This window comes from Mauremys mutica, unplaced genomic scaffold (genome assembly GCF_020497125.1).
Source record: "Mauremys mutica isolate MM-2020 ecotype Southern unplaced genomic scaffold, ASM2049712v1 000623F_np12_subseq_1:106961_obj, whole genome shotgun sequence".
NCBI lineage: Eukaryota > Metazoa > Chordata > Testudines > Geoemydidae > Mauremys > Mauremys mutica.
Genome location: NW_025423018.1, coordinates 6,160 through 76,231, shown reverse-complemented (window position 1 = coordinate 76,231; position 70,072 = coordinate 6,160). Strand labels below are relative to the sequence as shown.

Sequence of the window (70,072 nt, the reverse complement as noted above, 5' to 3'; positions counted from 1 at the left end):
GGGGTTCGGGCTGTTTTAACTCATGGTAAAAACATGAACTTGATTCCAAGAAGGGAGAGAGGAGAAGCCTGAAGCTGACTTTAGTCCCAGGCTGGGGTCTCCTGAACGGTGGGAAACATCCTTGGCTGCTACCCAGGGACAGCAGCTACTGGTGACATACCAGGGCTGGGATGAGAGGCGAATGTTACATGGACTTTATCATACAGGCCCCATCCTGCTTCTCAGAGCCCACAGGTGAGAATCTAGAGAAGGGTGAGTCATTTCTCAGCTGCATTCTCAGGAGTAGCCAGTAGCCGTCCTTGACCAGAGACCCAGGAGAGCAACCACAGCAGTTCTGCGGAGAGCTCTGGCTGCCAGGGGATCCAGTTAGGAGAGGGAGTGCTGGGGGCTCTGCAGTTTTTGCAGTGGGGCTGTCTCAGGAGTCACAGGTGGCTTTGTTGGGGGGGTGGGGAAGTAGGGACTACAGGATGTGAGGCTGGCTGAAATGAAACTGCACAAAAACCCTCCCCCTTTGCTCCAGCTAAAAGCCCTACTTTGGCCTCTCCCCCTTTCATAAATATCTCCATATCTACCCTGGCTCTCAGAAACCCCCTTTCTCCCATGTGTATTTTCACAGTTTCTTCCTTTTTTCATGGAGAGAGAGAGAGAAAAAAACCTATTAATTTGAGCCACTGACACAGTTCACAGCATGAAATACACAATTTTGTGTTCAATGAGTTGTGTTCATTTACATAACATGAAAAAATATGTTTTGGTCAATGCATGAAAACCTCACTGCATTGAACAACCCACTGGATATAGTTAATGTACTACAGAATATTTAAAGAAGTTAAGAAAGATGTGCTTAATAATTAACGTGTTGTGCCATTTACACACGCACAAGACACAGAAGAAACTGAATTATTTGAGCTTCTAAAATTTCCATTTTCTCACAGCATTTTAGTTCTCAAGGTTGTTTTAATTTGCTTATTTTTTTGGAACTAGAAATGAGGAAAGAGCACATTGAAGTCAGTGGAATTACCACAGTGAGGGATTAGTCTCATTATTTGCCACTAACAAAACCTTTGTTAACAGAGAGTTAACTTTGACTGTTAATATCTCTTAACTTCCAGAACATCAAGTTCAGTAAAACTCAAACTCTGGAAAAACAGGGAATACAGAGTGAGGGTACATGCCCAGATAACCTTAACTCTGCCCTCTAGAAGAGAATTCGTGATAGCATATGAGAACAAGGAAAGGTTTGGGGACAAATTACAGCTACTTCCCAAGAGTTTGTTTCTTCTGTAATTAATTGATCCTGGCCCCATCAATTGATCCTGGCCTGGTGTCTGGCCGTGGAATTTACTGTTTTTATCCCAGCATATTTGTAAAGCAGTTTCTTCTTTAAAAGCTCCTTTATTTTGGTTATACAAACAGGTCACTTCCCCAGCTATTTCAAGGAGATGGAATTTTCCTGACCCACAGGGAACTTAAACTAACATGCCCAAGATCACACATTCCTTAGGAGAAAACGAAGGGGAAAAAAAACCAAAACCCACCAAATCGTTGCTGTTTCTATCCAAATGATCAATGAGACCAGAAAGTGAGACTGTGCAATTAACTGTCTGGGACTACACTGACTCTGCAGTTACTTGGATGCAGACACACCCAGCTCTACGGTTGGTAAAAGTACAGAGACTCTGCTCCTGCTCATGAACTAGCAGCACATGACCTCTGAACAGCTGCCATTTGAATGTATCTGAAAGATACAAGGAACAATGATCTGTGTTAAAGGAAGGCTGCCATTTATTAGAGACCCAATTGATGCTGTGTGCACAAACAGAGGATTGAATGTGTAACAGGGAGTTTGGTAAAGCCTTTTTTTTAATTTATTTTTTTATTGGAGATATACCAATCTCCTAGAACTGGAAGGGACTTTGAAAGGTCATCGAGTCCAGCCCCCTGCCTTCACTAGCAGGACCAATTTTTGCCCCAGATCCCTAAGTGGCCTCCTCAAGGATTGAACTCACAACCCTGGGTTTAGCAGGCCAATGCTCAAACCACTGAGCATCCCTCCCCCCCTCTTGGTTATTTTATTTTTATAACAGGCTCCTGTCCACCTCCAGTAGAGTTTTCAGTCCCAATAGCAACTTACTTACCAAATGTAATACACACTAGGCCATGCCTCCCCCCCTCCCAAAAAAAAAAAGTGTATGTGGTTCTTGTTCTTCTGCACATTGTAGCCCATGGAGGCCAAGGACCTGCAAATGTGTCTTCATGTGCCTTTGTTTAGTTGATGAAAACAAACCTAGACACTTAGAGGATTGGAACTGATTTCAGCTGGGGGACATGTTTGGGAGGTTTTTATGCATTTGCACAGGAAAACATTGAGTGTGTGCATTTATTTCAGGGATCCCTATTTAGTGGGGCTCCTGAAAATAGAATTATTTTTACTGAAGTAGTAAGCTTGTGAGGGGGCATTTGGATTTGAACCAAGGCCCACTTGATCTGCAGTCAAACACTCTACCACTGAGCTATACCCCCATGACATTTGCATTGGCAAGTCAGTGATCTTTAGGATTTTGAAGGACGGGCTCTGCCTCAGAGAGCTCCTTTTCTATTCCCAGACCACAGGGGTTTAAAAAATGGGGTTTGATTAAACTTTATATACACATGTAGACACCACAGCTTGCACACCCACCAACATAGCTTCCCCCACTGACATAGCTACCACCTCTCGGGGAGATGGATTAACTGCACGGACAGGACAGCTCTCTCCCCTCCACTTAGAGCAGCTTCATTATTTATGAATAGGTGGGAAATAACCTCCTGAATGGACAGGAACCAATGTATCAGATATTGCTGTGTCTGCATTCAATATGGGTAACTGGTCATATTGGGCTGGATTAGTAGGAGCGTTGCCAGCAGATGGAGGGAAGTGATTATTCCCTTCTAGTCAGCACTGGTGAGGCCACATCTGGAGCATTGGGTCCAGTTCCCCCTCCCCCCCACTACAGAAACAAATTGGGGAGAGTCTAGGGGAGGGCAACAAAAATGATGAGGGGGCAGGGGACTTACGAGGAGAGGCTGAGGGCAGGGCCGCCCGGGGGGGGGGACAATTTGCCCCAGGTCCTGCAGGGCCCCCAGGAGAATACAGGATTCTATAGTATTGCAACTTTTTTTTATGGACGGGGCCCCTGAAATTGTTTTGCCCCAGGCCCCCTGAATCCTGAGGGCGGCCCCTGCCCAGACCGTGGTGCTGCCCCCCCCTCCACTCCCTTCCCTCGTTCTCCTCCCTCCGAGGCCCCCCCTGTGCTCCGCCCTCACTCCCATTTGGCCACTTCCCACCCCTGCTCTTTGGCTGAGGCCTGCTGGTCGCTCGTTCCTCTCCTCCCCCAAGGCCTCCTCGCGCCTCTCCACCCCCTACCCCAAGGTCTGCCTGCTGCCCCCCTCTCTGCCCCTCCCCATCGCCCACCCTGCCCATCGCCCACCCCTCTCTGCCCCCTCCCCTGAGACCCCCCTGCCCATCGCCCCCACCTCTCTGCCCCTCCCCTGAGACCCACCCTGCCCACTGCCCCCACCTCTCTGCCCCCTCCCCTGAGACCTGCCCTGCCCACTGCCCCCACCTCTCTGCCCCCTCCCCTGAGACTCACCCTGCACATCACCCACACCTCTCTGCCCCTCCCCTGAGACTCACCCTGCCCACCCCTCTCTGCCCCCTCCAGGAAACAACTGTAATTGATCACTCAGTGAGAACAGAACTAGAGTGCAGTGAGAACCACATATCCAGCAAGTAGTTGTGGCCGAGTGGTTAAGGCAATGGACTAGAAATCTATTGGGGGTCTCCCTGCGCAGGTTCAAATCCTGTCAACTACGGAGGAAGTTGTGGTTCTTTAGTTTCACTGGATCTGAGTCTTGTCTCACTCTTAAGCTATGGCTACATGAAAGAGTAACATGGCTTTAGTTAAAGTGTTTTAATTGAACAGCTGTTGCATGTCCACCCTATGCCCCTGTGTCACCAGAGCACATCCATGCTAGCATCTCTTGTCTTGCCACAGAGAGCAGTGCACTGTGGGTAGCTATCCCACTGTGCAACTGGCTGGGAAGGGTTTGCAATGCCTCACTGGCTGGTACAGCATCACATGATGCAGGTTTCTATCCCATTGTTCCATGGGCATCCTACTAGATTGCCAGCTGCTTTTCAACTGCAATGTATGTGGTGGGGGAGACAGTGTGTGCGTTGTGGAAGAGTGAGTGTGTCGCACACTGTCTCTAAGTTCAGACAGCTGCTGGAAGCAACCAGTCCTGAGGCAGGGGACAGCCCCGACATCAGCCCCCCTTCTCTCACTGGCTCAGCTCAGCACAGCACTCTCTGTCACACACACACACACTGCTGCCTGCTTAGCTCTGTGTCAGGGGGGCTGGAACAGGGGGTTTAGAGGGCCATGGACCCACCACTCTTTACTGGCTGTTAGGACAAATGATGAGGGGGGGAAGGGTGCAGTCTTGGAGAAGAGGCGTCTGTGGCTGTGGCCTCGTGGGGAGAGCTGCTGTGAGTGGGGGTCCTTAGGGAAGGTGTCATGGGGGTGCCACAATTTGGACAATGGTGCCCCCCCACACACACTGTAAGGAAGCTCCCGCCGCCCCTGCTCTGTGTTGGCAGAGCGGGAGAGAGCAGCATCCACGGCAGTGATTTGCTCCCTGGGGCTCCAGCAGTGGGGCTCGGGAGGTGATTTAAAGGGCCCGGGGCTCCAGCCGCTGCAGGGAGCCCTGGGCCCTTTAAATCACCAGCCTGGGGAAGCCGGGCCGGGCTGGCACAGCGTACTGGCTCTTGCCGGTACCCCATACCGGAACACACCGGCTTACTTTCACCTCCAGAAAGTCCTCATGTGGATCAATAACTCGTTAAAAGATAGGAAAGAAAGGGTAAGAATAAATGGTCAGTTTTCAGGATGGAAACAGGTAACTAGTGGTGTCTGTACTGGGACCAGTACTAGTCAACATATTCATAAATGACCTGCTAAATAGTGAGCTGATAGAATTTGTAGATGATCCAAAACTACCGGCTTGCTTCCTAGAACGAACGCTCCTTGAGTGGGGGGATCCACAGGGACTAGCTCAAACCTCCAAAGTGCCTGGCCAGGGGCAGGACATTGGCACAGCAAGGGAGGGGTGTGGCAGTGACATCACAAAGGCCTTTTGCAGGACCTCAGACTATTGGTCAAAGGTGGTGGGGAGGTGGTGACCTCACAGAGAGATGCTGACATCAGCCAGGCAGGAGAGGGGCGAGGGGCCAGGGAAACCTCAGAGACCCCTGTGGCTTTGCTTCAGCAAGTCTCCTTCTCCAGATCTCTCTTTGAGGACTAAGAGAGTATTCGGGTTCACAGACGTGAGCGCCAGGAGGAACCTGTGGAGATTTAGTCGCACTGAGGCACAGGAGGGAGGAGGAGGAGGAATCCTGCTGACAGGCAGTGGCTGTGCAGAAAAAGAGGAGGAGTTCTGGGGACTTTTTTTGCCTCTCTTTTGCCTGCCTGCTCGCTCTTGTGGTGAACGGTGAAGATGGTCTCAACAAGCCCAAATAGCTCAGTTGATAGAGCATCAGGCTCTTAATCTGAGGGTCCAGGGTTCAAACCCCTGTCTGGGTGCTCAGCTTTTAAGTTGCCTTGTGTGCCAGGAGCCAAATGATTCTTGGTGTTGTCCACCAACCACATGCGGATTCCCAGAAGCTGTGGCCATTTCCTGGAAAGGTTCCTTTCCTCAGGAATCAGGAGAGAGGCCCCATCCACAGGAGCAGGCCTAGAATATGCAGTCTCTGGCTGGCAGGAAGCGCTGTGGGGCCAGGTGCTGAGAAAGCCCAGAGGGGGAGCAGCAGAGATGAGGGGAAGAGAGACAGAGAAGCAATGAGGACAGTGTACAGGGGGTTCAGGTCTGGCTATTGTGGGGAACTTCCCTGGTTTATACATGACCCTGGTGCTGCAATTGGCGGGAGAAGGGATCTGAGTCCCCACCCCGTTACCCAGAGGCTGCCTGACCCCAAGGACGCTCTTTCTACTCTCCTGTGTGGCAGAGTCCTTGTAACCCCAACAAGGCTGGGCCCAGGAATCCTGGGGGGTTTGATGACCCCCAATCTTGTCATGATCACTTGAACAGGGGCTACAGTGTCTCCACTCTGGGCACTTCCCTGACCCACTCCTCATTGCATGTGCTTCAAGCAAACACCATTTATTACCCAGCAATCAATGTAAAACATAAGGAAAGATGGGAAAGGAAAACACGTCACCCTGTTCTGTGGCGCAGGGAGATCACAACCAGCGTCTCGGGAGGGTCAGGGCAGGTCACAGTCTCTCCCTCACATGTCCCAGGCCTCCTCCCCAGAGCCTGGCTGTGCTGCAGGGACACCACGGGCTGGACACTTGCTCTGGCAGTGGCCACATGCTCTAGGTGACAGGCCCCTTGTTCCCAGTGTCTGCCCCCATGTAGGGGATATGATCTCTCCACCCCCAAAAGTCTGGGTGCAAGATCTCTTGACGGGTGGCATCTCCTTGCACTGGGCCTTCTGCCCAGGGTCCCCCTCGCTCTCCCACGCTGCTCACTGCACCCACCTCCAGCCCCAGTGCTGCTACGGCTCTGCCTCCAGCTCCCTGGGCTGCTCCTCTGGCTCCGCTTGCTGCAGCTCTTCTCCCAGCACAGATCTGCTCCCTGGGCAGCTTCTACGGCTCGTGCTGCTGCGGCTCGGCTCCCAGCACAGATCTGCTCTGGTTCTCCCTGGCTGGTGCAGCTCTGCTCCCTGGCTCTTCTCGGGCTCCTGCTCTCTCCTTAGCTCCGCCCCACTCTGGCCCAGGCAGTTCCAGCTCCCACGGAGGATGGGACCCCCTGGCCTGGTGACTCCCTCATTACACTGCCTGGCCTGTCAGTGCGGCTAACTTGGAGCTTTGGCCTCTCCCCATTGCTCCTGGGGACTGTCAGTCTCAGGGGCCTGATTTCCCATTGGCCCTTCCCCCTTCTATTGGGACTGGGAACTAGCCAACCAAACCCCCCACTAAGTTTTAGTAAGGGGCCAACAGTCCCTTACACAAGCCAGCCCCGTGAGGGTCACTGATGTGCAGAGACAGCAACACAAGCTGGTCCTATGGTGTAACGGGCAGCCCTCAGGACTCTGAATCCTGCAATCTGAGTTCAAATCTCAGTGGGACCTTGTACTGCCTTGTGGTAAAGCCCTGGAGCTCACAGTACTCAACTTCCCTGTCTCCAGCTGTGCCACAGCCAGTCTTTCCTCTCCTGCTGGGTGACTTGCCCACAGGAGCCAGGTTTTGGGTTGTAATGGCCAAAATTGGTTGGGGCTTCAGAACTTGTTACCCTGGTTCCTGATGCCTGTGGTTTGACCAGGTGGTTGGGATTCTTGCTGATTCACATAAGACCCACAAGTTTGGACATTTTGCTTGCAGCCACGTTACCTCTTGTCCACCAGGCACTTGAAGAAAGGAGGGCCAGGGCCAGGCTTCATAGTCAGGGCTAGGCAGGAGGGAGGCAGAGTCCCAGGCTGGAGCCCAGCACCTCTCCTCCTCTGGGCACCTGGAGCAGAGGCAGCTGGTGCTGACAGCTCCAAGGGAAGGCTTAAAAGCTACAGAGCAACTGAGGGCAGGGCAGAGGAGGGCAGGACCATGCCTATGCATGGCCAGCAGACAGCCACAAAGACACCCGGCCAGCCTGCTCCCTGCTATGCCAAACCCCCACTGAAGACGTGCTTAATCCATTTGCTGATCAGGAGGAAAACCTGTCAAAATCTGTGTGCGAGGAGAACCCACTTGGCTCGGAAGGGGCAAGGAAAAAGAGCAAGTGAAAAAAATAACCAGCGAGAGAGAGAGCGAAAAGAACGTGAAAGGCAGAGAAAGAAATAAAGGGAGAGAAAAAACATTAGAAAAAGAAGGAAAGAAAGCAAGAGCATGAAAGGTAGAGGGGAAAAAAGAAAGCAAGAACATACAAGCTAGAGAAGGAAAGGAATGAAAAAGAACGAATGAACCACAAGCGCTAGTTGAAGCTGGAATGGGAGAGTTAGAGAAAGGACAGACTGACCTGTTAAGTAAGGTTGCACCCCAGATTCTCCATGTTGGGGGAACAGGCCCCCCATTTCCGTCCTGGCCCTGCTTGGGGGGACCATCCATAGGTGCCTATTGGGACCCCCATACTCCGTGGAGGGGGCAAGCCCCCCCCATACCCTCCCCTCGGGACACGGGCTCTCCCCAATCCTGACCCCCTTCCCACACGCTCCTGGGAATGGGGGGAAGGTGCTGGAAGGCATGTGCTGAGCAGCACCGTGGGTGTCTCTCTCTGGGGCGAAGGAAGAGGATATTTTTGGTACCAGAAGGAAAGAGCAGGGGGCGGGGGCGTTTGTGGAGCCGGGACGCACACCAGAGAGAAGAACTGAACACAGCCCAGCGTGAGCCCAGTGCCAGTTGGAGCCGAGACGCCCACACCTGGAGGACCATCTCCAGAACCTACTTTGATGGTGCCGTCCATCACCGCTCCCACACTGAGCTCCCCACCTAGACCTCCCCGGACGAGATGAGGTGGTGCATTGGCAAAGGGGGCTGTTTGAGCAGGGCTTTGCGTGTGTGTGTGCGCATCTAATTTTGGGAAGTGAAGTCACAAACTGCTGGGGCTGGTTTCCTGTTGGTGTGAGCTTTTTCTTTTTTTTCCTCTCATCTTCTTGTTTTAGGGCTAGGGCTGGGTGGCTTCCTGCACTGCCGTTGACGAGGGCAGCGGCACAAGGGGCCCAGGGTGGAGAATCGGGGAGGGGGAAGGGTGCACGGGATGTCACAGGGATAAGAATCACATTTAGCCCTTGCACGGCAATGGTGGTGCACTCACGCACTGCCGCGCCTTCTAGTATCACAACTACTTATCTGTACAACAGCAGCACCTACAGAGACCGGCGCAGAATCAAGGCCCCCGTTGGGCCAGGCGCTGCCCAGACACAGCGAGAGACAGGCCATGCCCCAGAGAGATTACAGGCTCCATACCCAAAAAGTGGGAGGAGAATCAGAGGCCCAGTGTCACACAGCAGCACTGAGAGTAGAACCCAGGAGTCCTGGCTCCTCCTGCTCTAACCACTAGACCCCACTCTGCTCCCAGAGTTGGGGACAGAACCCAGGAGCCCTGGCTCCCCAAAAGGGTGGGAGTGGGGTCTAGTGGTTAGAGGAAAGGATGATGGATGTCAGGACTCCTAGGTTCCAGTCCCAGCGCTGGGGATAGAGTGGAGTCTCGTACGTTAGCACAGGTGGGGCTGGGAGCCAGGACTCCTGGGTTATTCCCATCCCCCCCTGAACCATCTTGCACAGCAGGAGGGGGCTGGGCAGGAAGCGGTGATGGGGTGAAAACTACCAAGAAAGGCAAATCCTGGAAGGAGCCTGTGCCAGGAACCAGGTGATGCAGAAACCACTGTCCCATCCCCACCCCTTGGCTGGCACTGGATCGTGCCCCCCATCCGCCCCTGCAAGCCTTGGGGGGCAGGGAATAGCCATGGTGCTGGGCCCCTCATTCAACTGAATTATTCAGTGTCGCAGTGACCCAAGGTGTGTGCATAGAATGGGGATTGTGTGTGTGTGTGTGTGTGTGTATTGATTGATTGATTTCTGCATGTGGTTTTGGGCAAGGGTTTTGTGGGGGGGGGATGGGGTGTTTGTGGCTGTGCAAGTATGTGTGTTCATGTGGCTGGATTTGTGCATGTGTTTGCATCTGTTAGCAGTTGTGCTGATGTTGGCTGGATTTGTGTGGATGTTTGTGTATATTAGCAATTTTGTGTATGTGTGTGGCTGGATTCATGCATGTGTTTGTGTATGTTTGCAATTGTGTGTGTGTGCATGCTCTGCTGCCCTCTGCCGGCGCAACAACCGTTTCTCTGTATGTCACAGCCCCCATACCGTCGACCCCGGTGGTGATTTCCCCATCTTACAAGGGCTGGCTGGCCTGACCCTTCTCCCCTCTGCGGAGTGTGATGCGGCTGCAGCTCACCCCCTGTGGGGCAGGAGGGCCCAGGTGTGGGACACTGGGCTCCGATGCACCTGGAGAGCAGCTCAGGTGAGGCAGGGCAGGGCGTGTGGTGTCCGTTCTGCGTTGCCTGGTGCTGGGCCATTGCACAATCCCCAGCCACGCCGCACAGCGCACCCCGAGAGGGGGCAGGGGGCCAAGCAGACGATCCAGCATGAGTGGGGTGAGGACATGTGGTTGGGGGGAGGAGAAGCCTTGGGCTGCACTGGGGGAGTGCAGAGCAGGGGTGACACCCCAAAAACCTGCAGCAAAGGGATGGACAGGTGGGGTGAGTGGATAGAAGAGGCAGCGAAACTAAAATCTAAAAGGGGAGTGTGTGGTCTGGTGGTCAGAACGGGGGAGGGGGGTTGGTGATCAGAATTCCTGGGTTCTATCTCCAGCCCTGCGAGGGGAGTGGGGTCCAGTGGTTAGTGTGTGTGTCGGGCGGGGGGGGAGCCAGGACTCCTGGGTTCTCTCCCTGGCTCTGACTCTCTCTTGTGCAATCCCTCGGCAGTTACCCAACTCACCAGCGTGTGTGAGTGGGGGGTTGGGGCTGGGTTGCGACATGGCCCAGAGTCCTGTGCTGACCCTTTGTTACCCAACCCGGGGCAGGGTGGGGGATGGCCTGGGAGACCCGCTAAGAAAGGCGCTTCTGGTGGGTCTGTGTGTGGGTCACGCTGCCCCCTGCTGGATAGACCCCTCTAGGTCAGAACCAGTCTCAGCCCGGGTCAGACCCCGGGAGCCCAGCCCCCTCTGTCACCACGGCGATGTCTATTGGTCTCCTGGAAAGGTCCATTCTCATGGGTAGCTGTCCAGTGGCAGCGAGTTCCACAGGCCTCGGCACAGGCTGTGTGGGGCAGGAGGTCCTTGTGTTGGGAGCAGTGGGAGTGAATTGTGTGCGGTTGTGTCTCTGAGCACAATTGCGAATATTCCAGTGTGTGTGAGATTGTGAGTGTGGCTGGGGGTGTGATTGTTTCTCTCTTTGCGGGTGGAGCTAGCATGCCCCTCTGGGTGTGTTGTGTGTAAGTTTTCTTGGGACTGTGTGAGTCCCTTGTGCGTCAATGTGTGTGTCACTTGCTGCAGGATACAAAATCCTGCAAAGCCACCACACACACACACACACACACACACACACACACACACACACAGAGCAGGGCTCAGCCCCACCAGCAGGGGGCAGCAGGGACACACACGTCTCTCCTGGGCCAGTTTGGACAATTTCCCTTCACAATCTGGCACAGTGCTGGTGCCCCCACACGGGGGTGGGCAGTGACTGGGCAGAGTGGGGGGCAGATGTGCTGGATTCAGAAGGAGGCACTTTGAGAAAATCAGTCAAGGCCCTTAGCAGAGCTGAGACAAAGACCCAGTGACCCCTGCACCACCCTGGGAGGGGAGTGGGGTCGAGTGGTCAGAGCAGGGAGGGGGCTGGGCACTAGGACCCCTGGGTTCTATCCCTGGCCCTGAGAGTGGAGGGGATCTAGAGCAGGGGGACTGGGAGCCAGGACTCCTGGGTTCCATAGGGGAGACTGTTTTTTCCTGTGCTTCCCTCCCTAGAGATCCCAGCCCAGCCCCCTAGTGGAGAGTGAGTGGGAACAGGGGAAGTTGCTGTCCCAGTTCAGAAACATGATTCAACCCCCACCCCCCCATGGGCTGTGACATCATGGACCTCAAGTATCAGAGGGGTACTCTGTTAGTCTATAAGGTGCCACAGGATTCTTTGCTGCATCATGGACCTCAATCTCCCCAAGGCAGACAGTAGAAGCCCCGCCCCACCAGAGAAGGGGACTGGGTCTAGTTGCACCCACAACAATCCCACTCATGGTTGCAAAGAAACCCCCACAGCCCCACAAACCACTGCTAGGACAGGATCTACTGCTCCCATTGCTTTCCTTGTCACCGTGAGCTGCTCCCAGCCAGGCACCACACCCCATTCACACGCCTTTGGTCAATACGTAGCTCGGTGTGAATCACTGCCCCGAAGTGACTCCGGTGCAGGCACCCACAGCACGAACTCCCCACACCGGATTCTGGCCACACACAGAGAATTCTCTCCGCCGGGCTCCTTCGGTTCCTCTCGCTGCTCTCCGTCCTGCCGCCAGACACTGCTCATCTGCATAGCCCCGCCTATGGACACGTGACACCTTCTGTCGTTTTGGTCTCAAGTGAATGAGTTGCCCGCGGGGAGTGAACACATCAGCGCACGTCACAACCCCAGCGCACGTCACAGCTGCCGGGCGGGGATTGTCTGTGAGCCCTGCGCTGGGGGCGGGGCTTCAGGGAGAGACCCAGCCCCATAGACAGACTGGGGCAGGGAGATATTGGGGGAAGGGATGAGGGGATGGGGGGAGAGACCCAGCCCCATAGACCCATACGGGCAGGGTTGATATTGGGGTCAGGAGGGGAGAAGGGGGGTTGGCAGAGACCCAGCCTGGGGTGCAGGGGAAATGGGGTGGGGCAGAGGGAGACATGTGGGGTGGGGGTGGGGTGTGTGAAATGTTGGTCCAGGGAAATTGAGTCACTCCCAGGACATCGTGTGCAGGGGGGAGCACAGGGGCAGGGAGAGACCCCAGCCCCACAGAGCCCCAGAGGGATACTGGGGGCAGGGGAGGGGATGGAGGGAAGAGAGACTGTTAGCCAAAAGGGCTCGTTTCCCCCCGGAGCTTACCTAATTACACCAAGGAGGCATGGACACAGGAAGACGAATACCACACCCTTTATTGATCGGTCAGCTGAGCTGGTGCTCCTCGCGGCTAGTGCCAGAGAAAGAGACACACTTCCCAAGCCCGGACGGGCCCTTTTTATAATCAGCAACAAACAACTTAGCCTACGTTCGTCTACGTCATTTGGTTGACCTGTAGAACCTGTACATGTATCTGTTAGGGGATAATTGGATACGCAGGATACATATATCATTTTGTGGGAGAAACAAAATACATCTGTTGAGGATACATTTGTCATTCTAAAGGGGACACAAGATACATCTGTTGACCCTTTGTACTAAATACTTTGGAGACTTACAGCTGCATATACTTGGGGGGCCAAACAAGATAAGGAGGAGCCAACATATACTTGGGGAGCCAAACAAACTGATAAGAAAATAGCTGACATAGGTACATGTACGTCCCTTGTTCCTGTTAGGTCGATTAAAATTTCAGGCCTACTACAGAAAAGCTTAATTGACACTGGTTTTCGCCAACAAGACCCAGCCCCATAGACCCTAGAGGCAGCGGGATATGGGGGGGTAGGAGAGGGGATGGCAGAGGAGACACCCATCTCCATAGACCCCCAGAGGCAGGAAATGAGGGGAGAAGTGGGGAGGGAGGGATCCAGCCCTATAGACCTGCAGGGGCAGGGAGATATTGGGGGCAGGAGGGGAGAAGGGGGGTTGGCAGAGACCCAGCCCGGGGTGCAGGGGAAATGGGCTGGTTTGGAAGGAACTGGGGAGGAGAAGAGACACAGGGCAGGACACACCTTGGGACAGGGAAACTGACTCACTCCGAATACATGCAGAGCAGGCCAGGGCGGAGGCAGATCATGCTGGTCCCAGGGTAATTTCAGGGGGTTCTGATTCCCCACTCAGCCGGGGGACTCCCCTCTGGGCTGAGGAGCCCTGGGGTGGGGCAGGTGCAGGGGCTGGGTGTGTGTGTCAGGCTGGGGGAGCTGCCTGGGCAGAGGGGCTGGAACCAGGGGCGGCTCCAGGCACCAGCACACCCAGCGCGTGGTTGGGGGGACAAGCTGCAGGGGGCGCTCGGCTGGTCACCGCGAGGGCAGCAGGAACCCCAGCCCCTCCCCCACTCTACCCCCCTCGCAGAGCTGGGGGAGAACCCAGGAGTCCTGGCTCCCAGCCCTGCCCCTCCCAGAGCTGGGGGAGAACCCAGGAGTCTTGGCTCCCCCGTATTTCCATATGGCTCCATCCAACAGCCCCCCCATGCCCCTGAGTCGGGAGAGAGGAGGCCAAGGGAGAAGCAGGCGGGGAGGGGGTGCTGGGGGCCCGGCGCTGCGGGGGGGGCCGGGGTCTTGGGGGAAGGGGTGATGCAGGGGCAGGGATTAGAGGGAACAGGTGGTGCAGGGGTGGGGTCTCGGGGCAATGTGAGGGCAGGGCCCCAGGGGGAAGGGGCGGTGCAGGGGCGGGGTCTCAGGGGGAAGGGGCGATGCAGGTGTAGGGTCCCAGGGGGAAGGGGCGGTGCAGGAGTGGGGTCTCAGGGGGGAAGGGGTGGGGCAGGGTCTCAGGGAGAAAGGGAAGCTGAAGGGTGGGAACTTGGGGGAAGGGGCCATGTGGGGGTGGGTCCTTGGGGAAAGGGTGCAGGGGAGGGGTGTATTGGGGGGCAGTGTGGGAGTGGGGACTCGGGGAAAAGGGGCAATGCGAGGGTGGTGCCTTGGAGGAAGGGGCGGGGCGTGGCAGGACTTCAGGGGAAGGGGCGGGGATTAGGGGGAACAGGCGATGTGAGGGGGGACGTAGGGGCAGCGTGAGGGCAGTGCTTTGGGGGAAGAGGGTGCGGAGGCAGGGCATTGGGGGTGGACACAGCGGGGGGGCAGGGCTTTGGGGGAAGGGGCGGGGCTTTGGGGGCAGGCACAGTGGGGGGCAGGGCTTTGGGGAAGGGGCGGGGCTTTGGGGGCGGGCACAGTGGGGCAGGGGGGGAAGGAGCTCATTCAGGCCGGGGCGGGTCTGTCTGGGGGTGACGCTGCCCCTGCAGCGGGTGTTTAGAGCCGGGCTCCCCCGGGGGAGGGGCGGGGCCGGGGGCAGCGGGAGTCGGGGGGTGACACGCGGCCGGTGCCGAGGCCCGTCGGACACACCCAGACCCGCTCACACCCAGCCGGGGGGGGGGCAGGGGGTTACAGCCCCAGCGAAGAAGGGGCGCCGGGAACATCCCGCGGGGTGGACAAAGGGATCCAGTCCCCGCACAGAGCCAGACCCGGCCCCGCCCCGCCCCCGCCAGGGATTGGGGGGGGCGTTTCAGCGGCGGCGGCGGGACCTCCCCCGCGCGCTCGCGCCCGCGCTGCTTTGTGCGGGGGGTGAAAGGGGCGAAGCGGCGCAGCACGTTCCTGCGCGGAGCCGCTTCATACCCTGCACCGGGGAGGAGGGGGGCGGGGCCGGGGCTCTCTGGGGGCGGGGCGGGGATGAGGAGTTGCGCTGGGGGGGAGGTGTCAGGTTGACCCAGGGACCCGCCCTTAGCTGGGCTGGAGAGGACGGAGGCGCCCCGGGGCAGGCTGGGAGTTGTAGTTCCTGGCTCGTCTCACGGCGGACGCGCCCCCTCCCGGTGCACTCTGGGAAGCGTAGTTCTCTCTCTCTCTCTCTCTCTCACACACGGCCTCTATTGGAGGAGGAGCCGTAACTCGTCACTTCGCCGCGCCCCTCCCCGCTCCCTGATTGGCGGAGAGAGCGCGGGACAGAGACTCGGCACGTGGGGGGGAGGCCCCGCTTCCCTCGCCCCGAGGCTTCGCTGCCCCCCCCCCCGGGCGCGCGCTGCGGCCGTTGGGATTCGAATCCCGAGTGGGATCCGGGCTGGGGGGGGCACAGGGCAGAGGCAGCGCGGAGTGAAAGGGCTTCACCCCCCCCCCCAGCTGGGCCGGGGGGGGCTGAGCTGCCTGGGAGCAGCCCCACAAGCAGCAGCCTGGGGCCGCGGGGCCCCTCAGCCCCCCCCAACCTGCCCCCGCAGTGTTCCCCCCCCCGCTGTGACCCTCCCGCCAGCCCCGCCCCCGGCGTCCCCTCCCCCACCCTGTCCGCTCTGCCCGACCTTTCCCTTCGCCCCCCCCGCCCTCCTCACCCTCAGCGCCCCGACCCCACCCTCCTCCTCCCCCACAGCGCCCTGCCCCTAACTGCCTCCAGCCCATTTCTCCATGGCTGGGCCCCACTTTCCCATCCCCCCACTGCCCCAGTCCATCCCCAGGGTGTGACGTTCCTCATCTCCAATCTCTCCTGCCCCCCAACCTGCCGGGTTCCCCTTTTCAGCCACTGTGGGGTCCTCCAACCCGCCCCCACCCATCCACTCTGGGCTCTAAATCCCACATTCCCACAATGCACCTTGGTAACCCCACCCTCCTCTATCCCTAATCCCCCTAGTCCCTTCTCTTGGGTCCCCCTGGACACCCCAACCCACAGTCCAGCCCCCACATACATCCCAGTCACTCATTCACACGCTGAGCTAGTCCTTCAGGGGCCCCCACAGCCCACCAAACTTCTCCATCCATGAGCCCTGTGGGCCTGTGGCCGGGAAGGTTGGGAAGCTCCCACTTTGGCTGGGCTGGGTGTGGATGTTAATCTTTTTCTGTCGTGTGTGTGCTGAGCTCACCAAGGCTTTTTGCTCCCTCGGGGTGGGGGGTGGTTTTGGCCGAAGGTGACATGGTTTGGTAGCCCTGTGGATGCTGCGTGGTGTCTGGAATGGGGCGTGTGTGTTCCCATCATGCCCCTTCCCCTCTGCCTGCAGAGCTGAGGACAGACAGGTCTGAGGAGCAGAGCAGGAGCTCTGGGAAGGAGAAGAGCAATATGAAGATGGAGTCTAAGATGAGGCCAAGTGACTTCTGTGGAGGGAGACATGCTGGACAGCGCCAAGGATTGGGGAGACAACCAGGTGTGAGCCCAGGGCGCAGATTTCTAATTGTAGCTGTGATGGCAGAATGGGAGGAGGGTTGAAGCCGGAGCCCTGGGGTGCGGGAGTAGCGAGAAGAGGAGCCTCGCCACCGTTGCTTATTCTTTTCCTCTTGTGTTGTGTTTCATACCAAGGGAAAAGAAGTCGCGGGGACGGAGTCCAGCTCTGAGGTGAGATGGAAAGTGAGCGAGAGCAGTGACCTCGTGAATCCTGTTGGTGCCAGGCAAGACCTGCCCAACTGGGATGAGAGTAGCTGTCTCTATCGCTGAGAGAAGTATCTGGTTTGGGAAGGGCTCTGGTCACAGCCCCCCTGGCTCCAGGCAGGGACGTCCTGTTACCTGGGTGTGGGTTTCCGGACTAGCTGTGGCTTCAAGGGAGATGATGTTGCCATTTGCGGGAGTTGATCATCTCTCTGGCCAGGAGTGGTGTGTGCTCCCTAGCAGAAGGTTGGATCCATGACAGTGACTCCCTGTTGTGAGTTTTTTTCTTCCTCCGAGGTTTCTCTACCTGTGTTGGCCAACTTACACTCAAACTCTCTCTCTCCTTTCATGGACACCTGTCATGTTCAGTTGCCTGCATCCTCTTCCTCTGCTTCCCCTCCCCCAGTCTCCTATGGGCTCAGCTGGGTCTATCTACCCACGGGCAAGGTCTCTGCCGTACTGGGAAGGATGTGTCCTGCCTGCCAGGATAAGGGGGTTGCTCCTCCCACCCCCTATCTTCAGGGAGACCTCATTGGTGTAACTGGGTCACAGCGTGAGTGGCCAGTCATGTCTTTGGGTCTGTAGAGTCTGAGACTGAGAGGGGTGGTCTCGCGGTCATGGCTTTGGGTGCAGGAGAAGTGGGGCAGGGATTAGAGATGCCCAGAACCCCCCTTATCACCCGCTAGCTCCATTACTGCATCACCCAAAAGCCTCGCTCAGGGTCCACTATGCCTCCTTGTGCTGGGCACTGCAGGGACAATCAGAGGGACAGCAGGATGCATGAGGAAATAGATGAGTGTGTGAGGCAGATGGGTGAAGGAGGTGTGTGGCATACATTGGGGACGGATGGGGGTTGAGAGTTGATGGACAGCGGGACAGATGGAGAGATGCAGGGATGGATGGTGACGTCACAAGCTGGACTTATGATGGTCACTGGCCTTGTCATCTCCTGCCCCCATCTGCCCGTCTGACTCTGCCCCTGTCTCTCGCAAGCAGCACTCAGCAGAGTCTGGCCCTGTCGTTACACTGGTGCCTACATGCAGTGCACACCTGTGTGTTATGTGCTCCTGGAGAGCTCAGGCAGGGACAAGCGTGCGGCTCACGGCTGCTGAACCAGCTACTCCAAAACTGCCACAGATCTCCCCCTCCTTGGGCAGCAAGACCCTGGCCGGGGGGTTCCCTGTCCCTCCTCGCTGCCAAAGCAGCCTGCTCAGCACAGAGACCGAGGTCACCTGCCTCCGCCCAGCCTCTAGCTGGAGCTGCCCCAGCCCCGAATTGCTGGTCTCCAGCCTGGCCGGGGTTGGTGCGATGTCCTAGCGGAGTCCGTTCCTTCTCCCCGGGTAGATGACGATTTTCCCCACTGCAGTTAGTTGCTCTTTCTCTGCTTCCCCATAGGCCCTCCCCACTGATAGTGACCCCTGCTGGCCAGGCACGGGAGTGTCCTGTAGGTGCCTTCTTGTAGGAGCAGTGACTCCTGGTGGCGAGGGGCAGCAATGCCTGGCTTGTATCCCCCCTAGCATTGCTGCAGCGACCCCTGGTGGCCACTGAGGGCAGTTGCCTGTGTGACCCCACCACTGCCATTGCGCCTGTGAGCGCTGGTGGGTGGGTGAGGCAGGGCCCTGTATGTATATCAGCCATTGGGGCAGTGCCCTCTGCGTATCCCACTCTCATCTCGGTGACTCGTGTTGCCCAGGTGGGGCAGTCCCCTGTGTGTATTTACTCCCCTCAACCCCTGCATTGGGCCAGTGAGCACTGGTAGCCAGAGGAGTCAGTGCCTGAGGTGTGTTCTTCACCTCCCCCAAGGTGTCAGGGTGCCTGGGTGGCCGTGTCAGGCAGTGCCCTGGGTATCTTCCAACCCCTTTGTGGCAGTGAGCCCTGCTCCTGGTGTGTGTCACTCCCCCACTAGGGATGTGCACTGGTGGCCAAGTATGGCAGTGCCCTGTGTGTAGCCCCCTCCCCCCCCCACCCCCGGGTGACCAGATAGAAAGTGTGAAGAATCGGGATGGGGTGGAGGGCAATAGGCACCTACATAAGAAAAAGCCCCGAATATCGGGACTGTCCCTATAAAATCGGGACATCTGGTCACCCTATCCCCTCTACTCCTGTGCCAGGTATGGCAGGCACTGATCCCTGGCATCCCCGTGGGGCAATACCCTCTGTATATCCCCCAATTGGGGCAGTGACCCCTGCTGGTCAGGTGAGGCAGTGCCCTGTGTGTGTGTCCCCCTATTTAGGTAGTGACCCCTGGTGGCTAAGTGAGGCAGTGGCCTTTGATTTCCTCTTCTCTCCCCAGCCCCCTCTCTCTCTGGGGTAGGGCCCCCAGTTGGGGCACTACCCGATGTGTATCTCTACTAATTGGAGCAGTGACCTCCCCGTGGTGCTCTGGTGTGGCAGTGCCCTATTGGTATCTCCCTCCCCCTCTCCCCACACCATTGTGGTAGTGGCCACTTCAGGCAGTGGCCTGTTTATCATCCCCCCACACCACCACCACCACCATTGCAGCGGTGCCCCCTGGTGGCCATGTGCGGCAGTGCCCTGCATGTATCCCCCCCAACCATTGCTGCAGTGACCCCAGGTGCCCAGTTTGAGTAGTAGCCTGTGTGTACCTCACCTCTTGGGGCAGTAACTTGTGGGACCAGCTAAAACAGTGCACAGTCTGTGACGTCTGGTGGCCACGTAGGGCAGTGGCCTGTATGTATCATCTCCTCTGGAGCAGTGACCACTGGTGTCTTGGTGCTAAGATGCAGCCACCTCTGGGTTACATGGTGGGGCTGTTTACAGGACAATGGGGACAGGCCCCGCTGTTCCAGGAAGTAGGGGAATGTCTGGTGTTCGGGGCAGAGCATTCCACTTTCTATTGAACTGTGATGCTCTGAGCGGTAGCGGAGTCAACATGGGGCTGGCACAATCCATAGACCAGGTTGTTATATAAAATGCACATGGATTTTAACCCTTCACATACAGTAAGGGCAACGTTCTTGGTTCAGGCTTGTGGCAGTGATGGAATAAACTGCAGGTTCAAATCAAGTCTCTGGAGTCCATCCACAGCTGGGATAGGCCATTCAGTCCTTTGTACAGAGCTTCAGTTTGTAGCAAAGTCCCTCCAGGGGTATGAAGCAGGATTGAAGACAAAATGGAGATGAGGCATCAGCCTTATATTGTCTCTTGCCATGTGGTCTTTGCTTTCTTTTTCCCAAGGACACTCTACCCAGCATGAGGCATAGAAAAACCTTAGAGTTCTGTCCATAGGCAGGTCCCTGCATACCTTGCTGAGTGACAAGGGATAGCTGCCTTCTCTCAATGGGTCGATTGTATAGCTGATGGTCCTTAATGGGCCATCAAGCAGGTTAGGCAGAACTGACACCAACTTGTCTGGCTGGGGTGTTCCCTGGAAGCAGAGCACAAGTTTGAAATATGGACAGTATATTCATAACGTCAACTACAAGAATGATACACATCTAGAGATAGCATAATTATCATCACCCAATCAGAACCTCTCCATAGACCCCTTACACGACAACCTTTCTATAATATTGGCTGCAAATATAGAACAGTGGTCCCAACGGTGATCTATACAGTTACAGATTATGTCAATAACATCACAGGAGGTGACACGGCATCAGTGAGACTGATACTGGAATAGCCTCCAGTTTTGGTGTCCTCATTTGAAAAAGATGTTGTGAAATTGGAGCTGGGGCAACAAACAGCCACCAAACGTTCTGAGTGCTGGAGAAAAATGCCTTCTAGTGAGCTATTGAAAGAGCTCAACCTGTTTAGCTTATCAAAATAAGATTGAAAGGTGACTTCATTGAAGCGTTGAAGGGCCTTAATCGAGAGAAAAGATTGGGTATTAAAGCAGAGAAAGGCATAACAAGCCCCAATGGCTGGACGGTGAAAAGAGACAAATTCATATTACAACTAAGGCACAAATATTAACCAGCGAGGATGATTCACCACAGGAACAAACTACCAAGGAAAGTAGTGGATTCTCCATCTCCTGATGTCATTTAATGAAGGCTAGATGCCTTTCTGGAATGTGTTTGCCCCAAAAGTAGCTCTTGTGTCATACAGGAGGCCTGTGATATGCAGGGGATCAGATTAGATGCTCTAATGGTCCCTTCTGGCCATAAAGTCGACTAATTTCTGAAAAATTGAGTGTAGCATTGGGAGCAGCATCTGATGTTTTCCTATCTAGCCGGCTTGCTTCCTAGAATGAATGCTTCTTGAGCGGGGTGATCCACAGGGAGTAGCTCAAACCTCCAAAGTGCCTGGCCAGGGGCAGGACATTAGCACAGCAAGGGAGGGGTGTGGCAATGACATCACAAAGGCCTTTTGCAAGACCTCAGTTTATTGGTCAAAGGTGGTGGGGAGGTGGTGACCTCACAGAGAGATGCTGACATCAGCCAGGCAGGACAGGGGTGAGAGGCCAGAGAAACCTCAGAGACCCCTGTGGCTTTGCTTCAGCAAGTCTCCTTCTCCAGGTCTCTTTTTGAGGACTGAGAGATTATTCAGGTTCACGGATGTGAGCACCAGGAGGAACCTCTTTCGACTTTTCTCCTTCCGTTTTCCTGATTTTACTAGAAAACAGCCGTCCCTGTTTAGAAGGTAAGAGCCTCCTTGAGGTTTGAAACCTGTTCAGTCTGATTCATCAGATGACAGTTGAATTCTAGGCATGGAAAACACGAGTTTAAGGAGGCAGAATTTTATTCTGCACCTGGGATTTTGTCCCTTAGAATCACTGGGGACATTAGGGTTTGTTCTTTTGGTTTCACCTTTTCCTCCATCCATCCCTCCCTCCTTTCTCTTTCTTCTTTTGTCCTCTCTCCTGTTCCCCTCCCAAGACCAGGAGTTGTGTGTGTGTGTGTGTGTGTGTTATGGGGGAGCAGTGTGTTTTTTCCCCGTGAAGCCAGCACCAGACCTGGCACCACCCCCAGCTCTGCCCCCTTCCTGCCACTGCAACCCCATCTCACATCCTGACCCTGGCTGGGCGCCTCTGGCCCCTCATAGCAGGGGGCTGTGCAGGGGGGTCTCCTTGCAACCATGAGTGGGTGTCTGGTGGGTGGTGTCACCTCCGCCAGAGACCCCCCAAGAAACTCACTAGCTTCCTCCGCATGCGGGGAGGGGCTTCTACTTTCTGTCTTGGGGGGGGGAGATTCCGTGATGTCAGAGCCTATGGTGAGAGGGGTTCGAATCACGAGTCTGGAGTGGCAGGGCAACCCCCTCCCCCAGTCAGATTCTGCTAGGGGGCTGGGCTGGGATCTGTAGGGAGGAAGACACAGGAAAAAGCAGCCGCCACAATGGAACCCAGGAGTCCTGGCTCCCGGTCCCCCTGCTATGACCTCTAGACCCACCTCTGCTCCCAGAGCCAGGGATAGAACCCAGAGGTCCCTGGTGCCCAGCCCCCTCCCTGTTCTGACCACTAGACCCCACTCCTCTTTTAGGCTCGCTGCCTCTTCTATCCACCCAGCCCACCTGTCCATCCCTTTGCTGCAGGTTTCTGGGGTGTCACCCCTGCTCTGCACTCCCCCAGTGCAGCCCAAGGCCTTTCCTCCCCCAACCACACATCCTCTTCCCCTCGTGCTGGATCGTCTGCTTGGACCCCTGTCCCCTCTCGGGGATTGTGCAGTGGCCCAGCACCAGGCAACGCAGAATGTAAACCACAGGCCCTGCCCTGCCCCACCACACTGGAGCTGCCTTCCAAGTACATTGGAGCCCAGCACCCTGCAGTCCCCACCATGCTCTGCAGAGGGGAGAAGGGTCAAGCCAACCAGCCCATTTAGGATGGGGGAATCACCACCCTTTTTTCTGCACAGCCACTGACCATCAGCAGGATTCCTCCTCCCTCCTGTGCCTCAGTGCAACTAAATCTCTGTACCTAGACAGCCGGTCCATCCGCTGCACCCCAGTCCCCCATGCCTGAGCCTCCCTGCCAAAACCCTGCACCTGGCTCCATAGAATTAAGTCTCACGTGTTGCTGGGAACTCAACTTCTGTGCCCAGAGAGTCTCAACCCCCCTCAGTAGATGACCTGAGTCTGAGAAACACAGTGTCCATCTTCTCTAAAGGAGTACTTGGAGAAATTATATGTGGCCTAACGGATAAGGCATCTGCATTTGGATCAGGCAATTGAGGGTTCAAATCCCTTTGTGGTTGTGTTTGTTCAGTTTTACCTTTGTGCTGAAAGTCCTGCTCCCTTCAGGGCTGGAACCTCTTCTTGGCCGCTCAGGCCAATGCTCTGGCTTCAGCTAGCGCCCCAGGAAGGAGTTGGGGGTTGGGCGTCACAAAGGCTGGGGCATGAGCCCCAGGTGCTTCCAGTCTCGCCTTTGCCATTCCTGACTTGCCAAAGAAAATGGGCGGCTGCCCGGGCTAGTGTGTGGAGCAGTTTCCCTCTTCCAAGTGTGCGCCTGTCCCTGTGCTGGAGGGGGGTTGCTACTTAGCGCCTTGGGATCCTGGGTGTTTCTCTGCTTCTCGCCAGCTGGGGAAAAGCCTCTTGGGGTAAAATCTCCTGCCCCACTGCCAAATTGAGCACCTTGAGTGGGAACAGTAAGAGGCCCCCACCAGGGGGGCTGGCCCTGCTTTCCTACCGTCTTCTGATGTTGGCCACAGAGCATCAGCAGCCGCCCCACATGCTGGTCTGTGGGTGGGCTTCAGTGGGGTTTGGCATGGCAGGGAGCAGCCTGGCTAGGGGTCTTTGTCGCAGTCTGCTGGCCACACATAGGCATGGTTCTCCCCTCCTCTGAACAGCCAGAGTAAGTCTGTGCTTGAAAACAGAGACACAGGAGACTCGAGGCAAGAGGGTGAGAAAGATAGAGAAAGGACCTATGCAGACAGCCCACACTATGGGGACGCTGCCTGGTTAAGGGATGTGGAGGCACCAAATTGCCCCAAATTTCCTGGTGCCCTACGCAGCTGCGTACTGCTCCAGCGGCGAACTCCATCCCCCCGCTGGCTGAGCCGACCAGGAAAGCTGCCCCTGCCCCTGCTCCGCCTCTTCCCCACAGCCCCCACCCCTGGTCTGCCCCCACCCCCCTCTTCCCACCCCTGCTCCACCCCATCCCCCCCCCTCCGCCCCTTCCCCTGAGCTACATCCCGGTGGATGGCAGGAGGGATCAGGCACACCCTGCACTCACCGGGCGGTGGGAAGTGGAATGACCTGGCCCCAGCCTGCTCTGCTCCACCAGCTCCCAGCCGCGCCACTGGTGAGTGCTGGGGGCTGTTTCCCCCCAATCCCCAAGTTCCAAGGCTGGGAGCAGAGTGCAGCAGGCTGGGGCCGGATCACTCCACTTCCCGCCGCCCCGTGAGTGTGGGGTCAGGCCTGCCCTGCAATTACTCGGCGGCGGGAAGTGGAGTGACCTGGCCCCAGCCTGCTCCGCTCTGCCAGCTCGGACTGGGGGACGGGGGTGCTGTGTAGGGCACCAAAATGTCTAGGGACAACTCTGAATAGATCATTTTTCCACAGGGACCGATAGCTGTTAGAATAGAGATATTCAGGCTGCCTGCACAGGCCTAAACTTTAAGAACTGCGGTGTCAGAGCTGGGAAGGGGGACACTGGGGAACAGACTCTGTCGGTCTATAGAGATAAGCCCGACTGGTGTGAAGGGCTTCGGAATCTGCTTGCTCGGAAACTAACCCCAGTAAACATCCCTTTGTCTGCACTTCCGACTTCTGGTCTTTTGCTGTTTATCAATTGTGTGACAAGAGCCAGGGAAGTGGGCAGGGGAAGGGAAAGTCCTCTAACAATGGCTACTTGCTCCTCTCCCTCCAGGCTCAGGGGTCAAGGATGGGCAGGACTCCAGGCTCTGCTTGAGGGATCCTGGCACAGGGGCTGGTGGGGGAGAAAGGATTGTAGATTCTGACCTGTGCTCTGGAGAGGAGGTAATAATTGAAGGGGGCATTTCTGCCTCCTCCCCTCCTCAGGGTCCCCTGGGCTGGAATTCTACATTCCACAGGGGCAAATGAGGGTGTGACACCATGTGGTCAAAGAAAACCAGTGCTCTAGGTGAGGCTTGAACTCACAATCTCAGCATAGCTCCTCTCAGCACTGCTCTATAAGTACTGTGTGCTAACCAATTGTACCACTGGAGCACTTGTTAGCTATCATTCTTTAAGACCCCTTAGGTTGATACAGGGAAGGAGTGACCCCAAAACATTCTCAGTGGGGCTGGGAGCAGGTAGCGACAAGTGTTGCACTCGGTGGGGTGGATCCTTCTTAAGGGTTCCAGGCCCCATTTGAACGTTTTGATCTTCCCTGTGTAATAACAGAGCTGGTTAAGACTCAATGGAGAGTCTTGCTGCAGACCAACAGAGCTGAAATCACTGATAACCAGCTCTAAGCATTAGTCCTGCTTTGGGACAGAGTCTCTCATGCAACGAACTGCTCAGTCTGTGCTAGCAGTGAGGCTCCCTCACTAACAGCTGAAATCAGGGAGAGCTGTGTGACGTGCAGGGCCCCAGGGGTGCCTGAACAGGGGGGAACAAGTGGGGCAATTTGTCCGAGGCCCCGACCCCGTAGGGGCCCCGCAAGCCCTGGCCGAGAATCCCTTCCCTGGCTAGAGGCGCCTTTTTAATTTTTACTCACCCGGCAGCGGTCCGGGTCTTCGGATGCACTTCCGCAGCGGGTCCTTCAGTGCTGCCGAAGATGCGGAGCGAGTGAAGGACCCGCTGCCACTGAAGACTCGGACGCCGCCCAGTGAGTACAAGCGCCGCAGCGGGTGGCGCCTTTTTTATGTCCGCTCCCCCGCTTTGCCCCCAGCCCCCGAATTCTCTGGGCGGCCCTGCTTTTAGGGAGCCTGTTCCGCTCCTGATGGGACCACAAGACGTCCCAGAGCAGAGAGGGTGGCCAGCAGAGCGGTGACAGGGGGGAACGGCAAGTGGCCGGCAATGTGGCCAGACAGCGGAGGGAGAAAGGGGCTTTCCCCCCGGGAGGTGAGAGGTGAACTCTGGGTTTTCATTGACCCAGGGCAGCAGCTGTGAGTGAGGTGCAGTGAAGGTGTCAAATGGGGCCTGGAACCCTTAAGAAGGATCCACCCCATCGAGTACAAACTAGGGAGTCTCAGAAAACACTAATTAAAAGGTGCTCCGGTGGCGCAATTGGTTAGTGCCCAGTACTTATAGGGCAGTGCTGAAAGAAGCTATGCTGAGGTTGTGAGTTTAAACCTCACCTGGAGCCCTGGTTTTCATTAACCACATGGCATCACCCCCTCATTTGCCCCTGTGGAATGTAGAATTCCAGCCCTGGGACACTGAGAAGGGGAAGAGTTAATAATGACCCTTCACTTATTACCTCCTCTCCAGAGCACAGGTGAGAATCTACAATCCTTTCTCCCCCGCCAGCCCCTGTGCCAGGATCCCTCAAGCAGAGCATGGAGTCCTGCCCATGGCATCTGTACTATTGACACAGACTAAGTGACAGGGACAAAACACTCAAATCCCACCTGCTGCGGGGAGCCAGGTTTGCTCTTCAAATTCTGTCGTTGGTACATTTCCAGCCCTGGGAATGTCCCACAACAGCATTTAATGGGAAGCTGCCTGGAGAACAGTTACACTGCACAGAGCTCCTGCGGAGGATGGGTGGGTATTAGTAACATTTTGAGGATCGTTTGGGAAATGAGCCTTTGCTGACAAGTTTTGTCTCTGTTCATATTTCACCTTCAGGTGTTATGTTGAGGGATCTTTAGTATATTTTTGGGAGGTTAATAACTATCTCCTCAACTTTATTTACTCAACTTAAAAATTGGTGTCACTTGATTTTTGCATCTCCCTGTGACAATACAACTGACACGTGTGGCTTTCTACTGGGGGTCATGATGTTAAAGTTGGGGAATTCAGTCTCTGTACTTCTGGGAGGGGGTGTTGCTTTTTTATAGCTGCCTCACTGCCAGGCACACCGGGCTGTTAGCTGCACCCACTGTCCTTGCCAGGGCCCCCTGCTAAACCCTGGGCGGCTGCACTGCCGTGCTGGGGTGACTCTGCAGGTGGAGAAGCTGCTGTGAAGCAATGTAGAGCAGGTGCAGGAAGGAGCCGGGGTCACTATTCACATTCTGAACTGCACAATTTTCCAAATTTGGGAATAGATTCATAGATTCATAGACTTAAGGTCAGAAGGGACCATTATGATTATCTAGTCTGTCCTCCTGCACAATGCAGGCCACAGAATCTCACCCATCCACTCCTGTAACAAACCCCTAACCTATGTCTGAGTTATTGAAGGCCTCAAATCGTGGCTTAAAGACCTCAAGGTGCAGGGATTCCTCCAGCGAGTGACCCCGTGCCCCATGCTGCAGAGGAAGGTGAATGTCCGAGACAAATTCTAAGGGGAAGGTGAATGCAGAGCAATGACACTGGAGGTGCCCAGACCTCCAATGGGGGCAGCGTATTTCTATTTCATGCTGTGGTGTTAGTTATTGGAATCAGTACAGATTTTTTACTATATTGATTAAACACTTAATTTTATTTAACCAAGCCAAAAACTTAGTGTCACTTATTTTTTCTCTGTCCTAGCAAGAATGAATTGAATTTCGTGACTTTCTGGAAAGTGCAGCGAGATTAAATGTGGGGAATTCAGTCTGTGTGTTTGTGAGCTGACGTTTTCCTCTCACAGGTCAGTGCCTGCATTGAAATACCAAGAGGGATCTAAGGGCTGGTGTACGCTGGGCACTTAACTGGCAGAGCGATGTCGCTCAGGGTGTGAAAACCCCCCACCCATGGGTGGCAAGTTTGTAAAAATTTTGGTGGGGCCCAGAACCCGCCCCCAACTCCGCCCCCCCCAACTCCGCCCCCACCTGCCTAAGGCTCTGGGAGGGGGCTCGGCGGGGGAGGTCTGGGGTGCAGATCCTGGGCTGGGGATTAGGGTGCAGGAAGGGTGCTGGGTGCAGGCTCTGGGCTGGGGCAGGGGGTGGCTGTGCAGGAGGAGGTGAAGGGTGCAGGCTTTGGGATGGAGTTTGGGGTTGGGAAGGGGTGTGTGGGAAGGGGGAGGGAGTTTGGGGATAGGAGGGAGTGCAGGGTGAGGACTGTGGGGCTGAGGATGAGGGGTACATGATGCAGGAGGGGGCTCAGGGCTAGGGAAGAGGGTTGGGCTGTGGGTGAGGGCTGTGGATGAGGGGTTCATGATGTGGGGGCACTCAGGGCTGGGGCAGAGGATTAGGGTGCGGGGGGCTGAGGGGTTCATGATGTGGGGGCGCTCAGGGCTGGGGCAGAGGATTAGGGTGTGGGGGGATGAGGGGTTCATGATGTGGGGGCGCTCAGGGCTGGGGCAGAGGATTAGGGTGAGGGGGGATGAGGGCTCTGGCTGGGGCTGAGGATTAGGGTGCAGGGGGATGAGGGCTCTGGCTGGGGCTGAGGATTAGGGTGCAGGGGGATGAGGGGTTCATGATGTGGGGGCGCTCAGGGCTGGGGCTGAGGATTAGGGTGCGGGGGGAATGAGGGGTTCATGATGTGGGGGCACTCAGGGCTAGGACAGAGGATTAGGGTGCGGGGGGATGAGGGGTTCATGATGTGGGGGCGCTCAGGGCTGGGGCAGAGGATTAGGGTGCGGGGGGATGAGGGCTCTGGCTGGGGCTGAGGATTAGGGTGCAGGGGGATGAGGGCTCTGGCTGGGGCTGAGGATTAGGGTGCAGGGGGATGAGGGGTTCATGATGTGGGGGTGCTCAGGGCTGGGGCTGAGGATTAGGGTGCGGGGGGAATGAGGGCTCTGGCTGGGGCTGAGGGTTTGGGGTTGGAGAGGCTCAGGGTAAGGGCAGCCTGCCTTGCCAGTACTGGCGGAGGGCAGGCACTAGGACCCTGCGGCAGCAGACAGCAAATCTGCTGGGAGCCCTCCGGGCAGCAGGCAGGGGAGAGGCGCGCTGCGTTCTGTCAGGCAGGGACGCAACACAACGCGGCGGAGGGGGGGGAACACGTGGAGGGGGGGTGGCAGGCGGGGGCTGGGACCTGCTCCAGGAAGGGTCGCGGCGGCGGGGGGAGACCTGCGGTGGCCGGGGCCGATCCAGGCAGGACCGGGGGGGGGGGCGGGAAGAGACCCAGCTCCAACTATTGCTGGAGCAGGGCGCCCAGCCCTGAATATTGCTGGGGCCTGGGCCCCACACAAATATATAACCTGCCGCCCATGCACCCCCAAACCCAGAGAGTTAAGGTGAACTAAGCCCTGGTTAGATAGTGCTAAAGAAAAGGAGAATTGTTCTGTCCATGTAGCTATTACAGGGATGGGAAAACCCCTCCAGTCACTGTTTACTCCAAAGTGCTATAGCAGTGCCAAAGCAGCATTTTACGTGTAGACAGAGTAAAACTAGACCTGGCTGCAGTTCGCACTGTGGATGCTCAGGTACTAAGACTACAATAATAACTACAACACCACCACCGCATTTCCATAGTTGCCAGAATTCAAACCTGCGCAGGAGACCCCAATGGATTTCTAGTCCACCACCTTAACCACTCGGCCACAACTACTTGACATACTTTTGTTTTGCACATGATGATTCTGTTCTCACTGAATTGTCACTTCAAATTGTTTGCTCAGACCAGCTTCCCCAGCACACTCATGGCTGCATTAGTGTAAGTGTGTCCTTGGGTGAACAGCCAGAATTCCTGCCCATTTCCCTTCCGGTTGGAGCATGATTAGAGTGTGTTTGTGTGAACGACATTGCTGTAGATTGTTGTTCATTCCCCACTCTGACAATTCAGACAGTCCCTTTCCTAGTCAAATCTCCAGCACATCGTTCCCATAGCAGGGGGCAGGATTTCTCTGGGGCACTGAGGGCTGGTGCATGAACTCAGCCTTGCATTCCACCCTTGATGTTTCATGGACTAACAACAGCAGCAGAAAGAAAGAGCTGAGCCAATATCTCCCTGGCAGGGATGCAGGTGCCACGTCCCCTCTGTCTGACCGTCGCCATTGCAGGAGAGAACGGTTCACTGGAATCGAATGGCCTGGCTCAGACAAGAGACACAGGAAAATTTGGTGTTCATGGATCTGTGCAAAGGAAATTTTGTCTCTGTGTGAAACTGAGGTCGGAAATGAAATGTCCACATGGTGGCCCAATGCTCTAGGGAATGTTGGTGAAGGACTCGGGCTGAGAAATGATTTAACAGGGGTTTGTATTTATTGCCCTGATTAAAATCTATGGCTGAAAGGCAGCCACTATTGTTAGTACTTGTACCTGTGTAGGGACACCCCAGTGGGTGTCAAGTCCATTGCCTTCACCAGGGGCAGTCGATTATTTTATCAAGGTACAAATTTCTTGGTCAAGGCCTGGACTCCAGAGAAAACAATACACGGCTGATAAGAAGAAGTACATCAAAAGATTTTGCAGCCACCATGGGCATAACTATGATGTGTCGTGTTTCACTCTTTATACCTGGCGCCACCTCCTTTCCCTTTGGCCTTGTAGTTGACCAAGGGGAAAGCTGAACATCTCCTCAGATACCAGGGAGTGTTTATGTCCATTCCTGTGAGCTACACAGGGGTTTGATGTTGCTGCTTTCAGTCCTCTGGCTCTGCCGGGATAAGGAACAATTCAGGCTGTCACTGAACTGAAGGAGGAAGATCAGTTTGTGACAGGGAGAGGGACGCCTCCTCTTAAAGGTGTTTGTCTGGCTGGCAGTCCTGGTTCCCAGGTCTCGCCTGTGGGGCTCCAGCAGTTTTGGGACCAGGTCACTCCCTTGGCCCCTCCTGCCGCTCTCAGGCGCTCCCCCCCAGGGGCCATATCAGTGCAGCGGAGCTGAGCAGCATCTGCCTGCTCACTCCAGTGGCTGCCGGCCCCTCTCCATGGCAGGGCAGGGTGGGGCTGTGCCTCCGCGCGCTGCCCCTGCCTGATTACCCCTGTGGCCAATGGGACGCTGTGGGGGTGATGCCTGGGGGCAGCAGCACACGGAGGCCCCCCAGCCCACTCCGCCTTGGAGCCTCCGGTAAGTGCTGCATCCCTGACCCCCTTCCTGAGCCTGCACCCCCACCGCCTCCTCATATACTCACTCCCACCCCCAAACTCCCTCTCAGAGCCTGCACCCCCTCCTTCCCCACCCCCAGCCCCCAAACTCCCTCCCAGACCCTGCACCCCTCCTGAATGCCAATCCCCAGCCCCAACCCAGGGCCTGCACCCTAGACCTCCTCCCCACACCCAAACTCCCTCCCAGAGCCTTAGGCAGGTGAGGGGTGGAGTTTTGGGGGGGCGGGTTCTGGGCAGTATGAGTGACATTATTGGCCCACTGGGAGGACTGGAGGACTGGCCCTGGCCCTAAGGTAAATTGTGGTTGAGACCCTGCTTTAAGGGATTGGAGCAATGCTGGAGAGACTGACGGGCAGGGAGCTGGGGAGCTGTGTGTGCCCCAAGGAGAGTTGTTGTTGTGCTCTGGTGACACAGAGCGGGGGTGGGGAGTTTGTAAGCTGTGGTGTTTGTACAGAGAGAAAGTTTACTAACCCCCAGGTTAAAAACTGTTCCTGCTCTGGGCTATACAGGACACTCTCTGTTGTGAGGGTAGGTCAGTGAGTGAATGTTTCCCTGCAGGGTAATAGGTTCCTACTTCCAAGCCAAATGATTCCCTTTAAAAACTTTTTCGAATGAAAATCAATTTCCAGACCCATCTCCAGTATGTTCAGGAGTTCGCTGAATGGGGGCAGGGGGCTTGAAATGAATTTAAACACTCAGCATTTTCCTGTGCAAATGAATAAAGACCTAGCAGAGCTGTCCAGCAGCTGAAATCAGTTCCAGTCCTCGGCGTCTCTCAGAGGGACACTCGGTAGCTGAGGCGTGTGGGACACCTCTGTGGTGAGGACAGGTGAAAAAATGCTGGATTCAATGAAAGCTGAGCCCATAGGAGGGGAAGGTGAACGGCAGCACCACACAGGGTCATAACACTTAGACACGGGGCTTCACTGTCACTGCCCCTGTGTTTTCCATCATTTCTATCCTAAGGAACACACCCTCCCCCTCCCCCACACACTGTCACACACAACCTTCTCCCCTTGAGCCCCATCCCACCCCTCCCCCTCCCCCCACACACGCCATGGGACACAGTCTCTCGGTGACTCACCCAGATGGGGGCTTGTCTCTGCATCTCCCCAACAGGGGAGCAGAGAGCCGAAAGGGCCACAGGAGACCAATGGAGCTAGGCAGGGATAGAAAAGACTTCCCCTCCCTTCCCAAGAGTCCCGTTAATCTCACCCATGAGACATTCCAGCACTGGGTGGGCTCAAAGCACCAACCTTCCCCTCAGCAACGGAAGGGGGAACCAGCTCTATCACATGGAAGGAGACTCCCCACCTCTGCTGCTGCCATCCTGCAGCCTTTAATATGGATTTGTTTTAGCTAATGCACCCCCCCACACACTCCGCTAATCCATCCATGAAACATGGAGACAAGCTCCTGAAAGCAGAGTCCAGTGGTGCAATGGGTTAGTGCCCAGTACTTACAGAGCATTGCTGAGTGGAGTCATGCTGAACTTGTGAGTTTAAACCTCAGCTACAGCACTAATTTCCTTTAAGCAAATGGCTTCTGCCAATCATTTTGCCCTGCAGAAAATACAGTCGCAGCTCAGAAGACACCAAGGTCCCCTTGCTTTACAGAGAGCAGGGCAGATTCCACAGATCTACCAGGCTCTGCTCTCCACCAGCCACCTGTGTCAGGAGGGGTCAGGCAGAGCCCAGAGCACTGCCCCCGACTCCCCCTCAATCTTTGCTCCCCAAACCACCTGTGTGCTCACCCTCTTCGCTGTGAGACTCAAACCCTGCCTGGCTTTCTGTATGTTGGGTTTTTGTTGTCTGTCGTGTTGATGTGCATGTGGGTCCTGTGTGATTTTTGTGGATGCCATATAGTTTTGTGTGTGTGTGTGTGTGACTTTTGCATGCAGATTGTTTTTTGCTAAGTTTTTGAGATTTTACCCCAAGAGGCTTTTCCCCAGCTGGCGAGAATCAGAGAAACACCCAGGCTCCAAAGGTGCTATGTAGCAAGTACCCTCCAGCACAGGGACAGGCGCACACTTGGAAGAGGGAAACTGCTCCACACTCTAGCCCGGGCAGCCACCCATTTTCTTTGGCAAGTCAGGAAGGGCAAAGGCGAGACTGGAAGCACCTAGGGCTCATGCCCCAGACTTTGTGACACCCACCCCCCAACTCCTTCCCGGGGCTCTAGCTGAAGCCAGAGCATTGGCCTGAGCGGCCAAGAAGAGGTTCCAGCCCTGAAGGGAGCAGGACGTTCAGCACAAAGGTAAAACTGCACAAGCACAACCACGAAGGGACATGAACCCTCAATCGCCTGATCCGAAATCAGATGCCTTATCCGTTAGGCCACATGAACAAAACCTCTCCAAGCACTTCTTTGGAAAAGGCAGACACTGTGTTTCTCAGGTCCTCTACTGAGTGGGGCCGAGACTGTCTGGGCACAAGAAGTCGAGTTCCCAGCGAGATGTGAGACAATTCTCTGGAGCCAGGTACAGGACTTGGCAGGGAGGCTCAGGCATGAGGGATTGGGGTGCAGCGGACAGACCAGCTATCTAGGTGCTTAGATTTGGTCTCACTGAGGAGGAGGAGGAATCCTGCTGACAGGCAGTGGCTGTGGAGAAAAAGTGGGATGTCCAGGCTGCTCAGGTCTCCTTCTTCCAGCTCCTCATCTGGCAGAGCTGCTCCACCGGCCTGGACAAGTCCTCTGCATGCACAGCAAATAGCCCAAGAGCCATTTCTGCCCAATCCTGTGCTGGGGGGTGAGCGTCTGTCTTCCCTGTCCCATCCGCGCTAGAGCAGACCACTAGATTGAGAGAGACAGTCAACAACTATTAAGGCTAAGATTATATAAAGGGGGTCACAGAAACTGTGACTTTCAGAGATCTCAGTGACATTTTCCACCTCAGCCCTGGGGCAGCAAGACTGGAGCTGTCGGTCGGTGGGGGCCTCACAGCTATCAGCCACCAGTGGCGGAAGGGGCTCCCACAGGCCCATGCCACCACGGATGGACCCCACAGCTCCCAGCTACTGTGAGCAGCGGGATGCCCCCAGAGCTCCCAGCTGTTGTGGGGGGATCCCAGAGCTCCCAGGTACCACATGTGACAGGGGGACCCTGGAGCTCCCAGTGGGGTGACCAGGTTATAAGTCTGGTCAGTGGTGCTAAGGCAGGCTGGTCCCTACGTGTCCTAGGGCACCGCACTGCGCCCTGGAAGTGGCCGGTAGGTCCCCCCTGCTGCACCGCTGACCAGGAGCCACCCGAGGTAAGTCTGCACCCCAACCCCCTGCCCCAGCCCTGAACCCCCCCAAACCCAGAGCCCTCTCTTGCACCCCAGAGTCCTCACCCCCCTGCACTTCAACCTCCTGCCCCAGCCCAGAGCTTCCTCCCACACCTGGAACCCATCATCCCTGCCCCCACCCCAGAACCATCACCCCGTCCTGGACCCCGACCCCCTGTCTCAACCCACAGCCCCCTCCTTCACTCTGAATCCCTCGGCCCCATCCTGCAGCCTGGAGCCCCCTCCTCCACCCCAAACCCCTCATCTTCCCACAGCTCCCACAGGCAGACCCTGGAGCTCCCAGCAACCATGGGTGGCGGGGGAGCCCCCACAGCCCCACCCCACTGCGTATGGACCCTGCAGCTCCCAGCTCCTACGAGTGGACCCCAGAGCTCCCAGCTGCTGTGAATGGACCCAGGATTTCCCAACAGGCATTGATGGCATGAGGACACTGCAGCCCCATGTCATTGCTAACAGACCCCACAGCGCCAAAGACCCTGGAGCTCCCAGCTGCCTCAGGCAAGAGAGGGAGCCCCCAGCGCTCAGACACCGCAGGCAGAGCCCAGCGTTCCCAGTCCCCAAGGGGGGTGAGGAGAAGCATAGAATGGAACATATAGTGAGGATATATGTATAAGCACACACACATACACACAGAGAACATGAAAAGGTGGGAGTGGCCCAACCAACTCTAAGAGGCTAATTAATTAAGATGAGCTATTCTCAGCAGGAGAAAAAAAACTTTCGTAGTGATAATCAAGATGACCCATTTAAGATAGCTTGACAAGAAGGTGTGAGGATACTTAACATGGGGAAATAGATTCAATGTGTGTAATGGCTCAGCCATTTCCAGTCTCTATTGAAGCCTAAATTGATTGTATCTAGTTTGCATATTAATTCAAGTTCAGCAGTTTCTCGTTGGAGTCTGTTTTTGAAGCATTCTGTTGCAAAATTGCCACCTTTAAATCTGTTACTGAACGGCCAGAGGTTGAAGTGTTCTCCTACTGGTGTTTGAATGTTATAATTCTTGACATCTGATTTGCATCCCATTTATTCTTTTGCACAGAGACTGTCTGGTTTGGCCAACGTATATGGCAGAGGGGCATTGCTGGCACATAATGGCATATATCACATTGGTAGATGTGGAGGTGAACAAACCCCTGATGGCATGGCTGATGTGATTATGTCGTATTATGGTGTCACTTGAATAGATATGTGGACAGAGTTGGCATCGGGCTTTGTTGCAAGGATAGATTCCTGGGTTAGTGTTGTTGTTCTGTGGTTGCTGGTGAGGATTTGCTTCAGATTTGGGGGTCGTCTGTAAGCAAGGACTGGCCTGTCTCCCAAAATCTGGGAGAGTGAGGGATCATCTTTCAGGATAGGTTGTAGATGTTTGATAATTTGCTAGATAAGTTTTAATTAGCCAGTGGTGTTCTGTTATTTTCTATGTTGGGCCTTTCTTGTAGTAGGTGACTTCTGGGTACTCTTCTGGCTCTGTCAACCTGTTTTTTCACTTCAGCAGGTGGGTATTGTAGTTTTAAGAATGCTTGATAGAGATCTTGTAGGTGGTTATCTCTGTCTGAGGGATTGGAGCAAATACGGTTGTATCTTAGAGCTTGGCTATAGACAATGGATCATGTGGTCTGTCCTGGATGGAAGCTGGAGACATGTAGGTAAGTCTAGTGGTCAGTGGGTTTCCGGTATAGGGTTGTGCTTATGTGACCATCGCTTATCAGCACAGTACTGTCAAGGAAATGGACCACTTGAGTGAATTGATCTAGGCTGAGGTTGATGGTGGGATGGAAATTGTTAAAATCATGGTGGAATTCCTCAAGGGCTTCTTTTCCATGACTCCAGATGATGAAGATGTCTTCAGTGTAGCGCAAGTACAGTAGGGGCATTAGGAGACGAGAGCGTAAGAGACGGAGATAAGGAAGCGTTATTTTAAGTCAGCCATAAAAATTTTGGCATACTGTGGGGCCATGTGGGTACCTATAGCAGTGCCGCTGACTTGAAGATATATATTGTCCTCAAATGTGAAATAGTTGTGGGTGAGGACAAAGTCGCGAAGTTCAGCCACCAGGTTTGGCATGTAACTAGTTCACAAAACTGCAGGGGGGTGTTGGGAAATCACTGCTCATGGCCCTGGCCAGCCTATTTCCCTTTGCCGCTCTGAAACGTGCCCCCACGTGCAGGCCCCGAAGCTGCGCCCGGGGGCGGAAGGCCAGGGAGAGGCTTTGGCTAGGGCGAGCGTGTCCTTGCGAGGTAATTGTCTCTCTGGAGGTGAAAGTCATCAGTGCGGGGTGCGAAGGGAAGTGGCCGTCGAAGGAGAATGGAAGGCATGTGGTGGGCAGGCCAGGGATTTCTTTGTCCCCCCTTCAAAAGGGGTCACCCTCCCCGTCGGGGAATCGAACCCCAGTCTCCCGCGTGACAGGCGGGGATACTCACCACTATACTAACGAGGAAAGGGGCACAGTGAGTGGCCCCAGCTCCCACAGACCAGCTATGGTTAGCGTACACCTACCCCGTTGCATGGGCCCCAGCAGGCAACAACACCCCTGGCCCTCTTCTGCTTCCCAAAGGCTTTGGCCGCAGCAACAGCCCTGGGAAAAGCCCTGGCCCTCCTCACCTGCCCATGCCCAGCAGGACGCCTTTTCGGGCCTACACAGCTCCTCACACAACACCCGCCTGGGACCTTGCCCTCCCCTACCAGCTCAGCAGCACCTTTTTTCCTCTCAAAACCTCCTCTTGACACCCTCCCCCTTCCACACTTCACACTCACCTCATCACAAACTCACCCACGGCCCCTTTGGCTTCTCAAGCGCCTCTGGAGGGACGCAGCTTCCCAGGCACGCAGATCCTTCCCTTCAACGCGCACTGGACGGACATTCCAAACACAGCCCTTTCCAGGAGGGAATGTGCTGCTTTTGGACCCTGGCGCCCAGCAAGAAGTCCTGGGACTCTTTTTCTGACCGATGGATCCCACTGACTTGCCTTTACCAAGCAGAAACTAAGGACCAGCTGATGGCTCTCTTTGCAAACCGACACCATCAGACTGAGCCACGAGGCGTGCTGCAGGATAGCCCCTCCCCACCAAAAAGCAATGCTGTGACCTGGATTTGAACTGAGGTTGCTGCGGCCACAGCGCAGAGTACTAACCACTATACGATCACGGCCAGGCGCTGGGGGTGCAGGCAGCAGCCCAGCGGAAAATGCTCAGCTCTGCGCTCTCGGTGCGGCCACCTACCTCGCCGGCGGCCACAGGTATTTCTCAAGTCTCCCCATTACAGTCACAGGTCAAATGCTGAGCAAAGGAAAAAAGACAGGAAGCCAATCCCATGCCTGTCCCTTTTTCTGTCTTCCTCCACCCCTGGACCAAGTCCCTCCCCGTTTGTCTGGGCCATTGTGCTCATGGCCCTGGCCAGCCTATTTCCCTTTGCCGCTCTGAAACGTGCCCCCACGTGCAGGTCCCGGGAGAGGCTTTGGCTAGGGCCAGCGTGTCCTTGCGAGGTAATTGTCTCTCTGGAGGTGAAAGTCATCAGTGCAGGGTGCGAAGGGAAGTGGCCGTCGAAGGAGAATGCAAGGCATGGGGTGGGCAGGCCAGGGATTTCTTTGTCCCCCCTTCAAAAGGGGTCACCCTCCCCATCAGGGAATCAAACCCCGGTCTCCCGCGTGACAGGCAGGGATACTCACCACTATACGAACGAGGAAAGGGGCACGGTGAGTGGCCCCAGCTCCCCCAGACCAGCTATGGTCAGCGTACACCTACACCGTCGCATGGGCCCCAGCAGGCAACAGCACCCCTGGCCCTCTTCTGCTTCCCAAAGGCTTTGGCCGCAGCAACAGCCCTGGGAAAAGCCCTGGCCCTCCTCACCTGCCCTTGCCCAGCAGGACGCCTTTCCGGGCCTACACAGCTCCTCACACAACACCCGCCTGGGACCTTGCCCCCCCCTACCAGCTCAGCAGCACCTTTTTTCCTCTCAAAACCTCCTCTTGCCACCCTCCCCCTTCCACACTTCACACTCATCTCATCACAAACTCACCCACGGCCCCTTTGGCTTCTCAAGCGCCTCTGGAGGGATGCAGCTTCCCAGGCATGCAGATCCTTCCCTTCAACGCGCACTGGACGGACATTCCAAACACAGCCCTTTCCAGGAGGGAATGCGCTTCTTTTCGACCCTGGCGCCCAGCAAGAAGTCCTGGTACTCTTTTTCTGACCGATGGACCCTGTCTGAATTAGCTGGGGGTTCGTTCAAGCTTGGTATTGAGTGAGGAAAAGACAGGCAGGACCAGGGTAACACTGAAAAGCCAAGTGGCTGCGTTTATTTAGGGATTTCTTTACACTTTGGGCCGGGGGAGGAGGCAACTTTGGCTGGGATGGTATTAAAAGTACAAACACACCCCAAAACACAGTAATAATACATTTTATACTGCTCACCACACCACACCAGGTAGGCAGACACACCAATCACACAAGATGGGAATCGGGTTCGTCAGGGCGGTGCCCGGTGCAAACACAGAAAAAGAGACCCACGGGCCACTGCCTCAGCCACCCTTGCGTTCACACAGAGGATAAATCCAGAGTGTGGTGCGGCTGCAGCTGGGCAGATTCCACTCACTCAGACCGCGGGGACTGGACCCCCTTGGTCAGCTACCCTCTAAGTAGAGGCAGCTCCCAAGTTTGAACACACACACACTGGACACAGACAGAGCAGTGATTCATTCACATAAAACAGTTTGCAATTAACAATTCAATAACAACTAGAACTATTATACAAGCTAGCTAAACAATTGTGCAATTCTGAGCTCACTAATACAATCCTGATATCCTGAGTAGATATTTGGTACCAAGTTAGGGAGGGGAAAAAATGAGAGGCTAAATAAGCTAACTGTCAGATATCAAAAAGCAAATACCGCACTCCAGGCGCAGCTGACCAGCAGAACAGACACCAGAAGCATGACGAGCTGACAGGGATCGGGTCCAAACGACAACGAATCCAAACGATACAACACGAGTGCACTTTACCGGGAGGAGACCCTGGCCGAACGAGTGATCAGGTCCTTCAGCTAACACGCGGATGCTCCACACAAATTTTGGGGGAGGGAACCTAGTTTTATAGAAAGGTCTCCCTCCCTCGTGTCAGTATCTGATTGGCTCCCTGGTCCCTCCTCCCTTCAGGTTTTGAGCTGTTGCCACCCCACGTCGGAAGGCTTTGCACACGGCACACTGGAGTTGACGAGTAAACAAACCTGACCCTTAGATGACTGGGTCCAAAAAGAGCGGGAAAGTGAGTCGCTGGGCAGAATTAAGTCTCTGTATACAGTACTTTGGAGTTGCTAGGCAGAACTAGTCTGACCTCCAGACGACCGACCCAAAAAAAAACAGGTTGCCGGGCAGAATCAGGCCTTCATACACAGAACTAGCCTGACCTTTAGAGGGCCCAGCAGGAGAGAGAAAAAAAACAAAAACACAGGAGAGCATACAGAGCCAGTGTTGCTGGGCAGGATTGAGTCTCTGCCCTCTCCTATACAACAAGAACCTGGTCCAAGATGGAGGCTGCCTTGCCCTTTTAGCAGGACAAGATGGCCGTGGACCGACAATTGGCCATACAGAGCCATAATTATGAATCAGATTGCGACAGACCCCACTGACTTGCGTTTACCAAGCAGAAACTAAGGACCGGCTGATGGCTCTCTTTGCAAACGGACGCCATCAGACTGAGCCACGAGGCATGCTGCAGGATAGCCCCTCCCCACCAAAAAGCAATGTCGTGACCCGGATTCAAACCGAGGTTGCTGCGGCCACGGCGCAGAGTACTAACCACTATACGATCACGGCCAGGCGCTGGGGGCACAGGCAGCAGCCCAGTGGAAAATGTTCAGCTCTGCAGTCTCGGGGCGGCCACCTACCTCGCCGGCGGCAACACGTCTTTCTCAAGTCTCCCCATTACAGTCACAGGTCAAATGCTGAGCAAAGGAAAAAAGACAGGAAGCCAATCCCATGCCTGTCCCTTTTTCTGTCTTCCTCCACCCCTGGACCAAGTCCCTCCCCGTTTGTCTGGGCCATTGTGCTCATGGCCCTGGCCAGCCTATGTCCCTTTGCCGCTCTGAAACGTGCCCCCACATGCAGGTCCCGGGGGAGGCTTTGGCTAGGGCGAGCGTGTCCTTGCGAGGTAATTGTCTCTCTGGAGGTGAAAGTCATCAGTGCGGGGTGCGAAGGGAAGTGGCCGTCGAAGGAGAAGGCAAGGCATGTGGTGGGCAGGCCAGGGATTTCTTTGTCCTCCCTTCAAAAGGGGTCACCCTCCTCGTCGGGGAATCGAACCCCGGTCTCCCGCGTGACAGGGAAGGATACTCACAACTCTACTAACAAGGAAAGGGACAAGGGAAAGGACCCCAGCTCCCACAGCCCAGCTATGGTCAGCGTACACCTACACCGTCGCATGGGCCCCAGCAGGCAACAACACCCCTGGCCCTCTTCTGCTTCCCAAAGGCTTTGGCCGCAGCAACAGCCCTGGGAAAAGCCCTGGCCCTCCTCACCTGCCCTTGCCCAGCAGGACGCCTTTCCGGGCCTACACAGCTCCTCACACAACACCCGCCTGGGACCTTGCCCTCCCCTACCAGCTCAGCAGCACCTTTTTTCCTCTCAAAACCTCCTCTTGCCACCCTCCCTCTTCCACACTTCACACTCACCTCATCACAAACTCACCCACGGCCTCTTTGGCTTCTCAAGTGCCTCTGGAGGGACGCAGCTTCCCAGGCACGCAGATCCGGCTGATGGCTCCCAAGTGTGCAAGTCCGTCCCCGCAGAGCTGCCCCATACGGTGACATTGAAGAAACTGTGGAAAACAGGATGGGGGTGGGGGGCAATAGGCTCCTATATAAGAAAAAGTCCTCCCAGACCGGACTGTCCCTTTAAACATGGGACATCTGGTCACCCTGGAGCAGCCCCGCACTCCTGCTCCCCGGTTGGTGCGTTTGTAACCCGGGGGCTGAAGCCGACGCGAGAAAGGGAAGTGAGCGAGCTCGGAGCTCTCCGACGCCACCTGCTGGGAGCAGAGGGCAATGACTGAGCGAGGTCCTGGCTAATTTAAATATCACCTTGTTCTCTGCCGGGTGGCTCCACTGGAGAGCTGGGGGGTGGCCTGAGTGTGGCAGCACCTTATTTGCATATATTAAAAGCGGCAGTTTGGGGCCATTGGGGTAAAATATGAGTAAGTTTTGGGGTTGGGCCCCACATGTTTAGTGCAGGCTGTGGGGAGCCGGGCTGAGCAGAGCCTGCCCCGACGGGGAGTGTGATGTCACCCTGAGCTGGGAGCGTGTGGCCAGACATGGGGAAGGGGGGGAGGGAGAAGCTTGGTTGTGGGAAGCAGAAAGTGTTTCCTCCTTTTTTTGGTGTCTTGCTGGAGTCCTATTTGATGTTACTTTTTCTTTTCAGGATTTTCCCTTTTCTCAGAAGGGCCTTTTTGTGTGTGGGTTTGAAGGGGCAACTTCCTGACAGCCCCTCTGTCCTTGCAGCCTGGAGGAATAAAGGCCTCTGGGCATAAAGCATGTTCCTCCCCTGCACACACACACACACACAAACACACAGAATATCCCTAAGGAATTAGAATCACCTGCTGCCTTCCCCTGTCCTGCTGGATCCCCAAACGAGGACGCTCTTCAGCCTAAACCCATGCCCCCTCTTTTCCCAGTGCCCCTCAATCCCAACCCACAGGCCCCTTCTCCTCATGCTGCTCCTCAATCCCAACCCACAGCTCCCTCCTTCCCTCCAGCAGCAGGTGCTTCAGACCCCCTCAGGAAGATTTTCTTGCAAGGTTTCGTGTAGGAGTCTGCATGTGGATTTTACAGTATGTTGGAAATAGGTTGGGTCGCTTGCCGAAATGATCACTTTTGGCTGGTGTTGGATTCCCAGTCTCCATGTTATAGGGGCAGGAGAAATAAAGGGTTGTTATCCTTGTTGTGTGAATCGAGGGCAGCACAACTGTGCTTGGCAGACCCCGACTGAGGGACTCACCCTCAATTCAATAGCACTTGCTAGGCAGGGGACATGGGTTCCAAAACCAAGTGGGCTGGGGCTTGGGTTTCAATACTAAAAATTTAGGTGTTAGACCAACGTTAGGACAGGGTGGCTGTGGAGGGATGAGTGAGTCCCTAGACACCATAGGGAGTACGGGGCCTTCTTATTTCCCCACTTTTCCACCCAGGATGGCAGGTGAATGGTACAGAGGCACCTCTGGGCTTGCACTGACTAAGGACAACAGCTGTGAGTGGGGTGCAGAGAGGGGATGGCTCATGTTAAAGGACTTTTGGTTGCTGGACTTACGAACCGTAGGGAGAAGGACACTGCCCAGCTTATTTGGGGGTGGGACTTTCTCTCATGGGTTATGTTTATGTGTTGGGGCTGCTGACATGACTTCTGCTAACCCTGGGCTTACACTGCAGTGTAGACATACCCTGAGAGGGCATCTATACTGTGATAAAATCCCTGTGGCCTGGCTGGCCTGGATGATCTGATTTGGGCTCCTGGGGCTCAGACTGGAGCCCAGGCTTAGAGACCCTCACCCCTCGTGGGGTCTCGGAGGCTGGGCTCAAGCCCAAGTGTCTACACTGAAATTTTATAACCCTGCAGCACAAGCCCCACAAGCCTGAATCAACTGACCCAGGGTTTGAGAATAGTGACTTGGGTGTGTTAATGGCAGTGTAGACATAATGCTAGGCTATGTCCACATTGCAATGAAACACCCACGGCTGTCCCGTGCCAGTGCAGGCTCCCAGGCTAGTGCCGTGGCATGGTAAATTTGCAGTGTAGACATCTCAGCTCAAGCTCAATATTGGGCTCTGGGAGCCCTCAAGGGTGGGAGGGAGTTTAGCAAGCGAAAAAGGTAAAATGGCAGTGGAGTATTAGCCTGGACTCGACGGCATTTCTCCATTGGTCTGTCTGCTTTGGGGCAGGGACAATAACATGTCCTGCTGCGTTCGTTATTTCAAAGGGCTGTTTAGGATTTTCATTCTCACACACGGTGCACAAAGCAGGACTCAACCCTCCGTGCAAACTAAATGAGCTGCCCACAGATTCTGGCAGCCACAATGAGCATTTGGTGTGAGAGCCCAGACCTGCCCCTGTCCCAGAGGGAGGGGGGTCATCTGTGATGGGCTGGACCACTGACCTATCAGCTCTTAACTCTCAGACTTTCAGTAATTGTGTCATCAGTATAATTTAAACAGCCATACTGGGCTGGACCAAAGGCCCATTTAGTTCTCTGACAGTAGCCAATACCAGGTGCCCCAAGAGGTACTCAACAAGGCACCACTGGAAGCTGAACCCAGGATCTCCTGTTTACAAGACAGGTGTTTTAGCCAGCAAAGCCATAGTGCCTGCTTGTCGCTAAAACTCAGTGTCTGCCCACACCTGACTCCCTGCCATCCCCACTGGGGCCTGAAAAGCTTTGCTTGTGTTTGGATTCTGCAAAGCAGAGAAGCAGGTGAGGTTTTCCTTGCAAGCTGTGTGTGTGTGTGTGTCTGTGTGTGTGAATGAACCTTTGACCAGGTCTGCACTACAAGGTTACTTCAGCATCATTATATAGCTCAGGTGTGTGAAAAACACACAACGCTCCCTCGGTCGGCAGCTTGTGGCTGGTGTACACACTGCAATGCCACGTCTGGTGACAAAACTGCCCTGTTTTGGTGACAAAATAAAACCACCTCGACGAGAGACCTAGAGCTTTGTGCAGCAAACTTGAAGTGACAAATTGTCAGAGTAAATGCTGCTGGTCATTATATCACCATAACTGGTCTCCACCAGTATCCCACCATGCCTGCCGTGAACTCACCTGCCCTGCATTCCTGCTACAGAGGCTGGGCCCCTCCCCTTTCATAGCTCCAGAAAGTTCTGACAGCTGAGCTGCTATCTACACCGGGATTAGGTTGATAGAACTGCATTGCCAGCCTAAGTAATGTAATTACACCAACCTAATTTCATAGTGTAGACGTGTCCAAAGAATCACACACACACCTTGGGAGCAAAACTTCACCTGCTCCTCTGCTTTACAGAAGCCAAACACGAGCAACACTTGTCAGGGCCCAGTGGGGATTGGCAGAGTCAGGTGTGGGCAAACACGCTGCTTGAAGTAACAGCAGATACCATGGCTTGGCTGGTTAAAGTACCTGTTTTGTAAACAAGAGATCCTGGGTTCAACTCCCGGTGGTACCTTAAGGAGTGGCTTTTGGGGCACCTGGTATTGGCTACTGTCAGAAGACAAGATTCAGAGCTAGATGGACCTATGGTTTAAATTACACTCGCAGGCACTGATAAAGAGTTACTGAAAGTTTGGGTGTTAAGAGCTGATAGGTCAGTGGTCCAGTACCCTCAATGTGGTTTTAGCTGGAAACACACCTGGAGGACAAAGACTGAACTGAACTGATTCAGAAATCAGAAGAGAATAATAACAATAATACTTTCAAACCAAAGTCCCCAAACAGACTAGTATTGGTTTTTCAGTTTGGGGAATTTTGTTTTCTCAGTCAGACCTTGCCAAGGGAAGCAGGGAGAAAATGTTTGAGTTGCCTCCTTCAGAACAGCTTGGCCTAGACACTAGCTCTGGTTCACTGCTCTGGCCTTGCTCGGGTTGAGGGTATTTTAATAATTTGGGCTGGTCCCAGGGTGTTTGGAGGACATGATGAGGATGTTACCTTTTGAGATAAAAATTAAGAAATACAGGACTAGAGAATTTTTCTTTTTTTAAGAAATCTGGGATTTAGACATTTTATTTAAAGCAATAGAGTTCTGAGTTGGTTTTTGTTTGCAAGAAGCAACATTGTACCAAAGGGGGACATGGTTGTCTACAAAGGAGGGGTAATGACTAAATGCATCCCATGAGGATGGGATTTGAACCCATGCGCGCAGAGCACAATGGATTAGCAATCCATCGCCTTAACCACTCGGCCACCTCATCTGAGCTGTCAAGAAAAAGACAGGAGGAGAAATCTAAGGCCAGCAGAGCTAGGGACAATAAGGAGTTTCTAAACACTAAGCAGAAGCAGAGGCTGAATGAGCTCCCCCCTCACATCTAGTGAGGAGCTGGGGGAAAGACTTCAGGAACAGACCATGTTTGCACAGACACATCTACTCTGCCTAGCTATGCAGCATGATGGAGCCATTTTCCCAAAATGACCAGTTTTGGCTGGTGGTGGGTTACAAATCACTTTAGGATTGAGTGGAATGAAATGTTATTATCCTTCCTGCATGAGTGAAGGGCAGCAGAACATACCTAGTCTGTCCTGATGGAGGGGTAGGTGGGTGAGGAATTGCTTTTATTGGACTTCATAGAAGTGATTGAGAACATCACCCTAAACCAGGGGTCCCCAAACATTTCACTCTGTGCCCTCTTATCCATGGCTGTGGCCCCTCGGAAGCTGCAGTCAAGAACCGGGGCTGGGAGTGGGGCCATTGCTTGCTGGGGAGAGGGGTGCAGACAGGGGTAAGGGGGTCGAGGCCGAGCTGGGAGCCAGAGGCCCAGGCTGAGGGTGGGGTTGGGGAAGAGCTAGGGCAGAGTGGGGCTGAGCGCTGCTCCCTCCATGGGGGCTGGCTCAGGCCCTGAGGTGCCCCCATGAATGTTCCTCTGTGTCCCCCTAGGAGTCATGCCCCACATTTTGGGAACCACTGAACCCTACTCACTCATCAGGGGCTAGTGATGCCAAAGCCCAGGGAAAAGGAGAACACGTGCGGGGCCCCCAGCACTGGAGCCATGTGCAGGGGCTGCAGGAGAGGGGCAATGGCTGGTGGCTCAGGGAGTTAAGGGCAAAGGGGGCACAGGAGGGGGCAGGAGTTAGGGGTGAAGGAGGTGCAAGGGTTGGGAGTGCAGGAGCTAGCGATAAAGGGGGAGTGGGGATCGTCCAGGGGCAACGGGGAAGTGCCAAAGTACAAGCTTTGCCCAGGGCACCATTTTCCCTAATGCTGGTCTGAGCAAACAACTGGAAATGGCCCTTCAGTGAGACCAGAACCACAGTGTAGAAAAGCCCCTTTGTTAAGTGGTGGTGGCTGAGTGCTTAGGGTGATGGGTTAAAAAGCAATAAGTGCCTTTTTGTGGAGGTTTGAATCTTGCCTGCTAGGCAAGGCTGGTGTGTGGTGTCTCCATGGCTGTACTTTCAGTGTCTAATCACCCACGGTGCCACAGAGAGCCAAGTCTAGACATATTCAGAGGCTCTATGCCAGGGTTTCTCAAACTTCCTTTCACTGCAACCCCCCTTCTGCCAAAAAGAACTTACTACATGGCCCTGGAAAGAGGGACCAAGCTCCTCCCCACTGCGCAGAGGCAGGGGAGACAAAGCCTGAGCCCTGCCCCAGTTAGGAGAAGGCAAAACCAGAGCTTGAGGGATTCAGCCCTGGGTGGTGGGGCTCAGACGTTTGGCTTCAGCCCCAGGCCCAAACAAGTCTAATGCCAGCCCTGGCGACCCCATTAAAATAGGGTTATGACCCACTTTGGGGACCTGACTCTCAGTTTGAGAACCACTGCTCTATGCTGAGGGGAGAGTTTTCCTGTGGGTGTAGTTAATCCTCTTCCCCAAGAGGTGGCAGCTATGTCAGTGGGAGAAGCTATATCGGTGGGTGTGCAAGCTGTGGTGTTTACCACATTTAAGAAGTTTAATCAAACCCCATTTTTAAAACCACTTGTGGTGTGGGAATGGCAAAGGACCTCGATGAAGCAGGGTCTGTCCGTCAAAGTCCTGGAGATCATGAGTCCATTCTTTTATTGTCATGGGGGTATAGCTCAGTGGTCGAGTGCTTGCCTGTCCATCAATTGCTCTTTGGTTCAAACCCCTGTGTTCTCTTATAACCTTTTTTCTTTTTTTTTAAAAAAAGGAAAACATTTTCATTCCCATTCTCCATTATGTTCAGAAGCTCCACTATACGGGGGTGCTTGATATGAATGTAAACACTCAACATTTCATTGTCCAAATGCATAAAAACCTAGCGAAGCTGTCCATCAGCTGAAATCAGTTCCAATCCTCTAAGTGTCTAGTTTATGTTTTCATCAATTAAACAAAGGGATCATACGAATGTACATTTGCAGATCCCTCTTCTCCAGAAGCTGTGCTATGCAGAAGAAAAAGAGCCACATCCAGCTGCAGTTCAGGAGTCTGATGACCAAAGAGCCACCAAATGTTTTGAGGGCTGGAGAAAAATGCCTTCTAGTGAGCTATTGAACGAGCTCAACCTGTTTAGCTTATCAAAAGAAGATTGAAAGGTGACTTCATTGAAGTGTTGAAGGGCCTTAATGGAGAGAAAAGGTTGTGTATTAAAGGGCTCTTTAATCTAGCAGAGAAAGGCATAACAAGACCCAGTGGCTGGAAGGTGAAAAGAGACAAATTCATATTACAAATAAGACACAAATATTCAACAGCGAGGATGATTCACCAGAGGAACAAGCTACCAAGGAAAGTGGTGGATTCTCCATCTCCTGATGTCATTTAATGACGACTAGATGCCTTTCTGGAATGTGTTTGCTCCAAAAGTAGCTATTGTGTCATACAGGAGGCCTGTGATATGCAGGGGGTCAGATTAGATGCTCTAATGGTCTCTTCTGTCCATAAAGTTGACTAATTTCTGAAAAACTGAGTGTAGCATTGGGAGCAGCATCTGATGTTTTCCTGTCTAGCCAGCTTGCTTCCTAGAACGAACGCTCCTTGAGTGGGGTGATCCACAGGGAGTAGCTCAAACCTCCAAAGTGCCTGGGCAGGGGCAGGACATTAGCACAGCAAAGGAGGGGTGTGGCAGTGACATCACAAAGGCCTTTTGCAGGACCTCAGACTATTGGTCAAAGGTGGTGGGGAGGTGGTGACCTCACAGAGAGATGCTGACATCAGCCAGGCAGGACAGGGGCGAGGGGCCAGGGAAACCTCAGAGACCCCTGTGGCTTTGCTTCAGCAAGTCTCCTTCTCCAGGTCTCTCTTTGAGGACTGAGAGAGTATTCGGGTTCACGTACGTGAGCGCCAGGAGTAACCTCTTTAGAGTTTTCTCCTTCCCTTTGCCTGATTTTACTAGAAAACAGACGTCCCTGTTTAGAAGGTCAGAGCCTCCTTGAGGTTTGAAACCTGTTCAGTCTGATCCATCTGGTGACAGTTGAATTCTAGGCATGGAAAACATGAGCTTAAGGAGGCAGAATTTTATTCCACACTTGGGATTTTGTCCCATAGAATCACTGGGGTATTAGGGTTTGTCCTTTTTGCTTCACCTTTTCCTCCATCCCTCCCTCCCTCCTTCCTTTCTCTTCTTCTCTTGCTTCTTTTGTCCTTTCTCCTGTTCCCCTCCCAACACCAGGAGCAGTGTGTGTGTGTGTGTGTGTGTGTGTGTGTGTGTGTGTGTTCTGTGTAAGACACTGCACGCATCTAAACAGACCACAGTTCCTGAAAACACGCATGTCATGAACTTTGCCCGGCCACCCGAACGTTGATGTTTGTAAAACGTCCCCTATGGTCCACCAGTGCTTGCAGCACCATTGAAAAGGAGCCTGATTTCTCAGCAGCTGACTGTGGAAGAGGTGGACGATAAGGTGCGGGGAGGTGAAAACGGACATAACTGCAGCGGGCTCCATGCTCGCAGTGCTGTGGCGTCCGCGCTGTCACTGACCACAAAAGTGCACGAACAGATTTCCCGCCGGCGCTTTCAGGGAGGGAGGGCGTGACTGACGGTTCAATGATGACAGTTACCCAAAACCACCCTCGACACATTTTTCCCCCCAGCAGGCATTGGGGGCTCTACCCAGCATTCCAATGGGCAGCGGGGACTGTGGGAACTGTGGGATAGCTGCCCACAGTGCACCGCTTCCAAAGTCGACGCTGGCCCCGTTAGTGTGGACTCACAAAGTCGAATTAGTGTCCTTAGTGTGGATACACAAATTCGACTTCGTAAGGTAGATTCCACAAATTCGAATTAAGTTGAATCGAACTACTCTTGTAGTATAGACATACCCACAGAAAACAATCTTTATTGCCATAAACTTTCACTGGTTCTTTGCTTTAACCCCTAGGAATGTACCTGTTAGACAATCAAAAGAGTTTCTCCATTTCTGTGGACCTCAAATCTGAATTCAACATAGATATTTTATACTACTAACATTGTATCAAAGTATTAATTAAATGTTAACTTGAGACCATGGGCGGAGACATTATGTAACCTGTTAACCATTGGCTGCTGTGCTATCTTGTCTTGGTGCAGAACTTATCCTGGGGTGTGGAACTGCCTACCCTGTCACTTTCCCCCACCCATGGAAAACCTATATATTCTGCTGTAATCAATTGACTGACAGTGTCTCTGAGCCTAATAAGCCAGGTGACACTCCACCAGCACTGTGTGTAATAAACTCCTATTCTTGACCTCGACACGGTGTAGATTTATGTCCTTCACAGACACCTGCTGAATAAAGAGGAGATTCAGCATCCAGCACCCAGTGGTGCCTGGCTGAATGTGTCTCCTCTCCCCACAGCTTGGTGATCTTTTGAGGAAATGGAGAAGACTGCCTTTGCCTAGCTGTACATTGCTTGCAAAAGAAGCAGGTCTTTTTGGTGACAAGTGTTGAAAGGAGCCACTAGACGAATGTGGAGACAAGAAAAACATCCCCCAACTGAACTTGCATCTGTGGATGCTGAAGCCACAACACAGAGCGCTAAACGCTATATGACCACGGCTGGTGTCAGAAGAGTCTCTACCAAAGCCTTTTTCCACCACCAGGGGCCTCTCTGTGCACAGAACTCCTGGTAGCTTGATGGCTGCAGGCAGTGGAGAACTCTATTTTGGCATCTCTTTGTCTCTTTTGTGGTGAACATCTGCAGTGACTGTTAAAGGGCCTCTGGATAGTGATCTTTGGGAAGAGCTGGCTGAAGAGCCTTCCTAGTAACCAGGAAATCCTGGCTTGGCCTGACAGTTCTTCCTTGCTGAACCTAATGTCTCTGTTGGCTCCTTTTTTGTATCTCTTTTCATAAAAAGAAAAGACCTGTCAGCAGAATCCTTCTAAGTGGTGGTTCAAGACAGAGAGAGCCTTCCTTGCGGCTGAGTCTTGGTGCCATGGGGCATGTCTCACCACTGCAGTGCCTCCTGTTGGCCGTCCTGGCAGTTAGCTCTGGTCCCCTGGTGCGCCTTCATCCAGTGGCGTCTGGCTGCCATCTGTTCTATCATTAGGACCCATGTCACTCTCAGGACTTCAATGTCCTCTTATGGACACGACCCTCTGGCTGTGCCCCACTCAGTTCTCTCCCCCCTTACAGGGGGCAGCCGTCCTCTACCCAGACACTTGCATCAGTGGCCAGCTGCAGTCCAGGGTGTATCCACCTGTGTCAGTGGCGACTGAGGCAAAAAGGGTGCACCTCCAACCCCTGCCATCTGTTTCCCTGGACCACTTCACCACAGACCTAGCACCTTCCTCCGCCTTTGTATCAGGGCCTCAGTTTGACAGTAGTCTCTCAGGAGGTCACTCATGCTCCTCATACCCACCCAGCACTACTCTGATCATGGTGCCCTCCCTTCTCCTTCCTTCAGGGCAGCCAATCCTCCCTTCACAAACTCCAAGGAATGACTGACTCTTGCTGTGCTGAGCAGCCCTTTATATATGGGCTGCTTCAGCAAGCCTTCTCCTGATTGGCTCTCCCAATAAGCCCTTTCCTGACTGGCTGGGTTCTGCGCAGCCTCTGCAATGCTGCCTTAATCTTTCTCCTGCTTGTTTGGGGCAGCCACCCCACCACACTTGGAAAGCGGCAAATGAGAAGTCTAGAGCTGAAGGAAAGGTTACCATGACTCAGAACTGAGCCGAGGTTGCTGCGACTGAAACACAGTTCACTAACCACTATATGATCACAGTGGCTGGTGGGAGAAGCACATGTTAGAAGCCCTCTGTCAACTTAGCTGTGGCTTTCTGTGCACGGAGAGCCAGGCACCTCAAGGTCTGCAAGTCTTGAGGGAAATGGGAAATGTCTGTACTTTAGAATGTGCAGGCGTTGTCCTAGACCATCAAATGGAACAGTTGTAAACATTTTTCCACTGCAGGCACCATGGCTTAGCTGGCTAAAGCGCCTGTCTAGTAAACAGGAGATCCTGGGTTCAACTCCCAGTGGTGCCTTGTTGTATGGCTTTTGTCTCCTCTACTCACATTTTCCTGTGTCTTTCTAGGAAACAGAAGAGACCTCCCTTGGTATCCAAATAATATCTTGCTAAGGAAAAGGCTTCTTTGGAGAGAAGCATTGGAAAGAATCAAATCACAAGCCTGGAGCTGATAGCCTGGTCTACACTAGGCGTTTAAACCGGTTTTAGGAGCGTAAAACCGATTTAACGCCACAACCGTCCACACTAGGAGGCACCATATATCGATTTTAATGGCTCTTTAAACCGGTTTCTGTACTCCTCCCTAACGAGAGGAGTAACGCTAGTATCGGTATTAAAATATCGGATTAGGGTTAGTGTGGACGCTGATCGACAGCATTGGCCTCCGGGAGCTATCCCACAGTGCACCAGTGACCGCTCTGGACAGCATTCTGAACTCGGATGCACTGGCCAGGTAGACAGGAAAAGCCCCGCGAACTTTTGAAATTCATTTCCTGCTTCCCCAGCGTGTAGATCTCATCAGCACAGGTGACCACGCACAGCTCATCAGCACAGTTAACAATGCAGTCTCCTGAGAATCTTAAAAGAGCCCCAGCATGGACTGCACGGGAGGTACTGGATCTGATCGCTATCTGGGGAGAGGATTCAGTGCTAACAGAACTGCGTTCCAAAAGACGAAATGAAAAAGTATTTGAAAGAATTTCTAAGGCTATGACGGATAAAGGCCACAGCCGGGACTCAGTGCAGTGCAGAGTGAAAGTTAAGGAGCTCAGACAAGGCTACCAGAAAACCAAAGAAGCAAACGGAAGGTCCGGGGCAGGTCGAAAAACATGCCGCTTCTATGCTGAGCTGCATGCAATTTTAGGGGGCTGCGCCACAAGTACCCCACCCCTGATGGTGGATTCCGAGGTGGGGGTTGTAGTCTCTGCCATGGCTGAGGATTATGCAGACGGGGAAGATGAAGATGAAGAAGAGGAGGAAGACCTAGCAGAGAGCACACAGCACTCCGTGAGCCCCAGCAGCCAGGAGCTTTTTATCACCCTGATGGAATTACCGTCCTCCCAGCCCTCACAAGCCACTATCCCAGACAATGACGCCATGGAAGGGAGCTCTGGTGAGTGTACCTTTGCAAATAGCAAACATTGTTTTTTAAGCAAGCCTTTTTTAATGATTGATTTGCCCTGAGGACTTGGGATGCATTCGCAGACAGTATAGTTACTTAGAAAAGTTTGTTAACATGTCCGGGGATTGAGAGGAAATCCTCCAGGGACATCTCGATGAAGCGCTCCTGTAGGTACTCCAGAAGCCTTTGCAGAAGGTTTCTGGGCAAGGCAGCCTTGTTCCGCCCACCGTGGTAGGACACTTTACCACGCCATGCATGTAGCAAGTAATCAGGTATCATTGCGTGGCAAAGCATAGCAGCGTATGGTCTCGGTGACTGCTGGCATTCAAGAAGCATCCGTTCTTTATCTTGTTCTGTTATCCTCAGCAAAGTGATATCGTTCAGGATAACCTGGTTAAAAATCAGGAATTTAAGTAAGAGGGGTGGCCATTTTTCTACTGTTTTCGTGGACTGCATCAGCTTAAAAAAAAACCTTTCCTGGACGTAGCGAAGCGGGGGGAGGGGAGGAGTGAAATGCCGATGATCTTTTCTGTGTTTGGTCACCGGCGATCTTCCCCAAGGTACCAGACACGCAGTGGGGGGGGGGGGAAGGTTGTTGATTAGCAGGGAGCTAGGGTGGTATTAGCCATGCGTTGCGGGGGAGGGGTACATCACTACAGAAGCCGAAAGACAGTGGCTTACCATGGCCGCATGCAAGCTGAATTCTGATGCCTGGACCTGTGTCTGTGAGATCTGTAACTCCAGAGCTGCAGGCACTCACTATTAAGATGAAAAATGCGACCTTGTAGGGAAATCACATGTGCTAGGTGAATACTGCTTTTCACTGTGAAAGAGTATAACCATTGTTCTGTAAAATGTATCTTTCTAAATATTTATCTCCCTCATGCAGCTGCAAATTTTTCAACCATCCCTCCTCCATCCCAAAGGCTAGCACAGATAAGGCGGAGGAAAAAGAAGACGCGAGATGAGATGTTCTCGGATATTATGGAAGTTACACGCAATGAAAGAGCTCATCTGAATGAGTGGAAGGACGTGGTTTCAAATTACAGGAAAGAGGCCAGTGAACGTGAGGACAGGAGGGATGAACGTGAGGACAGGAGGGACAACCGAGATGAGAGGTGGCGGCAGGAAGACCGGCAGGAAAATCAGCGGTGGCGGCAGGAAGATCAGCGGTGGCGGGATGCAACTCTGGGGCTGCTGCGTGATCAAACTGACATGCTCCGGCGTCTTGTGGAGCTTCAGGAATGGCAGCAGGATCACAGAGTGCCGCTGCAGCCCCTGTATAACCACCCTCAACCATGTTCCACATCCTCCTCACCCAGACGTGTAAGAACGTGTGGGGGGAGGCTCCGTGCACCCGCCCACTCCACCCCCGTGGACAGCCCAACCAGAAGGATGTCGTTACTGTGAATTTTTTTTTTAATGGCCTTCTCCATCCCTCCTATCCTCCTCCCAAACCACACCCTTACTTCTCTCCCTCTTTTTATAATGAATCAATAAAGAATTCATGCTTTTTAAATGAGAGTGACTTTATTTGCATAAGTAAGCTGTACTCGAAGGGGGTGGGGGAGTTGCTTACAGGGACTGAGTCAATCAAGGGGGTTGGGTGTTCATCAACAAACACAGCAGTCACACTGTACCCTGGCCATTGATGAAGCTCGTTTTCAAAGCTTCTCTGATGCGCACCGCTTCCTGGTGTGCTCTTCTAATCTCCCTGGTGTCTGGCTGCGCGTAATCAGCGGCCAGGTGATTTGCCTCAGCCTCCCACCCCGCCATAAAGGTCTCCCCCTTACTCTCACAGAGATTGTGGAGAATACAGCAAGCAGTAATAATATAGGGGACATTGGTTTGGCTGAGGTCTGAGCGAGTCAGTAATGTCCGCCAGCGCGCCTTTAAACGGCCAAATGCACATTCCACCACCATTCTGCACTTGCTCAGCCTGTAATTGAACAGATCCTGACCACTGTCCAGGCTGCCTGTGTATGGCTTCATGAGCCATGGCATCAAGGGGTAGGCTGGGTCCCCCAGGATAACGACAGGCATTTCAACATCCCCAACTGTTATTTTCTGGTCTGGGAAGTAATTCCCTTGCTGCAGCCGTTTAAACAGAGTAGTGCTTCTGAAGACGCGAGCGTCATGAACCCTCCCTGGCCATCCCATGTGGATGTTTGTGAAACGTCCCTTGTGATCTACCAGTGCTTGCAGCACCATTGAAAAGTACCCCTTGTGGTTTACGTACTGGGTGCCCTGGCGCTGCGGTGCCAAGATAGGGATATGGGTTCCATCTATCGCCCCCCCCACAGTTAGGGAATCCCATTGCAGCAAAGCCATCCACTATGGCCTGCACGTTTCCCAGAGTCACAACCTTTCGTAGCAGCAGCTTAGTGATTGTTTTGGCTACTTGCATCACAGCAGCCCCCGCAGTAGATTTTCCAACTCCAAATTGATTCCCGACTGACCGGTAGCTGTCTGGCGTTGCAAGCTTCCACAGGGCTATCGCCACTCGCTTCTCTACTGTGAGGGCTGCTCTCATCTTGGTATTATGGCGTTTCAGGGCAGGGGCAAGCAAGTCACAAAGTTCCATGAAAGTGCCCTTACGCATGCGAAAGTTTCGCAGCCACTGGGAATCGTCCCACACCTGCAACACAATGTGGTCCCACCAGTCAGTGCTTGTTTCCCGGGCCCAAAATCGGCGTTCAATGGATAGAATCTGCCCCATTACCATCAGGATCTCCAAAGCGCAGGGGCCCGCCGTTTGAGAGAATTCTGTGTCTACGTCCTCATCACTGTCATCGCCGCGCTGCCGTATCCGCCTCCTCCTCGCCTCGGATTGAAGGTCCTGGTTCACCATAGACTGCACTAGAGTGTGCGAGGTGTTTAAAACATTCACGATTGCGGTATGGAGCTGAGCAGGGTCCATGCTTGCTGTGCTATGGCGTCTGCACAGTTCACCAAGCAAAAAAAGGCGCGAAACGGTTGTCTGCTGCTCAGGGAGGGAGGGGTGAGGCTGTACCCAGAACCACCCGCGACAATGATTTTTGCCCCATCAGGCACTGGGATCTCAACCCGGAAATGCCAAGGGGCGGGGGAGGCTGCGGGAACTATGGGATAGCTACGGGATAGCTACCCACAGTGCAACGCTCCAGAAATCGACGCTAGCCTCGGACCATGGACGCACACCACCGATTTAATGTGTTTAGTGTGGCCGCGCACACTCGATTTTATAAAATCTGTTTTACAAAACCGGTTTATGCAAATTTGGAATAGTCCCGTAGTGTAGACGTACCCGATGAAAAGGCTGCTGTGACTGGCATTGGCATGGTGGTTGCTTCAACTGCAATTGCTGCAACACGAGAGCCTGTGCCACACGTCCTTGTGATTCGCTGGGGATGTCCACACACAGAGGCCATGTCACCTTCCTTTTGATTGTCAGTGATGAGAAATGGAGCAGCTGGGAGAAAAGTCCCAGAGACCAACACCGTGGCTAAGCTGGCCAGGGCACCTGCCAGGTAAAGTGTAGGTTAGGGATGCAGCACCCAGTGGTGCCTTAACAAATGTGTCTGCTCTTCCCACCTTTTGGTCAATCTTTCGAGGAAGCAGAGAAGACTGCCTCTGCCTTGCAGTGCAAATGCTTCCAAAAGAAACCGGTCATTTTTTTCTGACAAGTGTCGGAAGGAGGCACCTAAGAAACGTGGACAAAGAAAAGGTCATCATAACTCAACTGGCATTCATGGCTCTTGAGGCCACAACACAGAGCACTGAAGGACCACATCTGGTGACAGAAGGGGCTTTTTCAAAAGCATTTTCTACTAGCAGGGTCCTCTCTGTGTACAGAATTTCTCATTCTTTGGTGTCTGCAGGCCCTGGAGATCACTATTTGGTATCTTGCTCTGTGTCTCAGTGAACATCTGCTGTGGCTGTTGAAAGTCTGTGATGGAATCTACAGGATACAACCTCAACAGTAGGACCCCTGTGTCCCACCACCTGGATTCCCTCTCACACTGTGATGCTGTGACAGGCTGTGAATCTCTGGCACATATTGCACTTACACAGACATCCACAGGTAGGGACACATCTAACTGAGTTACATGAATGCTTCTCCCAGCCACTCACAAATCTAACGATAGATAGAGAGCCTCCCGCCAATTCCCCCCAGCTCTGCAGCCTTGCACCCTTGAATTATACTGCAGGAAGGGCAAACCACAGCGGCTGCCTCCCCCACATGCGGGAAAACAGCTTGACCTGCTGGCTCCACAGACTAAGTCACCAGGCCTCCAGCTTTCCCCATTCGACCCAAGGGGTTGATCTTGTGGCCAGAATTATTTGCAGTTGTGATTTCCCCCAGCAGCACCCCACAGGGGTCCAGGGTCAGCTCCAGCACAGGCCACACAGGAAGGCTTAATTCTTGAGCTGCAGCACGTGCTGGGCAGGCTTAAGGCTGGGGTCCCCATGGCAGGAGAGAAGAAGAAGACTCGGCCCCTGGAGGGGCAGGCTGGGGCATCCTGGATCCCATTTGCTCACAGCCAGCCCCCCGCCCCCACCCCCAAGTTGTCAGTGGTGCCCCCAGGTCGGCCAGAAAGGAGCAGCGGTTTTCACTGCACCAAGTCCACTTATGGCTTACAGGCAACTCCAGACCCCCCCAGAGCCCACCATCTCGGCCAGAAAGGAGCCCACTCCGCCTCCCCATTGCTTCCTTTCCTTCCACCCAGGACCCCGCTTCTCCTGGCCTGCAAGTAGCCTCCCTGGGATGCCAACAGGCAGGCACCGGGGTCTATCTCCCAGAAGCCAACTGCATCTCCATGGGTTCAGCCCTCAGAAGGGCAGGTGGGGCTTCCTGGATCCCAGTTGCTCACAGCCAGCCCAACCCCTGCCTCTAAAGCCATCAATCTATAGGCCAACCTCCACGGGCAGAGGAGGCCAAGCCACAAGCCTCCAAAAGGTGACACGCCGCACTCCTCTAGGTTCTCCAGCCTGATGCCAAGGTGCTTTGTCCACTGACGTCAGCACCGTCTGTCATGTGAGAGTTGGAGTTATCCCAGGGACAGGCTAATAGCAGAAGGAGCAGCGCCTTCCTGAACAGCAAGGGGATCTGAGAAAAGGAAGCCAGCATGTTTCTGCACCAGAGATCTTTTGCATGTTAAGCAAATGTGATAACCATGACACTACAGAAACTCTATTTACTTGGTTGATGCTTGCCCTGACACACACCAATGGGGAAACAGAGCGAGTGGTGGCAGCCCTTCGATAGGTCAGCTGGCAGAGCAGAGGACTGGAGCTGGTGCTCAGGAAGCCATCCTTACGTCCCCCTTCTGAACCTTGCTTGAAGGGGAGCTTCTTTTTCTTCCCCTTGCTGACAAAGAGCAAGAGAAGAATGAAAGGTCAGGTGGGCCAACTCGGTGCAGAAGCCCATGCTGTCTTTTCTTGCTGCATAGCCTGAAATGAGGGATTTGTGGCAGTTAAAGGAACTGCTGCACTTTCAAAAAGCAGCCCAGCCCTGCACAAAGGGGGAAAGAAAAGCCTGCCAAAGTTTGGGATTGAACCACAGACCTTTAATCTCGTCCAGCTAAACTACTTCAACAGCTGCTAGGTTTCTTTTTAGCCTATTGCTTTTCTGTCTGGGATGCTTTTGTCAGTGGCCCATTAAGGCAAGATTCACTTTTGCTTTTCTTAGCTGGCTAAAGCCCTTGTTTAATAAACCAGGAGATCCTGGGTTCAACTCCCAGTGGTGCCTTGTTGAGATGCTTTTGGGGCACCTGGCATTGGCTACTGTCAGAAAACAAGATTCAGAGTGAGATGGACCTTTGGTCTAGCCCAGTGTGGTTTTTCTCATGGTTTAAATTACACTCACAGGCACTGATAATAGAGTTACTGAACGTTTGGGAGTTAGGGGCTGATAGGTCAGTGGTCCAGTCCCCTCACAGATGACCCCCTCCCTCTGGGACAGGGGCAGGTCTGAGCTCTCCCACCAAATGGCTAATTGCAGCTGCCAGAATCTGTGGGCAGCTCATTTAGTTTATGCGGAGGGTTGAGTCCTGCTTTGTGCCCAGTGTCTGAGAATGAAAATCCTAAACCACCCTATGAAATAACAAATGCAGCAGGACGTGTTATTGTCCCTGCCTCAGAGCAGACAGAACAAAGGAGAAATGCCATTGAGTCCATGGTAATACTTCCCTGCAGTTTTACCATTTCCACTCGCTAAACTCCCTCCTAACCTTCTGGGCTCCTAGAGCAGGGGACTGAGCCTGAGCCCAGACACGGACACTGCAACTTTACTCCAGACCAAGCCACATGGCCCTGATTAATCCGACACGGCCCAGCTGAGGGTGTTTCATTGCACTGGAGATGTAGCCTAATGTTATGTCTACACTGTGATTAACACACCCAGGGCACCTGTCGCAAAGCCCTGGTCAGCTGACTCAGGATAATGGGGCTCGGGCTGCAAGACTATAAAATTACAGTGCAGACATATGGGCTTGAACCCAACCTCTGAGGCCCCATGAGGAGTGAGGGTTTCTGAACCCAGGCTTCAGTGTGAACACAAATATCTGCACCACAGTTTTTAGCCCCTCAGCTTTAGCTCCATGAGCCCAAGTCAGATGACCCAGGCCAGCCCTGCTGCCATCTTTTTCCCAGGAGAGATGGACTCTAAGGTACGTCTCCATTGCAGTGTAAACCCAGGTGTGGCACGCTGTGCTCAAAGCAGCACCTGGAAGCCCCATATTCACCACTCTCATATAATGATGACATGGTTTGTACAAAGTCTGCCTGGTGAGGTATCATTTCAAAAGTCTTGATCTGTTGAACATTAATATCTTGTTGGATTGTGTGTGCTCGCATTGGTTGGGAAGTTATGAAGTTTTGCTCTGTGTGCATTACTGAAATATGAGGTTTCAAAATGCCCCCCACCAGCCTTTCAGGTGTGACAAGGGAGGAGCCAGACTTGCTGCTGGCCCATTGAAGATATCCACACTCCCAAGGACTATCCCAGGAACTGTGTACAATGCAGACTTCTCCGAGATAGCACAGCGAAAATGGACACTGCTTGACTCACATCATAGCAAAGGAGCTTCCTAGCAAGTCGGAAGAAACTATGAAAGAAGGGTAGAGACATCATGACTTGGCCTCTCTCCCCCACAACTCAACATCTGGAAACATACCTGGAGGACAAAGACTGGACTGAACTGACTCAGAAATCAGAAGAGATTAATATTAATACATTCAAACCAGTCTCCAAACAGACTAGTATTGGGTTCTCAGCAGAAAATTTTCAGTTTGGGGAATTTTGTTTTCTCAGTCAGACTTTGCCAAGGGAAGCAGGGAGAAAATGTTTGAGTTGCCTCCTTCAGAACAGCTTGGCCTAGATACTAGCTCTGGTTCACTGTTGTGGCCTTGCTTGGGTTGAGGGTATTTTCATAATTTGGGGAGGTCCTGGGGTGTTTGGGGGAGATGATGAGGATGTTACCTTTTGAGATAAAAACTAAGAAATATGGGACTAGAGAATTTCTTTAAAAATCTGGGATTTAGACATTTTATTTAAAGCAAGGAGGGTCTGAGTTTCTGAGAAGGTTTTAGTTTGATCTGTCATTGTACCAAAGGGGTAGATGGTTGTCTATAAATAAAGAAGGTCTGAAGACTAAACACATCCTATGAGAAAGAGATATGAACCCATGCATGCAGAGCACAATAGATTAGCAGTTCTTCACCTTAACCACTCAGCCACCTCACCTGAACTAGTAAAAAAAGGGACAGGAGGAGAAATCTAAGGTCGGCAGTGATAGGGCCAATATGGAGTTTTTAAATACTAAGCATAAGCAGGGGCTGAATGAGCTGGGGGAAAGACTTTAGGAACAAACTGTGTTTGCAGCATGATGGGGCCGCTTCCCCAAAATGAGCAGTTTTGGCTGGTGGTGGGTTACAAATCACTTTAGGATTGAGTGGAATGAAATGTTATTATCCTTCCTGCATGAGTGAAGGGCAGCAGAACATACCTAGTCCGTCCTGATGGAGGGGTGGGTGGGTGAGGAATAGCTTTTATTGGACTACATAGATGTGATTGAGGACATCCATGGTTGTGGCCCCTCGGAAGCCATTGTCAAAAACAGGGGCTGGGAGTGGGGCTGTGGCTTGCTGGGGAGATGGGTGCAGACAGGGGTAAGGGGGTCGAGGCTGGGCTGGGAGCCAGGGGCCCAGGCTGAGGGTGGGGTTGTGGAAGAGCTGGGGCAGAGTGGGGCTGAGTGGTGTTATCTCCCTGCCCTCCATGGGGGCTGGCTCGGGCCCTGAGGTGCCCCCATGAAACTTCATCTGTGTCCCCCTAGGAGTCATGCCCCACATTTTGGGGACCACTGAACCCTACTCGCTAAGCAGGGGCTAGTGATGCCAAAGCCCAGGGAAAGGGAGAACAAGTGCAGGGGCCCCAGAACCATGACCCCCTGTTACTGTCTGTGGCTCCCCCCCCTCCACACACGGCCCCATCCACTGTCACCTCTGTCCCACCCCTTCTCCCACTAGCCCCACCCTGTCACTCCTTTACCCCGGCCCCGCTGTGGCCCCGAGACCAGAGACGCTCTGTGCCCTGCTGCAGCCCCCGGGCCGTAGCAGGGAGTGGGAGCTCCTCCAGCCCTGGGGCCAACATGGGGGAGACTTTTCCAGGGGGGCCCAATTTGGCCAGGGCCCCTAGTCATGGGCCCCGCTGCCCCCTTGGCGACGCAAGGTTTGGGGAGGCTGAGCCCCCCGAGCCTCCATTACGAGCCACCCAGGCTACCACTGCTCAGTGGGTGGCCAGTCTCCCTGTGTCTCTGCTGTTCGTGCTGGGGAGCCTGGCCGGCCTTAGGGGTGGGGCCCCCCGGCAGCCGCCCAGGGCTCCAGGGGTCAAAGGGCACCATGTGCCAGTGCAAAGGTGCTCACTGCTCTCCCCTGCCCCCAATGCTCGTCCATGGCCCCATAGAGGGTTGTGGGGAGCGAGGAGCAACACTATGTGCTCAATGCGTCCTGGTCACTTTCCCCACCTGGTGCTGTGAGGGGAGCATCAGAAGCTGCTGCTCTCTGCCCTCCCCTGACGCAGCCCGGCTGAGGAAAGTGACCTGGATGCAGGGAGTTCGGATGATGTCGCTTATCACCCTGCCCCCGCAGCCCCTCGGGGTGCCCGGAGGAGCAGCATTCCAGGGAGGAGCAGGCAGCAATGCCAGCTGCTCCATGCACACAAGTCAGTGTCCCCACGTGGGTGCAGGATGCGGCACAGTGGTTAGGGGTGAAGGGAGTGCAGGAGCGGGGCAGTGGGTTGTAATTGCTCAGCATCTTCTTGCTGGGGATTCTCCTCCTCGTTCTCACTCACCATCCCAACACCTGATGGGAGACAGGGAGAATCCAGACATAGGTCACTCCCTGTGCCAGAGAAAAAGGAAATGTCAAAAAGGGAGTCGGCCCTGGGAAGACGCAGGCACGGCACTCTGACTGGCGGAAGCCAAACGCCCACACCGAGAGTTTAGCATCGACTGCTTGGAGACAGCCAAAGTAGGGAAGGGCTGTGTTGGTCTGGAAGAGGGAGTCGGTGGCTGTCTATCCTGGCGGAGGCAGGGTCGTTTTGCTGTATGCTGGGCCAGGGGCCAGGGAGTCTGCTAGAGTTGCTGAGCTGGGCCTGCTTCTGGCTTTGCTTGGGTTAGAGGAAAGTGGTGAAGGTAGGAACGGCCCTCCTGGGTGAGACCGATGGTCCATCTAGGCCACTATCACGTCTTCTGACAGTAACCGATGCCAGGCGCTTCAGAGGCAATGGCCAGAGCAGGCAATCGTCAAGTGATCTATCCCTGCGTTGTCTTCTGAAGCTTGGTGCTTGTTTCAGGGGCTAACTCTCAGCCCAGACACACTCCAGGGAGGGAGCGTTGGTGTTTGTGCCGAGGAGCGTGGCTGGGACTCGGACCCCCTTCCCCAGCTCTGGGTAGCGCCCCGCCCCCATTTCAGGCTGTGTTCTGCTTAAGGCCACAGAGCCCTTGCCTTTTTTTGCCTGGTGCCTGAGAGTCAGGCCAGCTGCGGGGAATTAGCTCAAGCGGCAGAGCTCTCACCTTGCATGCGAGAGGTAGTGGGGGACGCTGCCGGCATTCTCCGAGCCTGTCGACTAAGGGCTCCTGATGAGCGTGGTGGACGGGAGAGCTGGCCATCTGACTTTTGGTCTTGCTGCCCGTAGCGGTCAGGCCGAAAAATCAAAAGCCATCCTCCCCAGGCCCACAGCCACCCAGGGGCTCCTCTGCACCATCTGGCCTCCACGAGTGCCACACTCTGACCAGCTGAACCAGGCAGGCCACGGGAAGCTTCTCAAGGTCTTTCCCTGGTGTGGGCTTGGATGCAAAAAGCACCTGGCCGTTCATCAGCTGTTGCAAGAAGTGTGCAGAGTAGGAGTAGCGATGGGGCTGTAGCTTGCCACAGCATCTCAATTTGGGCAGCTTTCCATTCCCCTTTTCTGTGTAATGTCCCTCCCACGGGTTTCACGTGCGGAGCTGTACGACTCTGGCAGGGTGGCCATTTAGAAATCTTTTCCTTGCTTTTCTTTTTCGCCTGGCCCCAGCGTTAGGACCGTTTGGGTGTTTCAGTGGGTGTGTTTTCCCATTGGGAGGCATTTGGAAGTTTGGAAGGGGAGCCGAACGAGGAGTCTTTTTCACAAGCAAGTTGGCTTTCTGCACAGGTAGGGCCCTTGGCCGTAAAGCTTAGCTCCGTCAGTGCGTCTGCATGGGGTTCCTCCAGTGCCTCAAGAGCCCGTGCTAAACTCTCGGTGTGGGCGTTTGGCTTGCGCCAGTCAGAGTGCGGTGCCTGCGTCTTCCCAGGGCTGGCTCCCGTGAGGCGCGCATAACTTGGGAGGAAAGGGGTAGAAGAGAAAGCAAGTGAAGCTGACTTCGAGTGGTGGTGCCCCTGGGCGGAGTGGTCCTCCTGCTCCTTCCTGTCGGAGGGGTGGGCTTGGGGGGTCTGGCTGTGGCGGTGGGAGGATGGTGTCCAGGGAAGTCCCAAAGGTCACCCTGCGCCGGCGGAGTGTGAAGCCTCTCCCCTAGGTTGGGGTGCCGAGGATTAAGCCTTCCTCTGTGGCTTGGGCTGGGGAGCGTGATCCGGCGTCGGGTCCATTTGGGTGGAGCTGGCGGCCGGCAAGAATTCGGGCCATCTGGTCAACCCTCTGTGGAAATGGGGGTGAGCCGGCAGGCCTGCGATTTTGGCTTCGCGGGCGGGCAGCTCAAGCCTGGCCTCCTATGAGCCTGGAAGGCAGCCGGCCGGGCTCACCCATCTCCTCCCCGGGCCCAAGTTTCTTTCAGGCAGCAGGTGGAGCGAGGAGCCCAGGGAGGGGAGCCCAAGGAGGTGTCCAGAGCCTTGTCCTGCCCGGCGCCTGCGCCCACGCCCAGCAGGGCTCTTGCCCGCTCCCGGCCCCCCTGGTTTTGGCCTCTGCCACCCCTAGCAGTCAGCCAAAAGATCAGAGGCCTTCTCTTGCCCTTCTTTTAGAAGCCATGGACAGTCAGCCGGCTCAGCTCCTCCAGTGGCCTCCATCCCTCTCCCCGCTGGGCCTCCCAAAAGGCCAGCCCTTGCGGAGCACAAAGCTCTTCCACCCCGGCCCTTCTCCCCCTTGCGCTGACTGGGAGGCTGGAGACAGCGGGGAGAAGTTAGCTCAAATGGAAGAGCATGGGAGAAGTAGTCAGACCCAGACACACATTCTCCAGCCTGCTCTGCCGGCTGGGCTCTAGTGCGGGACCTGCACCTTTCTTTCTGAGCTCTCACTGGAGCATAATCCCTTTCCTCCTCCCTCCCTGCTAGTCTACGCCAAGCTCATTGGCCAGGAGGGAGAGCCACTCAAATACAGAATTACTCACATCCCAGGGGTCCATGAAGAGAATGAGGAGATGGGCAGGGTGGCACGCGATACCAGCTCAGCTGAGACCGTGAGACCTCGCAGCCTCCTGATCTCAGGCAGCATGGCAGCTGTGGAGCAGAGCAGAGCACGCAGACAGCTTGGAGACAGCCAAAGCGGGGAAGGGCTGCGTTGGTCTGGAAGAGGGAGTCGGTGGCTGTCTATCCTGGTGGAGGCAGGGTCGTTTTGCTGTATGCTGGGCCAGGGGCCAGGGAGCCTGCTAGAGTTGCTGAGCTGGACCTTCTCCTGGCTTTGCTTGGGTTAGAGGAAAGTGGTGAAGATAGGAACGGCCCTCCTGGGTGAGACCGATGGTCCATCTAGGCCACTATCCTGTCTTCTGACAGTCACCGATGCCAGGCGCTTCAGAGGCAATGGCCAGAGTAGGCAATCGTCAAGTGATCTATCCCTGCGTTGTCTTCTGAAGCTTGGTGCTTGTTTCAGGGGCTAACTCTCACTCCAGGGAGGGAGCGTTGGTGTTTGTGCCGAGGAGCGTGGCTGGGACTCGGACCCCCTTCCCCAGCTCTGGGTAGCACGCCCCCCTCCCCCGCATTTCAGGCTGTGTTCTGCTTAAGGCCACAGAGCCCTTGCCTTTTTTTGCCTGGTGCCTGAGAGTCAGGCCAGCTGCGGGGAATTAGCTCAAGCGGCAGAGCGCTCGCTTTGCATGCGAGAGGTAGTGGGGGACGCTGCCCGCATTCTCCGAGCCTGTCGACTAAGGGCTCCTAATGAGCGTGGTGGATGGGAGAGCCGGCCATCTGACTTTTGGCCTTGCTGCCCGTAGCGCTTCACACGGCGGTTAAAACACGGCACACAGATCTTTGAGCACAACCCTTGTCCTGATGATCCCAGCAGGCGACCCACCCCCATGCTGCAGAGGTGGGAGTCCCTGTTCCTCCTGCCCTTAAGAATCTCTGGTGGTAAGTGGGTCCCCCCAGTTCGCCAGGTAAGAATCCTCCATGTGGTTTCCCTGGCTTCACCTCCAGATAAGAACATTGTGTGGAGGGAGTGGGAGGAAGGTTGTCTGGCAGATCTGTAAAGGGGGACTGTGTCTCCCTGTCTGGCCCAGGCTCCTGGGAGGAAGTGATCTCAGTGTGTCTGGCTGTCTCCATTCCTCCCACCCATAAGAATCCCTGGTGTGTGGGTGCACCCTAGACCATTAAGGATCTCTGGTGGGTGGGTGTCTCTCTCCCCCTAGTCAGGATCTCTGGGACGTGCCTGTATAAAAAGAGACTGACTCACCCAGGCTGGGCTGCCATCATGGAACAGACCAGGTCCTTCTGTGGAGGGTTTGCATTCCTCCAAGGACATGATCTCAGTGTTTGTGGGTGTCCCTGTCCCTTCAACCCTTAACAATCCCTGGTGCGTGGGTGCGCTGGGCCCCATTACAATCCCCTCTGTCTTACCCCCCATGAGGGATCCGGTGGATGTGGGTGTTCTCCACGCTACTGGTGGTGTCTGGTGCCCCTGTCCCTGCTGGTTAATAGTGGAGTGTGTGGGTGTCCCCCAGCTCACGAAGGATCTGTGTTGTGCGGATGCCCCCGTTCTTCTCATTAAGAATGGTGCAATGGAGCATATGGGGGTGTCCCCCACCCCATGAACTAGCTCCTGTGTGTGGTTCCCCTGCCCCCATCCAGGCTCTGTGGGTGTCGCTGTTCCCCTTTTCAAGATCCGTGTTGCTTGGGTGCATCCCTCCCCCCAAGTCAGAATCCCCAGCGTGTGGGTGCTCCCATCCCCCTCCAGGCTCTGCGGGGGGGGGTGTCTAAAAAGAGACCGTGTCTCACCCAGGCTATGCTGCAGGGGCTATTCACAGGCATGATCCCACTACTGATCAGCACAGAAGTTTTGACCTGCTCCGTTTCCGACCTGGGCCAGTTCACCCCTCCTTAGGCAACCTGGGGACCCCAAGCTTCCCCAAGATCACCATATTGATGCCAAACTTAGTGCGGACACCCGATCGACACAGCCCCCTGCAGCCCAGAGCTCCTGAGCTTAAGCGATCCGCCGGCCTCAGCCTCCCCAGGAGCTGGGATCACAGGCACCAGCCACGGGGCCTGGCTTGTTTTGCAGCCTGGCAGCTGGAGCTTTAAACTCTGCTTGTGAGCTCTGTGCCTTGGCCAGACGGGGACAGCCTGGAACTGGGAAATGCTCCTGCTCCCCCCGCCCCCGTCTCATGTCGAGCTGCAGGCGCCGCTGCCATCACAGGTAAGATCCTGGATGTTTCGGTGCCCCCTTTCCCCGCCCAGGTGTCCGGGTACCTCTGCCCCCCATACAGAATCCTGGATGTGTGGGTGTCCATCCCTCTGCAGAGGATCCCAGAGTGTGGATGCCCTTGTCCCCCCACACATGATCCTGGGTGTGTGGGTGCCACTCTCCCCCGCAGTAGATCTCTGGTGGGTGGTTCCCCAGGGTGTGAGTGCTCCCATCCCCCGATACAGGCTGGGGGGGAGGGTATAACTGGCTCTCCCTGTCCTGCCCAGGCGGTGCTACAGCAGCTGTTCACAGGAGCAGCGACCCCACTGTCAACCTGCAGCTTTAACCTGCTCCAGGGGTGACCTGCTTCACCCTCCTGTGGGAGCCGGGGGACCCCGAACTTCCCAGAATCACCTGATTGATGCCGAGCTTAGCACAGACACCAGCTCAGCCTGGCAGGGAGCTGCCCTGAGCCCTGACAATCAGCTTCCCTCCGCCTCCTGCTGCACAGCGAGGGTCCCACGCGAGAGGCTTCGTGCCCAGTTTGTTCAGGAGCGTCCCAGGCTCCAGCTGTAAACTCTGCTGGTCAGTTCTAATCTTTGGCCACACGGGGGCGGCACTAACGGTCCCATCTAAACGTTGTTTGCGTTCGGCCCGTCGGCTCGCAGATTCTAACCCGCGGGCAGATCTCTGAGCGCAGCCAAATCCCTCCCCAAACTGAACATTGAAGCAGCAGCTCCCGTTGGAAAGATCAGGATTTTTGCCTTTAAAAACAAGGAAAATGTCTACAGCGAGAGACTGAAGAAGCTCAATTGATTTCATTGACTCCATGAATGTTCCTCTGTGTCCCACTAGGAGTCATGCCCCACTTTTTGGGGACCACTGAACCCTACTCGCTAAGCAGGGGCTAGTGATGCCAAAGCCCAGGGAAAGGGAGAACAAATGCGGGGCCCCCAGCACTGGAGCCATGTGCAGGGGCTGCAGGAGAGGGGCGATGGCTGGTGGCCCAGGGAGTTAAGGGCAAAGGGGGCACAGGAGGGGGCAGGAGTTAGGGGTGAAGGAGGTGCAAGGGTTGGGAGTGAAGGAGCTGGTGGTAAAGGGGGAGTGGGGATCGTCCAGGGGCAATGGGGAAGTGCCAAAGTACAAGCTTTGCCCAGGGCACCATTTCCCCTAATGCTGGTCTGAGTGAACAATTGGAAATGACCCTTCAGTGAGACCAGAACCATAGTGTAGAAAAGCCCCTTTGTTAAGTGGTGGTGGCTGAGGGCTTAGGGAGATGGGTTAGAAAACAACGGTCGTCTTTCTGTGGAGGTTTGATTCTTGCCTGCTGGGCAAGGCTGGTGTGTGGTGTCTCCATGGCTGTACTTTCAGTGTCTGATCACCCACAGTGCCCCAGAGAGCCAAGTCTAGACATATTCAGAGGCTCTGTGCCAGGGTTTCTCAAACTTCCTTTCACTGCAAACCCCCTTCTGCCAAAAAAAACTTACTACATGGCCCTGGAAAGAGGGACCAAGCCCCTCCACACTGCGCAGAGGCAGGGGAGACAAAGCCTGAGCCTTGCCCCAGTTAGGAGAAGGCAAAACCAGAGCTTGAGGGATTCAGCCCTGGGTGGTGGGGCTCAGACGTTTGGCTTCAGCCCCAGGCCCCAACAAGTCTAATGGCAGCCCTGGCGACCCCATTAAAACAGGGTTATGACCCACTTTGGAGTCCTGACACAGTTTGAGAACCACTGCTCTGTGGTGATGGGAGAGAGTTTTCCTGTGGGTGCAGTTAATCCACTTCCCCAAGAGGTGGCAGTGATGTCACTGGGAGAAGCTATATCGGTGGGTGTGCAAGCTGTGGTGTTTGTCACATTTAAGAAGTTTAATCAAACCCCATTTTTAAAACCACCTGTGGTCTGGGAATGGCAAAGGACCTCGATGAAGCAGGGTCTGTCCTTCAAAGTCCTGTAATCACGATTCCATACTCATGTTGTCATGGGGGTATAGCTCAGTGTTAAAGTGCTTGACTGCATTTCAAGTAGTCCTCAGTTCAAACCCCCATGTTGTCTTATAACCCTCTTTTTTTTAAAAAAAGGAAAACATTTTCATTTCCATTCTCCATTATGTTCAGGGGCTCCTCTATACGGGAGTGCTTGATATCAATGTAAACACTCAACATTTCACTGTCCAAATGCATAAAAACCTAGCAAAGCTGTCCATCAGCTGAAATCAGTTCCAAAGCTCTAAGTGTCCAGTTTATGTTTTCATCAGTTAAACAAAGGTATCATACGAATGTACATTTGCAGATCCCTCTTCTCCAGGAGCTGTGCTGTGCAGAAGAACAAGAACCACATCCAGCTGCAGTTCAGGAATCTGATGACCAAAGAGCCACAAAGTTTTCTGAGGGCTGGAGAAAAATGCTTTTTAGTGAGCTATTGAACGAGCTCAACCTGTTTAGCTTATCAAAAGAAGATTGAAAGGTGACTTCATTGAAGTGTTGAAGGGCCTTAATGGAGACAAAAGATTGGGTATTAAAGGGCTTTTTAATCGAGGAGAGAAAGGCATAACAAGACCCAATGGCTGGAAGGTGAAAAGAGACAAATTCATATTAGAAATAAGACACAAATATTTAAGAGCGAGGATGATTCACCGCAGGAACAAGCTACCAAGGAAAGTGGTGGATTCGCCATCTCCTGATGTCATTTAATGGAGACTAGATGCCTTTCTGGAATGTGTTTGCCCCAAAAGTAGCTCTTGTGTCATACAGGAGGCCTGTGATATGCAGGGGGACAGATTAGATGCTCTAATGGTCTCTTCTGGCCATAAAGTCGACTAATTTCTGAAAAACTGAGTGTAGCATTGGGAGCAGCGTCTGATGTTTTCCTGTCTAGCCGGCTTGCTGCCTAGAACGAACGCTCCTTGTGTGGGGTGATCCACAGGGAGTAGCTCAAACCTCCAAAGTGCCTGGCCAGGGGCAGGACATTAGCACTGCAAGGGAGGGGTGTGGCAGTGACATCACAAAGGCCTTTTGCAGGACCTCAGACTATTGATCAAAGGTGGTGGGGAGGTGGTGACCTCACAGAGAGATGCTGACATCAGCCAGGCAGGAGAGGGGCAAGGGGCCAGGGAAACCTCAGAGACCCCTGTGGCTTTGCTTCAACAAGTCTCCTTCTCCAGGTCTCTCTGTGAGGACTGAGAGAGTATTCGGGTTCACGTACGTGAGCACCAGGAGGAACCTCTTTCAAGTTTTCTCCTTCCCTTTAGTGATTTTACTAGAAAACAGAAGTCCCTGTTTAGAAGGTAAGAGCCTCCTCGAGGGAAGGGGTGTCATGGGGGCATCACAGTTCGGATGCCGGTGCCTCCCCCAATGTAAGGAAGTTCCCGCCACCCTGCTCTGTGTTCGCAGGGCGGGAGAGAGCAGCATCCATGGCAGTGATTTGCTCCTGGCTGCCGCAGTAGAGCAGCAGGCTCAGCTGTCAGAACTTCCCAGAGCGATGAAAGGGGAGGGGCCCAGGGCTCTGTAGCAGGAATGCAGGGCAGGCGAGTTCACGGCAGGCATTGTGGGATACTGGAGGAGGCCAGTTATGGTGATATAATGAACAACAGCGTTTACTCTTACTTTAACTTTGCTGCAAAAAGCTCTAGCCCTCTCATCGAAGTCGTTTTATTTTGTCAGCAAAACAGGGCAGTTTTGTCGCCAGATGTGGCATTGCAGTGTGTGCACCAGCCACAAGCTGCCGACCGAGGGAGCGTTTTGTGTTTTTCACACACCTGAGCAATATAATTCTGTTGAAACAACTTTGTAGTGCAGACCTGGCCAAAGATT

General features: G+C 54.3%; 6 non-coding genes across 6 annotated transcripts; 3 read left to right on the top strand and 3 right to left on the bottom strand.

Moving 5' to 3' along the window:
• Window positions 1-2,451: 2,451 nt before the first annotated feature.
• TRNAC-GCA lies at window positions 2,452-2,523 on the bottom strand. Its single transcript has one exon. It is a non-coding gene; the product is annotated as a tRNA-Cys (tRNA).
• A 1,249-nt stretch (window positions 2,524-3,772) lies between these two features.
• On the top strand, window positions 3,773-3,855 carry TRNAS-AGA. The gene has a single exon. It is a non-coding gene; the product is annotated as a tRNA-Ser (tRNA).
• Window positions 3,856-5,551: 1,696 nt separating this feature from the next.
• TRNAK-CUU lies at window positions 5,552-5,624 on the top strand. The gene has a single exon. It is a non-coding gene; the product is annotated as a tRNA-Lys (tRNA).
• Window positions 5,625-36,384: 30,760 nt separating this feature from the next.
• Window positions 36,385-36,456, bottom strand: TRNAD-GUC. Its single transcript has one exon. It is a non-coding gene; the product is annotated as a tRNA-Asp (tRNA).
• An 8,399-nt stretch (window positions 36,457-44,855) lies between these two features.
• TRNAS-GCU lies at window positions 44,856-44,943 on the bottom strand. Its single transcript has one exon. It is a non-coding gene; the product is annotated as a tRNA-Ser (tRNA).
• A 6,082-nt stretch (window positions 44,944-51,025) lies between these two features.
• Window positions 51,026-51,099, top strand: TRNAT-AGU. Its single transcript has one exon. It is a non-coding gene; the product is annotated as a tRNA-Thr (tRNA).
• The last annotated feature ends 18,973 nt before the right edge of the window (window positions 51,100-70,072 follow it).